General features: G+C 37.3%; 3 pseudogenes; 2 read left to right on the top strand and 1 right to left on the bottom strand.

Annotated features, from left to right (window-relative positions):
- Positions 1-3,781: 3,781 nt before the first annotated feature.
- On the top strand, positions 3,782-4,283 carry LOC112319278 (translationally-controlled tumor protein pseudogene; annotated as a pseudogene).
- A 32,837-nt stretch (positions 4,284-37,120) lies between these two features.
- On the top strand, positions 37,121-50,392 carry LOC112319277 (partitioning defective 3 homolog; annotated as a pseudogene).
- Positions 50,393-69,497: 19,105 nt separating this feature from the next.
- LOC112319225 (NADH dehydrogenase [ubiquinone] 1 alpha subcomplex subunit 3 pseudogene) lies at positions 69,498-69,757 on the bottom strand (annotated as a pseudogene).
- Positions 69,758-72,089: the final 2,332 nt, after the last annotated feature.

Raw genomic sequence — 72,089 nt, 5'->3', positions numbered from 1 at the left:
ACAACTAAGAGAGGGAGAGAGAAAGATTGAGAGAGAGAGAGAAAGAGAGGAGAGAGAGAAATAATCAACCAATGACTACATAAATTAGTGGAATAAAAAGTTGATATCATCCAATGATTGTATAAATTATTGGGATAAAAAGTTGATACTTCTCTCTCTCTCTCTCTCTCAATCTCCAAGTCAAAAAAGAAAAGTATAGTGTTATGAGAATATGGTGGCTGAGTAGGTGGAAGCTGAGCCCACTTGCTTGTACCCCCAGCACGGATTTTCCACTGATCTTCCGACAAGTGACCTGAACAATCAACAGAATCTCAGCTGATATGAATTTTTGAAGCCATGGAGTACAGAGGATGATTTGCACCCTCTAGTAAGAGATTTTATAAGATAAGGGGGAAGTACCCTCTGTGAGGTGCCTGCAAAAGAGGAGAGATCAGACAGAAGATTCAGCTTAGTGACTCTCTCCCCTCCCAGAGTAGGGGCCCTGGTCCTACACAGGGAAACCCCCAACCATAATCAGGAGAGACTTGGGGCAATATATAAAGTCTAGGAGACACACACACAATGAGCAACACGTCCGTAGCTGCAGCGCCAACTGGAAGAGTTCCAGAGAGAAATTCTATCTCCTAAAACTGTCGGAGGCACCAGCAGGCTGTGGACAGCCCTGAATGAGAGAAACTTTTTGCTTTGGGGGGAGGTCAAGTGTGCAGAGAGCCTGTCCATGGCTTGGTGTTGCAGTGTGGGTACCACATAGAGACTTTTTAAAAAGGGGGAGCTGAGGCATGGCTGGGCAGGGACCCTGTGCACATATGTGCAGTGGCTCTGCCAAAAAAGAAACCAGAGTGAAAGTGCAGTTCATTCCCACTGAGTCCAGCTGCACAGGAAGAACAGAAAGTGGCATGGCAAAGGGATTGAGGGACCTCACCCAGTACAGCTGGTGAGCAGGGGCCCTGCACGGAACAGAGTTCAGGTCTGAGTCTCCTGAAGGAGCAGCAGTCTGGGATGGGAGGCCAGGAGCTGAGTGCCAGAGATTCCTTGCAGCCAGGCAGGTCCCCTCACAGGCAGGTGTGCCCAACCGGCACCTGCAGCATTGCAGGCTCTGCAGAACAGTGAGGCCCTTGCTGGGTGCATATCCTCATGGGAAAGAAGGAGAAGCTCCAGAAGGGCCCTTTCTGAACTACTCTGGTTCCTCAGGGCCTGATCCACTAAAACCAGCAGAGCAGAGAGATGAGAGACAGGCACAGAAAGGGGTGTTCAGGGCACCACTCAGCCTCAGCTCTTATACAGAGCTGCTATCAATGCCCCATCAATGCCAAATAGGAAAGAGCTGCCCCTTTTATACAGATTGGCCCCTCACATGAAAAGGACAGCTAATTCATCAGAAACTATACATTACTGGGAATAATCTGGGACAGACCAAGATGTTTGGCGGGGGTGTGGGAAGGCATTCCACCATCTTCCCTGGAGACTGAACAGCACCTCCCAGGGGTTATCCAGGTATTCCACCCTCCTGATTGCACCAGAGGCTCCCTCTGGAGGCAGGAGAAGGTGGTGCTGGCAGTGCTCATGTCAGAGGGATTTTCAATATCTCACTCTTTCTCTTCTCCTTCTGGCTCTGGCACCCCTATAATGTGAATATTGGACCTCCTGAAGTCCCACAGGCTGCTTAGACTATCCTCATTTTTTTTTTGGATTCTTCTTTCTTCTTGGTCTGATTGGTTGTTTTTCGCTTCCTTATGTTCCAAATCATTAATTTATTCTTGTCTTCATTCACTCTACTGCTGTTTCTCTGTAAATTGTTATTTATTTCAATTGGTGAATCCTTCATTTCTGACTGGATCTTTTTTATGCTTTGAGGTCCTTACTATGGTCCTTGAGCATCCTAAGAACCAGCGTTTTGAACTCTGCTTCTGATAGATTGCTTATCTCCATTTTGTTTAGTTCTTTTTCTGGAGTTTTGATCTGTTCTTTCGTTTGGGTCACGTTTCTTTGTCTCCTCATTTTGGCAATCTCCCTGTGATTGATTCTATGTATTAAGTAAAGCTGCTATGACTCCCTGTTTCGGTAGCATGGCTTAACGTAGTAGGTGTCCTGTAGGATCCAATGGCACAGCTTCTCCTACCATCCAAGCTGGGTTCTCAAGGTGTGCCCTTCAAGTGTGCTGAGTATACCCTCTTCTTGTAGTTGAGGCTTGATTGCTGTTGGCAGGCAAATGGGAGGTATTTACCAGGCCATTCAGCTGCAAGGATTGGTGTGACCACTGATCACCAACCTCTGCCCTCTGTGGAGGATCTGCTGTGCAGGGGCAGGGTGGTGGTGCACTGAAGTGGTCTATAGCTGTCCACTGGGTGTGCAGGCTCTAGGATTTCCTGGGTGATGCAGGCCAAGGTATTCCCCAACTTGCGTTCTACCTATGGCCACCCTGCATGAGCTATAAAGCAATCTTAGATGGCTGCTGCTTGTACTGGGCTTGGAGATCCCCAGGAGAAGCCAAGCTGTGAATCTAGGCTGGCTGCTGCTAGTGCTAGGCCTGGGGCCACTTAGCAAGAGGTATTAGGGATGGGGCTCACTGAGACCAGCTTTTGATTGTTTGATAGGATTTAGGAAATTATAAAACATGAGCCAAGACCTGCCAGTCTATGGAAAAGTCTCAGTTAACAGTATGGGTAGGCCCGTAAGTTGGGTGGGAGGGACTTTCAGTGGATCTCTAGGGTAGGGTAAACAGCGTTAGCCAGGTTGATGGAGTCTCAAATATGGCACCTACCTGCCAGCTCTGTGTATCTTTGGCAGGAAGGTTCAGAAAAGGGACAATGGCCTCTGCCTGTCATTCTGTCTGAGAGAAAACTGTCCCCCAGCTCCTGCCTTGATGCCAGACACTTCAGTTCCTACCTGTCTTCCGCTGTTGCATTTCAAGCTACCCTGGTACTGGAGCTCAGAGGGAGTGAGTCTGAGTAAGTTCACATGTGGGTTCTTTAAGGGGAACCCCACACGGACTGCTTGGGATTCTAGAAGTTTCTTCTATTGACTCAATTCCTACTGCTTTGGCAACCAGAATATATGGGGATTTATCTTTCTGGCACTGGAAACCTGTGCTATGGAACCTGATATGAGGCTGTGACTCCTTGCTCCCAAGATATCCCACCCAAATTTTTAGCCACCACACATGGATATGGGACCAGCCTTTTCCACATCTCTGCCCCTCCTACCAGTCTGGATGGATGTGGTTTCTTTTATTCTGTAGTTGCCAGACTTCTATTCAACTTGATTTCTGATGGTTCTGAGTGATGGTTGTTCTATATTTTAGTTATAATTTTGATGTGGCTGTGCAAGGAAGCATGCTGTATTTACCTATGCTGGCTCTTGGCCAGAAGTCCCCTAATGATAAAGAAATCTTTCTATGGATAGTTTCCCTACTATTCTAAATCCCTTATAAATTAGAATCAATGCCATTCAAAGTTTATGTAATTGTTCAAAGAGTGTTTAGCACACTGAATTTCCTTTCTGCCACTTGTGAGAACTGTCTTCTTTGAAGATTTGGATCTGAGAATCTCCCTGAGATATTCTGTTTTACTATCCTGCTTTATTTTTATTTTTATTTTTGCCAATATTATCTATAAAACCTTTTCCACTTCACAATTTTTCTCTTCCATTGATTTAAAATGCGTATTTCTCTTTTCCACCTGCTCCCCCCTCCCCTGGAGTGCTGCTCAGTCTGCACTGAGCTCGCTAAAGCTCTGGGTTCCTGCTCAGCAAGCGCTGCTGTTGTCTTCTTCCAGCCTCCATCATGATCATCTACTGGGACCTCATCAGTCATGATGAGCTGTTCTCCGATATCTACGAGATCCACGAGGTCACAGACAGGCTGTGTTTGGAGGTAGAGGGGAAGATGGTCAGTAGGGCAGAGGGTAACACTGATGACTTGCTTATTGGTGGAAATGCCTCTGCTGAAGGCCCCGAGGGCGAAGGAACCCACTGGTGTTGATATAGTCATGAACCATCATTTGCAGGAAACCAGCTTCACAAAAGAGGCTTACAAGAAGAACATCAAAGATTACATGAAATCAATCAAAGGGAAACTTCAAGAACAGAGGCCAGAAAGAGTAAAGCCTTTTATGACAGGGGCTGCAGAACAAATCAAGCACATCCTTGCTAATTTCAAAAACTACCAGTCCCTTATTGGTGAAAACGTGAATCCAGATGGCATGGTTGCTCTGCTGGACTACTGCGAGGATGGTGTGAGCCCATACATGATTTTCTTTAAGGATGGTTTAGAAATGGAATGTTAAATTTGGCAATTTGGATCTATCACCTGTCATCATAACTGGCTGCTGCTTTTCATCCACACACCAGGACCTAGGACAAATGGGACTGATGTTACCTGGAGTTCTCCATTTATTTTGACCTCGATTTATATAGAGCAGAGGCATTGTTTTTAGGAAAAACATGTCATGTAGGTTATCTAAAAATAAAATGCATTTAAACTTACAAAAAATAAAAAAAAATAAAATGCACATTTCATAATATAGCCACATTATATAAGTCCCTGGGCTCCTTCCAACCTTAAAAGAATGTATTTAGTTTTATAACCAAGGTTTTTGTAAGTTGATTCCTATTATTAATCTAGTTGATATATAGGCATAATTTAATTATCTTTAGTTTTACAAAAGAAATGAGAATAAGCAAGAAGGTTACTTTTCAGTTTTCCTTATATTTGCTATAAGTATTTATAATTGTACTTCTTCTGTCTCCTGTAACAAAATACATTTTAAATGTTTTATATATTTAATTATGTTTGACTTTAAATATTATTACCTTTATTATTAAGGAAAAATAATAAAGTTTTAAAAAATTTAAAAGGAAAACCATTTATCCCAATTTCCTCCATTTACAACAGAAGTTTTCATTCACATATGTTGTTGACATGAATATTTCAGCAAAATTACACTTACAGCATACTGCCATTTTGTAATCTGTTTTACTTGCTAGTATATCATAGACATCATCTCATAATCATTATCTAATTTTTAATGGTTACACAATGTTTCACTGAGTTCGTGTGACATATTTCTCTTTTTGCATGTTTAGGTTTGTTACTATTCTTTAATTATTGATACTGCTATGATCATGCAAATAGTTCTTACTACTTTAACATTATATTCTTAAGAGTGGGATAGCTGAGTTAAAAGAAAGGAACGGTTCAGGGGTTTCTGATAAAAATTATCTTATGCCTTTCCAAAATGGTTGTATAAATTTATATCCTCACCCTCAGTATAAATGCACTAGTTAAACACTACTTTACCCTAAGCAGTTATTCATGTTTTAAAAGACTGTGGTCAAATAAATAACATGTATCCTTTTAATCATTTTAAGTGTACAATTCAATGGTATGGAACACATTCACAGTATTGTACAGTCATTACCATTATTCACTCTAAAACTTTTTCATCAGCTCCCACACAAACTCCATAACCACTAGATAATAATTTCTCATTCCTCCCTCTCCTCAGCCCCTGACCTTTGTTCTACTTTTTCTCTATCAAACCTGTTTTAGGTACCTCATACAAGTGGAACCCTACACAATATTTTTTTCATATTTGGCTTTCTTCACTAAGCCAAATGTTTTCAAATGTCATGCATGCTGTAGCATGTATCAGAATTTTATTCCTTTTCAAGCCTGAATAATATTCCATTGTATCTACACACCACATATTGTGTGGTATATAGATGTCAATGGACATTTGGGTTGTTTCCAACTTTTGCTATTGTGAATAATGGAGCTCTGAATGCTAGTGTCAGTATTTGAGTCTCTACTTTCACCTCCTTTGGCTATATACCAGTGTATGGTATTTTTTGCTTAATTTGAGGGGAACTCTTTTAATGGTTAAAAAAGTTCTTTGCTTTACTTGGTACACTTTTACTTTTTAAATAAGATATAAATATTTTCTTTACCTATATTGCTTTATATTGCACTTTCTATGAGTTATCAGTTTACATCCCCTGTCCATTTGAGTTTCTTCTTGATGTATTTCTAGAAATTTGAATGCACCCCATGGTGGACACCTATTCCTTTCACCTGCTGAGAGTCTTTTCCTTCAATACCTGGATTTTAAAAAGTTAAGTCAGTTAAATTTGGTTTGTGATCAGACTTGATGGAATATATTATATAATTCCTAATCATATTTTATGATGGAATATATTATATAATTCCTAATCATATTTTATGTAAAATATTTCCCAGTTTATTGACTCATTTTAAACTTTAGTTTTATTATTCTTAAATATTTAGAAAATTTCAATTTTAGAGAATTAAACATCTCAATATTTTAAATGACTTTTTAGTTCCTTCAACACTAATAAATTATCTTTTCTTCACCAGGTGATAATTACTCTTCACTATTTATTTTGACTATATCAAAATTGTTCCAATTCATGCCAAATTTTCCATTATTCCTAAATATGTTAATTTTTCATGTTTCCTAGTAGCAAACTATGTTAAGATGATATATATTTATATAACTCCAACTCTCTAGGTCTTGGCAAGTATTTGATTTTGGGTTATAATAGATACTTCCCATTTGTGTGCAATCCATTCCAAAGCTCCCAACAATAATGATGTTCTACAAATATTAAATTTTAGGAAGGAAGGAATTACTTGGAGTATGTGCACAGCTATTCTTTGTTTCTCTTTCTATCCTCATTTCTTCTTTTTTCTTTCTAGTACAGCAAGAATGAGAATCACATAGAAGGCAGGAGAGCAGCTCTATCACCGAGGAGGGAAGCAAAGTCCTGTGCTGGGAAGAGTGCCCAAGTCAGGAGCAAAGACTGACCTGGAGAATGTGAAATGTGAGAGCATTACTTGAGTAACTGACATCAAAGTATTGGAGGCTCACTCTTGGCTTTACACAAAGGGGTCTAACCTGAGAACTTAAAGAAGTGTTGTAAAAATAGTAATAATAATGTAAAACTTTCTTATCACATGCAATCGTACACAGAAGCTCAGTGTCTACAGCAGGTAACAGCAGAGTTGCTCTGTTGAAACCCAGAGCATCTGATCTCTTCTTACCCTGCAATGATCCCTCCCATAGCCTTGGGACTCCAGGATTCTGCAGGACACAATTTGAAGCTGACTACTTTACAGGAAACGAGGCATCATACATCATCACAGTTTGTGCCCAGGAGAAAATGGCTGACAGAAGCTTAAAAAACACTTCTCTCTGAAGGCATTTTCATTGGAATAGGGATCAAAGGGACTGAGACTTGATAGAACAATTTCATAAATCAGTCTGAGTGGAAGAACTAGCAGGGGGATGGAGGTGGTAGCAAGGCATAGAACCAATTCAGTTCCTCTAAAATCATGTTATGTGTCCTGTCACCTACTTCCTGGATGAAGTGCTGGCCACAGATAATTTATTGTGAGTCATCGTCATCACAAGATACCTGATACTCTTCTAGAAGCCTCTGTACACTGTTCACACAAATTAAACCTAATCCTACCAAATAGGTCACCTCATGTATAAACCTAAGAATAAATACGCACTTGAAATGATTCCTGAGAAAGACTGGGAGAGTAACATTTGAATACAATTATAGCAAATTAGAATGAAGTTAAGATTTTCTCCCAATCAAACCAGGTTAACATATGTAAATTGAAAATGGAAAGTGGTGATTATTTAGTGTCTGAGAGCCTGACAGAGGGTTTTGTTTGTAGTCTCAGCCAAAGAACTGAATGTTCCATAATGTCACTGAAGAACGAAATGTCATCTGGTGGAATTAATGGCTGATAAATTTAGAGCAAGGTGAAGAAACTATTACTTTGTACCACATTTAGCCAACCTGTGAAACCCACTGCCACAGGAGGTAATGAAGTTGAGCACTGCCATTGGATTTAAATCAGAATGAATAACTTTATGATTAATAAATGTCAGTGTAAGCTAGTCATGCTAAGACAAAAGGGGTAATCAAGTGTGTATTTCAGCGACCAGTTGCTGCAGGAATCAGAAGCAGGGACCTTTCCCCTGTAAACAGTACTATGAAATTAGCTATCGAGACAACAGGAAGCATGTTTATCCTTGTGCTAGAACTAGGTATTGCCCCCTATAGAAGCAGTGTTCTACATGCTGGCCCAGGAGAGAGGCTCCTGTGAAATTAAGCATGTAAGATGGGCAGAGAAGGGCCTGTACTTTGCTTGCCCATGAGCTACTCACAACCAACAACCAACCAAACATAGTCAAGATGTTTGTCTTACCATCTTAGGTAGCTACTCCACCAACCTCCTATTTTTCATGCTGGGGTTCTATCCTGCTGACTAAAATAAATGTTGGGTTTCCCCCTTCTTCACTAGTGGAGCACCTGCTTCCTGTAGTCCATCTGCACTCTTACCTTCAACAATAAAGATTTTCTGTTTCTGAGTATCTGTTGATAGTTCCTTAGCATTTTCTCATTCTGATGATCTGGGCTGCATTATGAAGAAATATGAAGTATCCCTCAACACATTTCACACAGGTGATAGAAGTCAAAAGTTAAAAAAAAAAACTAGGTAGGTAATGTAACACCAAGTTGGTAACATGTACAGCACCCCAAGTACAGGAACATTTAGCTTCCAGAAATAGAATCAACATTCTTTGTTTTTGCTAAAGTAGAAGAGCATTGCAGAATCTAAACAGATATTTTGGATTATAGATTAAAATAAAAAGATTAAAAATGTCTAATTCCAATTTATCTGATTTAGAATTGGAAAACTAACATCTTTGTTTTTACCCTGCACAAGATGTATTAGATCTTATATCTCTCTTTGAAATGGACAGCTAGAATTTGGCCTTAAATCCCTTGATTGGGAACAATACTTAGTTTTATTCCATTTCATAATGCAGAACAGATGTACCCTAATGTTGTTATTCCAAATATAGTTTGGATTTATATTTAGAGTAACTACTCTCAAGACATTTGAAGAAATCTAATTTTCTAACACTATCATATTTAGCTCTCAGTATCATATACGGCCATATGATTTGATTTGATAACCATTCATTCCAATATTCATTCTATTAATTGTGAGAGACAATGTGAACAAAGTTAGTTTACTCTAATAAATTTTAAATAGAGAACCATATTTGGAATTGGATGCTCAACTCTGCAATTGGGGAATTCCTATAATTTCCAATTCTGAAAACCAATGTTAAAGTGTGGTATATTATTTCTTGCCAAATAAATAATTTTTCTAAGAATGTAATGATCAAAACATATATTTTAAAATTATTTATAAGCTTGTATAAGCTTATATTAATAGGTAACTACTTTTCATGGCAGCATTATTCTATTTGACTTCAAAATAGAACTTCATCTGAATTTCGATGATTTTTCTCAGTTCATTAAAATTTCAATCATGCACTGTCTTTGTATGATTTTTCATAACAATGCCTTAAATTGGATTCTTTTGACAAAGAAATACTTTGTATATTAAACATGTAAGAGTAGTCTCTAATTCAACAAAGAACTCTACTCTCCTACTTTTCTTGAGTTACCTCTCAGTCTGTATCTCGTTTTTCCACTTTTGCAAGAGACATGGAGAAACAGAACAGTTCTTTCCTCCAGAAACTCTCTTTCTTTCTCCAGAAAGAAACTCCAGTTCTTTCCTACCATGAAAGAGGAGAACTTACCCTCAGTGTCAGGCTTATAAAATAAGGTGTGGCCCCAGTAAATTGGAGAGAGCATGCCAGACTCAAGAGAATGGCAACTCCACAGCCAACTGCCACATACAGTACTGGGACCCAGTGTTGCCAGAGCATCTGGGTATTTCTAGAAAGGCCAGATGCCTGGATTTTTGTCTCAAGTTGTAAATATAGTTGACTGATTACATTTTAAAAATATAATGTATACCACTACACACTCATTAGAAGGACTATAATTAAAAAGATAAATAACATGTATTGGTGAGGATGTGGAGAAATTGGAAACACTATACCTTTTTTGGCCAGAATAATTGTAAAGCTACTTTGGAAACCATATAGCAGTTTCTTAGAAAGTTAACTGCAAACTTAATATACACCTTAGTAATTATCCTAGGAATTTTTCCAAGAAAAATGGAAATGTTTTTCCACACAGAGACATTTTTGCAAAGTTTATATCAGCACTATTATAATAGCCTCAAACTAGAAACAACTCAAATGTCCATCCACTAGTGAATTAATAAACAAAATTTAGTATATCCATATATTGTACATTAGTCAAACATAAAAGGCATTCTCGTCCTATTGTATTATAAATTTATACCTTGAATGAAATGCAAATCCTTATAAGTTAAAGAAGCCAGCTGCAAAAGACTATATTTTATGTCTCCATTTATAGGAAAAGTCCAGAATAGGAAAATCGATACATACAGAAAATGGATCAATAATTACCTAGGGCTTCAGAAATTGGGCGAGCAGGAGGAACATGGAGAATGATGGGTAATGATAGGGGATTTCTTTTGGGAATGATAAAAACATTCTAAAGTTGATTGCGGTGATCAGTGAACAGCTTCATGAATATACTCAAAACCATTGAATCATACACTTTAAATGTGTGAATAGTATCATATGCAAGCCCTATCATGATAAAGCTTTTTTTTTTGTTAGAGAAAACCTGACAAAAATTTTCAGGACAGGAAACAAGAGGAGACAGAAGAGTGGTAAAGAAAGCAGGAAATGAGACAAGGAAGCTGGGGATTATCTGTTGTGGCCTGGCAGCAAAGGCCAAGTCCAGGATTGGTGGAGTGAACGGCTGAGGGGTTCACCCCAAAGTCTACCCAGAGCTGAATGCTTCACGATTAGAAGAAGATGATGCTTGATAGCATCATTAAGGAGAAGGAACAGCATTGATACTGGCAACTGCAATTACTAACCAGCACCTCCCTTGTTCGTGTTTGTTTTTTTTCTTAATGCATGATAACACAGAGAGAAAGGGAATCCCAAAGATAATGGAAGTTAAATGCCCCATCATTGATGTGAGTGGGATCTCAGTGCAGATTGAACTTGATTTACAGGAATACTGTAATAAAGCTGGCTAAAGAGGGCACTGTGATTGTCTCATTGATATTCATTGTCTTCCTCCTACTTTGTGTAGTGGCCATGAAGTTTGTGGAGACTCATCCCAAGGACAAGCCCTAATTAGTCTTAGTCAATCAGAGTAAGGCCTGTCTCCTTCATCAGTACAGACCTACCCCCCATAAAATGTTCTGCTTTTTACTATAATAGTTCTTGAAAAGTCATATCATTTTCAAACACCATTTTTCCCTACATGAGTCTTTTCCTTTTTACCCTAAAAATACTAAGCAAATAACAGAAGTAATAATAAAAGAAATAAAAATTATTTTAAGAATAAAAATAATAAAAGTAATAAATAAGTAATATTTTTATTATGGTTATAGGCAAAGACATGCTCATCAATTTACTCAACCCAATATTTTTGTAGTCAGACAATAGCATATGGATCTAATTTGAATTGTACGTAATGTTTAGACAAACCCCAAACAATTGACTGCTTATGTATGCCAAATGAGAGGAATAAAGGGTTTGCAGCTTCAACAACTCTTTTTTTGTGAACATATACTATTTCCATATGTTTTAGAGCATTCTTTTGCTCAGCTCTTATTTTATTCTAAAAGTGCTTCTTTAACGATGAAACTTACTTTTAAGTGCAGTTGAAGTGCAAGATCAAGAGTCCCAAAAGGTTGCACATTTCATTTAGTGCAAAAAATGGTACAGAAAGAAAAAGAATAAACAAATACTTATTATATTCTAACTTGTAAATAAACTTGCATTTTTACTTTTAAGTTATTGGATTTTTATAAGTTATGTAAACTTGCTTGCATTTTTAATTGCTGTATAATCAGGTATCTTGAGTTGAGCTGAAACACATCACAGTTCTTCTCTTAAAATTAATATAAATGTATTTTCCACTTAATGACTTTTCTCTTAGGATCAGGGGTTTCAGGAAGGAATTAGTCATTAAACAAGGAACAGGTGTGTTTCCTTGGTGCAGTGGTTGCCCCCTGGGAAAAGTTCAGGAAACTCACTTTAGCGTTAGGGAAGGGACTGGCTGTCTTCACCAGCGTGTGGATGATGAAGAATGTAGCTCTGCAAGTAGCTGGCAACCATTCTGTGACCGTGTCAGGGAGATAGAGGGATTTGGATTTAAGCTTACATTATGAAAAGCGGAGTGAAGAGACAGAACTAATTTATGGCTTTGATGATATAATTTATCTGCCGAACCAAACTAAACAGAAAACCACCATATTTCTGGAGTTTCTAGTTATAGCTCCTTAATGCAAATTGATCTGGCTTTTCTATAAGTTACAACAGGAAGTATCATAAATTGGATCTTCTGTTTTCAGGAGAATGATAGACTACATGTGTGCCGAGAAATCCCTTCAGGATTTACAAAGTTAAGTGTTTTTTAAAATCTTTCTCAGAGCACAGCTGAGCTGGAAGTTAAGAAATAGAAATAGAAAAGACAAACAATGAGAAAGCATGATTCCATGAGGACTAGGTGAACACTGGAGCCTGAGGGTATCACCAAATTTAATGGCCTCAGCTGGGTTTTAATGCCCATGTGTTTGGGAACGAGAAGCCAAAACCAGGGGCCAGGGCAGAGTGGAAGGTAGAGTCAGAGATACCTGTATGAAACCAGGATCACTTAAAGGGCAGTCTTCACAGTGTGTAAGTCAGAAAATAAGTGTGACCCACAGAAGTAAAGATACATGTCTCAACCTTCTCTCTAGATGGAGCAGGAAAAAAAATGCCTCCCTTCAGATTCCTTAACCTCAATCCATATTCACATGGGTTTGCCACCAAAATGTATATTACCTGAAAGAAAACAAACAAACAACTAAACATTGAGTTTAAAGGGATCTTAGGTTGATAATGCCTCAGGTACTACTGTTATGAAGATAATGCACTTTAAAGGCAGGCCTGCAAGAATTCCTGCAGATAGAAATCCAAGGATTACGAAATCACACAGAAATGATTAACACACCAGGAAACAAGCAACCATGAACAAAAGTCATCATAAATAACATCTGCAGAAGCAGCTGTACATTAATAAAAATACATTTCAAAACTTCTGGATTGTAGCCAAAAGTCCTGAAGGAAACTTAAAGCCAAACATACTTACATTAGGAAAAAAAAAGCAAAACTCAAAAGTCCATAAGCATTTATCTTAAGACATTATAAAAAAGAAGAGTAAAATGAACCAAGAAAATATTAATGAAATTGACAAACCTCAGGCAGGACTGGTTAAGGAAACAAAAGACACAGCAAAATATATTAGGAATGATAGAGCCTATCTAAAATAGCAACAGATCAAAATGATAATGAAATATAAATAACTTAGGTGAAATGAACAAAGTACTTTAAAAATTTACCAAACGACTCAAACTTGGTCAAAAAAATAAAAATCAGAACAGTTATTAGTAGTTCAAAATTTTCCCTTAAAGAAAATAGCAGGACCAGTTGATTTTACAGGAGAGTTAAACAAAATATTTAAAAAATAGGTAACTCTAAACCTAAATTTTTGATTAACAAAGTAAAAGGGAGGGATATCCAACTTGGTTTATCTCATTTCTTGTGTTACCAAAAGTAAAAAGAAAGTAAAATAAGGGGGAAAAAACAGGCCAATCTAAATGCAGGAGAAGAAACTTTCTTAAGAAGCGAAAATTGAATTCAGCAATGCATTAAAAGGGTACATATTTTAAGAATACAAATTGATTTAACATTAGAAAATATACTAAATAATGTATTACATTACCATATAAAAGTAGAAAATTATGATTTTAATAGATGCATAATAAGCATTTGATAACATTTACTTATTATTTTGAATGCAAATTTTCAGTGAACAAAGTATAAAAAGGAATTTCTTTAACCTGAACAAGAGTGTGTGTAGAAAACTTATAGCAAACATAATCAATGGTAAACCATTATAGCTGTTCCCTATATAACTATTTCTATTCAACATTGGACTAAATATCATACTTAGTGCAGTAAGATTTTTAAAATACAAAGAAAAGTCCTAAGAGTTGGAAAGTAAATTGTTATTCAGAAATAATATGATAGTGTACAGAATGGAAAACACAAAGGAATCTACCCAAATATTTATAATTAATCATAAATTTTAGCAAAGTTGCCAATCACAAGATCAATAACCAAACATCAGTGGCATTTTTGTATACCACCAACAAACAGCTAGAAAAAGAAAATTAAAGAATATTCTATTTATAAGAGAAAAATATAAAAGTAACCAGGAAAAGATACTAACAGAAAGTATGTTTAAAAACGTGTTTTTGTTTCTTTTATTTTCTTTTTGTTTTGGTCATTTGTGCTTTATTCCTTAAAACAAATCAAACAGAAATTTAAGGTGTAATTGAAGTGAGCTTCCAGAAGGGAGTGGAGGTAAATGGAAACTTCTTCAGTAGACTATCAGCCAATCCCTTTTTCTTAGTCCCAACTGTATCTCCCATTCAGAATTACCAGGATCATGAATTCCTTAATCTTTGCAGATTCTGAAATGCAAATTAGTGTTCTAGATTTTCTCAATGATGGTTTATTATTCAGCTTTCTTAGCTCTGCTAAATCAGTTGCCACATTCAGCTACCATCCAGATTCCACTATCTTCTTTCTTGCTCTTAGTCTTAGAGGGTTTTTACTCCCCCACTCCATACCCTGCCCCCAAATCTATAACATTTGAGAGAGGTTCCGGAAGGACACAGAGGTGACTGTATGTATTCACTCACCATTTTTAACCAGATGCCCATTTTAACATTCTATGAGCATATCTCTGTAGGAAATATTCACTTGGAATTTTTTTTTAAATGGGGTATTTACGTAGTAACTGAGGAAAAAACATGTTTTGTTTTATTTTGTTTGCAGCAGGGCAGATTGTTCCTAGAAACTCTAACCAGTGGACAGCAATCACATTAATTGACTTGGCCAATATATCAAATTTATTTAACGTAGGTCAAGGGTATTATTAGTGACTGAGTCAGAGTTAAGTCTAACAAATGGGTAACAGAGGGGAACCGAATGTTGCTCTTTGAGGCTTGTTGAAATGTGGCCTTCCTCCCACAGGGTGAAAAAATCCAAGGCACTCTACCAGCTTCCTCAAAAAGCAGAAATACATCAGGATGCTTTTTCAAGGCTTGTAAAAAGGCTTGTAAATAAAGCAGTGATTTGCCCTTCCCTTCTTCCTGAGACTGAAGAAAAGACGAGTATAATGCAATGACTTGCCTTTAGATTTTACCCTTTGCAACTGATATTTAATATATACTGTTTGCTACTGCTGTTATTTCTCAGGTTTTTCATCTTACATATGCACTTAAAGGTGATAGCCTGCAATTGACACAGTTTTAAAAATGCTTTTTAATGAAAATTTTAAAAGGTAAGAGTTATAGGAACTTAACTAATTTAGGCTGTGGATCCTTATCTATAGCTGAACAAAATTACACTCTAATTTCCTTAAAACTTGTAATTCAGCACAGAATCAAATCTGTCATCTTCAGATCCTCTGCCTAGGTTGCAAATCCCTTGAGATCAACTTAATCCCCTACGATTTTCTTCCCTTTAACTTCTTCCTTCTCAGGATCTCAAATCGTGAACCTTTTTCTCAGAACTTGTCAGTGCAAGTCCCACAACACATCTTGGGCAGCATTTTAAATGTTAAAATAATTGCTCTAATGACCACTGATGTAGGAGGTTAGGATTTTGTGTTTGCATGCATTAGAAGGTGCTCCTGTGCCCTTGGAAAATACCTTAACCCTGGTTTTTCTACTCTCGTGAATGAAAATAATAGCATTTATAATCTGTATCTTCACCTTTATAAATAAAGGTGTATAAGAACACAAAAGATAAAGATATCAGAATACATTATTATACTCAGGTATCTTGCTACCTGAGTACTGAAGTATTATGAAAAGGAGAACAAAATAAATGGTAAAGGAGAAAAAAAAGAACAATGAGAATTACATAAAAGAATATAATGTGACTCTTTTAGAGGAAAACATCTATGTTTTCCAGAAGCTTCTGTCCAAGTGAGTGATGTAGGAATATCATCATGAACTGCATGAAACAGGCTTAACAAAATGACTGACAAAAGAGTAAATGAAAATAAAAGCAAGATATTATTATCATAGTTGGCAAAATTAAAAGTGAAAAGTTTATTTCATAGAAATAATTATTTTAAACATGTTTAATAAAAGATACTTGTTAATGTTTAGAAAAGAAAAAATGACTTGCTGCTGTATTTATACTTCTAAAAATCATCCGCTTGTGCTGTAAATTGAACTTGTACTTGTCTCAAACATTATACCCTCTTTGAAGCCTTTTCCAGCTTCCCAAACAAAATTAATCACTCTCCGCTTAAGGTTTCAAAGGTCTTTGAACTTAAATTTCTTGTAGTATTTATGCTTAACATGTTTGGTGTTGATTCTCCATCTTCCAATCCAGGTCGTGAGCTCCTCTAGGAAAGATATTATGACTTACTCTTTGAGCCTTGGTGCTAAGGTACATAATATGAATAAAAGAACATTTTAGTTTTTAAATTTTTTTAATCAATTATTGGCTTTTTAACTTGTGTATTTTACTTACGTCTATCTATCCTCATATAAAAGTATATTTATCATTTCTTTCATTTAATTAAGTATAATCTTTTTCTAAAATTATAATATATTGCACCAAGAGCCATAAAATAAAATGGCAATGATATCTATTTTCATTTGGTGATCTTCCTCATAAACAGAGAATTCTTTATCAGTGTGTTAGTATTACAAAACTAAATGTCCCGGTATAATAATTTTAAAAAGTCACTTGTGCCTTACTACAAGTTGCTTTACATAGGATTAGCCAATGACAAAGGCCTGTTTCCTGACCACCTTCTTAAATTTGAGGGGTATCTGGTTGGAAAGCATTAGAGAAAAATCTATCTATACCAAATTTTGAAGACACAGTTACTCTTTACACTCCCAAAATGTGTCTAAAATTGTCTAAATGGGGGGAGTAAAACAGAGTTGTTTATTTAATTCCATTTCATTCAAAGAGTGAAGAAAGTAACTAACATAGAACTCCATTAGCAAAGTGTTAGGCTGTGGATCCTAAGGTTTCCTGTCTGGTTCTGGTTTTGACACTTCTGTCATTAAGCATATGCTTTTGATTATGACATTTTAATCTCTCTCAGACAAAAAAGTAAAGATGTAGGGCTAGATGATACCAGCGTTCTTCCCAATACTTTTGCAGGTTTACCATCTTCTAACAAAGCCTTTTTCTATTTTCGTAACCAAATCACTCAGGATAGAGTTCAATCCTTCCCTCACCACATATAAAAATCTAGTCTAAACCAAGTAGTATTTACAGGGAAGCTCTAGGGTGTGTGCAAATACATAATCACACTCCATGCCTGCAGGGTTGGAAACATAGCTATAGCTGATGATATAAAGCAGGCTTGAGCTGGTGATAGGTTATCATTAAAAGGATTGAGGCTTGCTTTGACATGGGCTGACATCCAAAAATTAGATTTAACGTTAACAGTTGGAAAGCTGCAGAAAACAAACAGTAAGTAAGTGAGAGACAAATGGAGTTAAATTACAGTAAGTGGGTGTTAAAGGTATGTTGGAATTATTTTCAACTCAGTTTAGAAATATTTCATGCAATGCCTAAAAAAGTAGAGTTGGCATAAATTCTCATCTATGATTACAACACACAGAAAAAATGCCTTAGGTGGAAAATGTCATCTTTCAAGGTAAGAACTGTGCCCCTGGAAACTTTTTTTTAAGAGAAATGACTAATCCTGGAGCTTTTTTTAGTGCTTTTCAGCTTCATAGCACTTGAAAAATATGCTGCTACTTAAGAATTGAGAAGATCTGTTAAGTCCCAGAAGGCAGATTTATTTTCCTTTCAGCATATTTGCTGAAAATTAACTTACAGGTGTGAGTAGCACAGGTTACAGTTGATTAAAAAGTTTTTTGACAGCTGACAGGGGTGTACCTCAAGGTATATTCAGTGACCTGCAGGTAGTTGATAAGAACCAGGATGTAAGTGCCCACAAATTCTTTTCCACCTACATCTTTGTGTTCTGTGGACCACCTACATTTGAGTCACAATGGGGGTGGGAATTAAGGGATATGGAAAATGCCAGTGTCTGGCCCCCAATTGAGACCTACTGAAGTGGAAACTCGGAAGGTCATACTTAGGAATAAGCACCCCAAGTGATTCTGATGCCTACAACAGTTTGAGAAGCACTAACATACTTCTTGACCATTTTCAATATCCTCTAGACTAGATCACTTATATTTGCTGAAGGAAAAAAAAAAACTTGATAAACACTGCCTTATGCTCAGTTGGGTGGTGGGTATTACAAAAATTTGAGATCTTCACTCTAGAAGGTCTAGTAGGTCACACAAACATGAAAACAAATATGTGCCCAAGTTCACTTTGTTTGAAATGCCTCCATTACCCCTTCATTGATAAATTCCTTGCTTTTTATTCTCAAGACCCAGTAGCCATATCTCCTCCTCTTAACCCCCTACAGTAGAGTTGATTATATTATTACCAGACAGGGTCTGGGCCTGGAATAGGTTTGCTTCCATCTGCAGGTAGTGTGTGGGTTCTCGACTTCATGTAAGAAAGATTTCAGGTTTCCGGTCAAGATGGAGGTGTAGGTAGAAATACTGCGCCTCCTCGCATAACCAAAAGAAGGACAACAACAAATTAAAAATGAAAAACAACCAGAACCGACAAAATCGAAATGCATGGAAGTCCAAAAACCAAGGACATAAAGAAGAAACATTCATCCAGACCGGTAGGAGAGGCGGAGATGGGCAGCCGGGGGGCAGGAGGACTCTAAGTAAGGCAGCGGCTGGTGGACCCAGCAAGGTGGCAGATTATGGAGTGGGGCAGGCAGTGCAACAGCTGGCAGACCCCACAACCCCACATTAGTGCATAGATAGACTGGGAGGAATGGAGACAGACTGAGCAACCCAGGGCTCAAGCACAGGGAAATAAAGCCTCTGATTGAAAACACCCATGGGGGTTGAGGCAGCAGTGGGAGAAACTCCCAGCCTCACAGGAGAGTTTGTTGGAGAGACCCACAGGGGCCTAGAGCATGCACAAGCCCACCTACTCGGGAATCAGCACCAGAGGGGCCCAATTTGATTGTGAGCAGCAGAGGGAGTGACTGAAAACTGGCAAAGAGTGAAGCAAGTGCCATTGCTCCCTCTCAGACTCCTCCCCCACATACAGTGTCACAAGGAAGCCACGTGGGTTTTCCTGCCCTGGGGAATACCTAAGGCTCCACCTCTTTATGTAACAGGCACACCAAGAAAAAAAAAATGGCCCACATGAAAGAACAGATCAAAGCTCCAGAAAAAATACAACTAAACAATGAAGAGATAGTCAACCTATCAGATGCACAGTTCAAAACACTGGTAATCAGGAAGCTCACAGAATTGGTTGAATTTGGTCGCAAATTAGATGAAAAAATGAAGGCTATGCTAAAAGAAACAAAGGAAAACATACAGGGAACCAATAGTGATGGGAAGGAAACTGGGACTCAAATCAATGGTGTGGACCAGAAGGAAGAAAGAAACATCCAACCAGAAAAGAATGAAGAAACAAGAATTTGGAAAAATGAGGAGAGGCTTAGGAACCTCCAGGACATCTTGAAATGTTCCAACATCCAAATTATAGGGATGCCAGAAGGAGAAGAGGAAGAGCAAAAAATTGAAAACTTATTTGAACAAATAATGAAGGAGAACTTCCCTAATCTGGCAAAGGAAATAGACTTCCAGGAAGTCCAGGCAGCTCAGAGAGTCCCAAAGAAGCTGGACCCAAGGAGGAACACACCAAGGCACATCATCATTACATTACCCAAGATTAAGCAGAAGGAGAGAATCTTACAAGCAGCAAGAGAAAAGGACACAGTTACCTACAAAGGACTTCCCATAAGACTATCAGCTGATTTCTCCAAAGAGACCTTGCAGGCAAGAAGGGGCTGGCAAGAAGTATTCCAAGTCATGAAAGGCAAGGACCTACATCCAAGATTGCTCTGTCCAGCAAATCTTTCATTTAGAATGGAAGGGCAGATAAAGTGCTTCTCAGATAAGGTCAAGTTCAAGGAGTTCATCATCACCAAGCCCTTATTATAGGAAATGTTCAAGGGATGTATCTAAGAAAAAGGAGATAAAAAATATGATCAGTAAAAGTGACAGCAAACTCACAGTTATTAACAACCACACCTAAAACGAAAACAAAAGCAAACTAAGCCAACAACTAGAACAGGAACAGAACCACAGAAATGGAGATCACATGGAGGGTTATCAACAGGGGAGTGGGAAGGGGAGAGAGGGGGGAAAGGTACAGAGAATAAGTAGCATAAATGGTAGGTAGAAAATAGACAGGGGGAGGGTAAGAATAGTATAGGAAATGTAGAAGCCAAAGAACTTATAAGTATGACCCATGGACATGAACTATAGGGGGGGAATGTGGGAGGGAGGGTGTGGGCAGGATGGAGTGGAGTGAAGTGGGGGAAATGGGACAACTGTAATAGCATAATCAATGAATATATTTTTAAAAATACAATAGATTTTTGTATACTTAACTTGTATCCAGCCTAATTAAAAAAAAAGAAACAAAGATTTCATAACATGAGTCCAGCTGATTTTGAGATTATGTTTATTCAAGCTAGGCATAGTGAAACAAAGGGAGGGCTTAAGGTAGAAGCAACAGGAGAGAGAAAGTCAGAGCAAAAGGGAGTGGTGGAGACAGGTGCAGTGGGCAAGCCTGGGATGAGCTGCAGCTGCAGCTGCCCACACTGCTCCCCTGCTAGCAAGTCTCATGGAGACCCATGGAATTTAGAAGGAAGACAGGAGAGATACAAAGTGTAGGTGTGCTCTACCAAGAGTGATCCCTAGATCTTTGTCTTAAGGCTTTTTACCTATCTTTGGTCCTGGGAATCCTAGGGGAAATCTCAGCTGAGGGTCCTAATAGAATATTCATTAGATTTTCAGGTTTGCCCTTCAATATGTTGATTCATCAAAATGTGTGTATAGAGGTATCAGTGTTATTTTTCTGGGTAATTTTAGAGAAACTTATTGAAGAAGAACCAGAACAGAGGCTGGTCTGCCCCAGGACAGCCTGGAGTGTGTAAACAATTTACTCCTAAGTGTTCTTGGTTAGGGAAGATAAAACCTTGTGATTGATTAGCTGGCTATAATCGCTCAAATTGTTCAGCCTTGTTTAATCATTTTGTCTCAGTTTCCCTTACTTGTCAAGGAATTTCCCTAGCCTCTTACTATCCTGCCACAATACTCTCCGTTGGGCAATTATTTAGGCTCACTGTGAAATATACAAGCTGTAGAAGTACTATGATAGCATGATTGAAACTGTCTCCCTTCTAAGACTGCTTGCTTGATGGCAAAAAGAATTTATCATTCTACCCCCACTTCTAGCACAGTGCCTGGCACAGAGTAAGAACTCAATACCTCGTGTGTTCATAGAATTCAGAGGACATTGGGAGGTGACTGAATTTTGAAAACAACATGAATTGTGGAGAAATAATTAAATTAATACACAATATAATAGCCTTTGAGAGCCACAGAGACCTATATTGCCTCTAACAGGCACTCTGAGGGATGCATTGGTAAATTCATCCCTTCTATGATAAATTAAAGGCTGAACCTGGGAAGTTCAAGAACTGTAACAGAAGTTTCAATTTCTCCTCTTCAGTTTCTGAGGGCTTGGTAAAGGCAGTTAACCATTTGCTAGTTAACGCAATGCCTTTAAGAATATTGATTTTCACTTTCAGTCATTACCTTCTTAAAGTCTCTCATACGTACAAATACAAAGATTGTAAATTTCCTTAACAATCCTTTGATGTACATGAGCTATGTGCAAATATACATATTTCATGTTTTCTAGAATTGAAAGACTCTAATATATTTAATTCCAGACTCTAAGCCCCTAGTTTTATATATTCCTCTACCTATAGGCTTTACAATCTATAGTCTATATTTTTATACAAGTAATTGTCATTTAAAATCCTACTAAATTATCATATTTCAGTGATTCTAAGATGAACATTTTCCCCCATATTTTCACATGAAAGAAATCAGGATTGTCTTAAAATTGATGTTTTATTTTTAATGCTCTATAGTAGCTTTATTTTTATCTGTAGTAAATCTATGCAACTCAAAAGATCTCAAACACTGTATCTAAAGCTTGCCCAATGTATAGCAAAATATGTATTTAGCACATAAAGCATTTACTTATAAGAGAAATTTTAAAAATTAATAAACTTCTGTATTTATGTCTTCCAGGGATAATATAGGAAACACTATTTCACAAGCAACTCTATAAAATAGACCACAAAGATTAATGTATATCTTTATCTTTTCCCTTCATGCCTGAATCTATGTCTCTGTGAATGGCATAGCTTCAGAAATTAAAGAATTACTAAAAGTTTTTTTTCTCAAATTACATACACAGGTAACTCCTCTTTCAGTTAAGGAATGTAGCCCACCTTAGACGTACTTGAAGAGGATAGGTGTCCCCAGAACTAGGAAGTGAGAGGAGCCTTGGTGGTTAAATTAGTTTAAATCAACACATAATAGATACAAGTAGTCATCTGTAGAAGTCATCCATCCAAAGAAATGATTTAACTCATCCTGGCTGGAAAACTTTGGCAATAAACAATTCAATTACAGTGATTAGAGAGTAATCACAAAGAAGCAGGTCCACAGCAGAGATTGCCAAATTCAAAGCTGTCCGTAACTGGATGCCTTCTCTGGAGGCGTGATAAGAGGATTCTAGAAAAACAGAGCCCCAAAGGCAAAAATTTGGAGAGTTTCTCTCTCATGGAATAGATACTCAGAGTCTGGCAGACACAAATATTTTAATCTTGAAAAGGTTATATTTCCTTTTGTGAGGGACAGGGTAATTCATAAGCCTTGAACATATCCTAAAAAACTTATTGTGCTCTAATTTTATTCTCACCCAGAAAGCTGATATGTTACTATTTTTTTTAAATCAGTAATACATTCTATTGACTTAAAAATGAGTTTTCAGGAAAAAGTACATATCAATGTTAGTACAATATACCTGACTTCAGAAACGTTGTAAATGTGAGAACTTAAGGTGAGCAGAGATTGTTACTTACTTGCTCAAACATCTATTTTCCCCATTCTGCTCAACAGCAAAATAACTGATTTAATTCAGGACAGTGACACGTGTTGCATTTATAGATTAAAATTTTAAGACTCCTTTGCACCAGTTATGATCATAAATTCTAGCAAATGTGATAGAAGTAAAATCCAGTGAAGATTTGTTTCCCTTCCTTCCATTCTTCCTCTTTTGTGCTCCCTGAAATATGGAATTCATGGCTGAAGTTTCAGCACCTGGGGCTTTCAAACAATTTCGAAGATGGGAACTACATACTGAAAATAGTGGAACAGAATTGAGCACAATTATTCAGTCCACCACAGTTCTCTATAAAAATCTGCTACATGAATGAATGAATAGAATAGCAATTATAGTTGACATGTGTGGTAACAGTCCAATTGAATTAGACACTGCAAATGCCAGAGAAATACCAAGAGATAGTGTAAAAATTCTGAGAATTTTAAATGTGGAGGTAATTAGGGGCAGAGTGATGTTTAGGTATTTATGGTGTATTAACCAGGACCCAGCAGGAATGATGAGGGGGTAAGTGGAGACAAAGGCAACATGCTAGAGTCAACAGGAACTACAAACAAAAAGTGTACCACCAGCTCAAGACAGTAACTAAAAAATGACGTGTTGGTTCCAAATGAACCTGGACTACCTATCATCTTAATCCCCTTCCTTGCAAAACTTTATCATTACTTCTTTTTTTCCTTTAATGGCCATTTATTACTCATATTTTTTACCTTCTTCTTCTTTCTCCTTCTTTCTCCCTCCTTCTCCCTCTTTCTCCCTCCATCTCCTTTCTTCTCCTTCTCCTCTTTCTCCTTAAAGGGTCAAGAAGACCCTTTAACATTTCTTGTATCATGACTTCTTGGGAAATATTTTTTCTCTAAGAAATACACTTCCGATTGGGGGAAGATGGCGGCAAGATAGGTGGGAGCGGAGTCCACTTCCCCTCAACACCAGTGAAACACCTAGCTGATCTGAGGAGCAGAGCGAACAGCCAACGGTATTCCAGCATATATGAAGATCGGAGACCAAAGATAGAGGACATTGAAAGATCTGACGGTAAGAAGAGTGCTTAAGGACAGTAAGGTCCCTGGGACCTGCTCGGGAACCAGGGCAGCTGAAGCCCTGGCCTGGGCGCAGGGTCTGCTGCAGGATTCTTGGGAGAGAGCCAGGCTGAGCTGTGTGAGCAGCCAGGTGCTTGTTTGGACCAGGGGGGCTTGAATAGGAAGAATTTTTCAAAAAGAAAAAGAAAATAGAGGCACTCAGCCGCTAGTTAGAGAACTCTCCACAGCAGCTGTGGCCTCTGGCACCCCTCCCCCCTCAGCCCCTGGACTGTGATCGGGGGATAAGCAGCCCCAGCACTCACCCAGATTAGCAGACTGGGGGCCCAGCAGAACTAACGTGACCAATTTAAAGCCAGCAGAGGACTTTTTTTTTTCTTTCTTTCCTCCTTTCCCCCTGAATTCCTTCTTCCTTTCTGTCCTTCTGTCTTTTTTTTTTTTTAAGATTTTATTTATTTATTTTCAGAGAGAGGGGAAGGGAAAGAGAGGGAGAGAAATATCAAGGTGTGGTTGCCTTGCATTCACCCTCTACTGGGGACCTGGCCTGCAACCCAGGCATGTGCCCTGACTGGGAATCGAACTGGTGGCCCTTTGGTTTGCAGGCCTGCAGTCAATCAAGTGAGCTACACCAGCCAGGGCCTTCTGTCTTTTTTTATTCCTTCTTCCTTCCATCCTTTACCTTTTTTATTCCTTCTTCCTGCCTTCTGTTATTTATTCTTTTGTTTTAATTTTTGTTAAAATTCCTTCTTATCTTGCCTCCAATCTTTCTTTATTCCTTCTTCCTTCCTTTCCTTTTCTATTCCCTTTTTCCCTCCTTCCCCCCTTTCTCTTTTTCCCACAGGTGAGACAATAAAACCTGGAGTGCTGAAAAGACCAGAGTTAGACCGTGTTAGACCCATAAACGTCAGCTCAAGACCATTGAGCACAGGAGATTAAGGAGACAGCACCACTGAATCCCATTGGCATTCTACCATAGAAGTTCATACCATAAACCCAGGGAGTCAGAATAGATCAATTTAAGAAGCAGAGGCTAACAAGAACAGTCTCACAAACAATGGGAAGACAAAGAAACAATCCCCAAATGAAAGGAAAGGAAGAAGCCTCAGAAAGAATGCTAACTGAAAAAGAGGCAAGTCAACTATCAGATACTGAGTTCAAAGCAATGGTTATCAGGAAGCTCACTGAGCTCTCTGAGCTCAAAGAGAACTACCAGAAACTACAGGGAAACTACAATGAACTCACTGCAAACTATATCAACATGAAAAAGGAAATAGAAACTATCAACAAGGGCCAAGAGGAAATGAAGAATACAATTTCTGAATTGAAGAACACAGTAGAAGGAATGAAAAGCAGACTTGAAGAAGCAGAGGATCGGATCAGCGAGCTGGAGGACAAAGTAGAAAAAAACACCCAGAAAGAGCAAGAAAAGGAAAAGAGGCTCAGAAAGAATGAAGAGGGATTAAGGGAAATGCAGGACAACATGAAACGTAACAATATCTGTATAATAGGAATACCAGAAGGAGAAGAAGAGGAGCAAGGGATAGAAAACCTGTTTGAAAAAGTAATGATGGAAAATTTCCCTAATCTGATGAGAGAAAAAGTCACCCAAATCCAGGAAACACAGAGAATCCCAAGCAAGAGGAACCCAAAGAGGCCCACTGCAAGACACATCATAATTAAAATGGCAAAATTCCAAGACAAAGAGAGGATCTTAAAGGCATCAAGGGAAAAACAGGAAGTAACACACAAGAGAGCCCCAATAAGGCTAGCAGCTGACTTCTCAAGGCAAACAGTCCAAGCCAGAAGGGAATGGCAAGAAATATTCCAAGTAATGAAAACCAGAAGCCTTCAACCAAGACTACTTTGTCTGGCAAGGCTCTCAATTAAAATGGAAGGCCAAATAAGGAGCTTCCCAGACAAAAGAAGCCTCAAGAATATACCTCCTCCAAACCACCTCTGCAGGAGATGCTAAAGGGTTTGCTTTGAGAACAGGAAGAAAAATAGTGAAAGAGAGAGGAACACAGGTACAAAAAAATGGCAATGAATAAGTACATATCAATAATAACCTTAAATGTAGTAGTATTAAATGCTCCAGTCAAAAGACACAGAATAGTGGAATGGATAAGAAAACATGACCCACGCATATACTTCCTACAGGAGACCCACCACAGTATAAAAGACCCACACAGACTGAAAGTGAAGGGCTAGAAACAAATATTCCAAGTAAATAGACAGGGAAAAAAACCCAGGATAGCAATATTCATATCAGACAAAATAGACTTTAAAAAAAAGAGCCATAAAAAGAGACCAGAAGGTCACTTCATAATTCTAAACGGAAGAATCCATCAAGATGACATAAACATAGTAAATATATATGCACCCAACATATGAGCACCAAAATACATAAAGAAAATCTTGGAGGACTTCAAGAAAGATATTGACAGCAACACATTTATAGTAGGAGATTTTAACACCCCACTGCCAAAAATGGATAGATCTTCCAAACAAAATATCAACAAAGATACTGTGGCATTGAACAATGCCCTCGATGAAATGGACTTAACTGATATATATAGAGCCTTTCATCCCAAGGAAGCAAAATACACACTCTTTTCAAATACACATGGAACATTTTCAAAGATAGACCACATGATAGGACACAAAACAAGCCTCAACAACTTCAAGAAAATTGAAATCATATCAAGCATTCTCTCCAACCATAAGGGACTGAAACTAGAAACAAATCTCAAGGAAAAAAACCCCAAACACTCAAAAACATGGAGATTGAATAGCATGCTATTAAATAATGAATGGGTAAAGAATGAGATTAGGGAAGAAATCAAAAAGTTTCTGGAAAGAAATGAAAATGAACTCACAACAACCCAAAACCTATGGGACACAGCAAAGGCAGTCCTGAGAGGGAAGTTCATAGTGATACAGGCCTACCTAAAAAGAATAAAAACACTTCAAATAAACAACCTAATACTACAACTACAAGAACTCAAAGAACAACAGCAAAGACATCTCAGAGCAAGTAAAAGGAAGGAAATAAACAAGACCAGAGACAATTAAATGACATAGAGACTAAAAGCCCAATTCTAAGGATCAATGAATCCAGGAGCTGGTTCTTTGAAAAGATAAACAAAATCGACAAGCCCTTAAGCAAGCTCATCAAGAAAAAAAGAGAGAGGACCCAAATAAACACAATCAGAAATGAAAGAGGAGAGACTACAACTGATAGCACAGAAATACAAAGGACTGTAAGTAGTTACTACGAAGATGTATATGCCAAGAAGTGTGAAAACCTAGATGAAATGGACAAATTTCTAGAAAAACATAACCTTCCAAAACTCAATGAAGAAGCAGCAGAAAGCCTGAACAGACCAGTAACACCTGATGAAATTGAAACAGTAATCTAAAGGCTTCCGACAAACAAAAGCCCTGGACCACATGGTTTCACAAGAGAATTCTATAGAGCATTTAAGGGAGAGCTAACCCCCATCCTCCAGAGATTATTTCAAAAAATTCAAGAAGATGGAAGACTCCCAAACTCATTTTATGAAGCCAACATCATCTTAATCCAAAAACCATATAAAGACATATAAAGAAAGAAAACTTCAAGCCAATATTGCTAATGAACATAGATGCTAAAATCCTCAACAAAATATTGGCAAACCACATCCAGAAATACTTTAAAAAGATCATACACCATGATCAAGTGGGATTCATCCCTGGGATATGAGGATGGTACAATATTCACAAAGCAATAAACATAATAGACCACAGACATGATCATATCAATAGATGCAGAAAAAGCATCTAATAAGGTACAACACCCATTTATGATAAAATCTCAGCAAAGTGGGAATAGAGGGAGCACTCCTGAACATAATAAAGGCCATATATGAGAGACCTACAGCCAACATCATACTCAAGGGACAAAAACTTAGAGCTTTCCCACTAAGATCAGGAACAAGACAAGGATGCCCTCTCTCACCACTCCTATTCAACATAGTATTGAAAGTCCTAGCCACAGCAATCAGACAAGAAAAAGGCATCCAAATTGGAAAGGAGGAAACGAAACTGGCACTGTTTGCAGATGACATAATAGTGTACATGGAAAATCCTATAGACTCCACCCAAAAACTACTCAACCTAATAAATGAATTTGGCAAAACAGCTGGATACAAAGTCAATACTCAGAAATCAAAGGCATTCCTGTACACCAACAATGAAACAGCAGAAACAGAAATCAGGAAAAAAAATCCCATTTGATAGAGCAACAAGAAAAATAAAGTACCTAGGAATAAGCCTAATCAAGGAGGTAAAAGACCTGTACTCAGAAAACTACACAACACTGAAGAAAGAAATTAAGGGAGACACAAACAAATGGAAGCATGTACATGCTCATGGATTGGACGAATTAACATCATCAAAATGACCATACTACCCAAAGTGATTCATAGATTCAATGCAACCCTTATTAAAATACCAGTGATATATTTCACAGATATAGAACAGTTCAGAAATGTATATGGAACCATAAATGACCCCAAATATCTGCAGCAATTTTGAGAAAGAAGAACAAAGCAGGAGGGATCACAATACCTGATATCAAACTGTATTATGAGGCCACTGTAATCAAAACAGCCTGGTACTGGCATAAAAACAGGCACATAGACCAATGGAACAGAACAGAGAGCCCAGAAATAAACACAAGTCTCTATGGTCAATTAATATTTGACAAAGGAGGCAGGAGCATAAAATGGAGCAAAAATAGACTCTTCAACAAATGGTGTTGGGAGATCTGGACAGCTACATGCAAAAAAATGAAACTCGATCACCAACTTACACCATACACAAAAATAAATTCAAGGTGGATAAAAGACTTAAGTATAAGTTGTAACACCATAAAAGTCCTAGAGGAAAACATTGGCAGGAAAATCTCAGACATTCCACGTGGCAACATCCTCAGAGACATGTCCCCTAAGGCAAGGGACATAAAGGAAAGAATAAACAAATGGGACCTCATCAAAATAAAAAGCTTCTGCATGGCTAAAGAAAACAGCATTAAAATGAAAAGAGAACCAACAGCATGGGAAAACATATTTGCCAGTGATACCTCAGACAAGGGTTTGATCTCCAAAAAATATAAAGAACTCGCACAACTCTACTCCAGGAAGACAAACAACCCAGTTAAAAAATGGCCAAAGGACTTGAACAGACGCTTCTCCAAGGAAGACATACAGAGGGCCCAGAGACATATGGAAAGATGCTCAGCATCACTAGCCATCAGAGAGATGCAAATTAAAACCACAATGTGTTACCATCTCACACCTGTCAGAGTGACGAAATCAACAAACAAATGTTGGAGAGGATGTGGAGAAAAGGGAACCCTGGTACACTGTTGATGGGAATGCACACTGGTGTGGCCACTGTGGAAGACAGTATGGAATTTCCTCAGAAAACTAAAAATGGAACTGCCCTTTGACCCAGCAATTCTGCTGCTGGGATTATACCCTAAGAGCCCTGAAACACCAATCCAAAAGAACCTATGCACCCCAATGTTCACAGCAGCACAATTTACAATAGCCAAGTAGTGGAAGCAACCTAAGTGCCCATCAGCAAATGAGTGGATCAAAAAATTATGGTACATTTACAGAATGGAATTCTACCCAGCAGAGAGAAAGAAGGAGCTCATACCCTTTGTAACAGCATGGATGAAAGTGGAGAGCATTATGCTAAGTGAAATAATCCAGACGGTGAGGGACAAGTACCATATGATCTCACCTTTAACTGGAACATAATCAACAGAAGAAAAAAAGCAAACAAAATATAACCAGAGCCATTGAAGTTAAGAACAATCTAAGAATGGCCAGAGGGGAGAGGGGAGGGGACAGTGGGGAGAAGGGTTTTCAGGAACTACTATAAAGGATACTTGGACAAAACCAAGGGGGAGGGTGGAAGCAAGGGTGGGAGGTGGGCTTGGCCGGGGTGGGGTGGAGGGGTGGGGAGAAAATGCAGACAACTGTAACTGAACAACAATAAAATAATTTAAAGAATAAACAAATAAAATAAAATAAAAATTGAAAAGAAATCTATATTTCCTATTAGACTATGAGTTCTGGTACATATGATGGTTGTTTAATAATAATGGTAATAATTACTATGAGTGATATTTAAAAATTCTTATATAGTTTACAAACAGCCCCTACATACATTTTTCTCATTTTCCTTTTTTAACTTAAAAGCCTTGTAATAGCTTTCCATTCTTTTCAGCACCACACATAATACATTGCATTTAATAGGCTTTTAAAAGTATTTTAGGGTCTAATTAAAATTAAAACTGGGTTGCATGAGTTAAATTAAAATGTTCCCAATTCCCTGAATTTTTATTATTTCTAAAGCAATTAAGAGAAAGATTTTGAATGCTTTCACTTTGTTATTGTATACCACCAATATATTCCTAAGACAAAAAAATTAAGAAACTATTCATTTGACCATTAAAATTGCATGTAATGCTATCTAAACCAAACAGGTTCTTAAATATTTACTTATTTATGTATTAGGTCAGAACACTTTGCTTCCCCTGTTTCTCTTTGATTGCTGACTCGCGTGCTGTGGGAGCTCCACATTCAATGGTCACATTATGAAGGAGTAAGGAATTAAACCAGCCTTCAGCCATATGACCCTATGAACCATGTCACCCAATACATTTAATTTTTAAAAAGACAAGAAAGGGATTCCATTGGTAAACCAAGGCTAAGTGAGAAATCTCCATTCAATAGTTTTTCCTTTAGAAGGCAGAGCTTTCTATTGCCTTTTGGTTCCTGTTTAAATTCTGATGTTTTTCTATTGGAAATGAACTGAAGCTATCAACCCACATTTCATTACACAGATATCCTTCAGTCACTAATAACTATAGCTGAATTATTATCTCATATGATAGCTACTCCACATGACAAAACCTTCCTCACTCATTGTCCCCTCAAAGTCACCCAGTTCCATGGCCAAGACTGTTCTATTTTCATTAGCAAATTAAAAAATCACAAATCAGAAAATAGCTCACCTCCTATTTAGTTCTTTAAGTCACCTGTAAGCAGATTCTATGCTATGTAAAAAATAATTTCTTAGTTTCACTGGATTCAAATTGCCAGTGCTTCTGTGGAATATAAAGTCCATTCAAACTGAAATAGAGTGAAAGTGAGACTAATATCCAAAGCTAGATTTTTTTCTTATTAAACCAAAATTTGAGAAGAGCCCTAGAAGCTAAATATTATTAGCATGAGAGGTTAAGACCTCTAGAGAAAGACTAAAAACAGAATAGAGTTGAGTAGTGGACAGGGAAGCAATGCATTAAGACATGATTAATGGTATGTACATGTAGAATATATGCAAGAAAAGGAAAAAAAGAAAGAAAAGAAGTGGTCTTGGAATTCCATTTGTAACTCAGACTTTTTTCCTATGGGCTTTGAGGACATACTAAATAAAAGAAAAACTCTGCCAATGGTAGTGGCTGTGTTCCCATAGGCCTCTGATAGGCCAGATTCTCTGTTAGGGAATGAGGATAATAATGAGTAAGACAGCACTGCTCACAGCCTAATGGTGGAGACACATATGTATACAACACAAAATTCCAGAAATTAGAAGGACAGAAATGCTTAAATTGAGGAAATAGAAGTACTTTTAAAACAGCTATGGGGTCACAAAAGTGATAATTCATATTAGGGGGGTTAGAAAAACCATCATGTAAGAGTCAACATTTAATTTGGAACCCGAGAAGAATAGGAATTCATTTGGTAGAAAAAGTAGGGAAAGTGCAACCTCTGATGAAACAGTAAGAAGGCATGCAAATGAATGCCACACTCAGGAAGCAGATGGGGGTCCCCCACAGCTGGAGAGTGGGGACTGAAGAGGTGGGAGGTGATACCAAAAAGTAGGTTGGAACTCTACAAAACCAGAAAAGGTTTTATGCTAACTGTGACATGATCCCATTTGTGCTCTAGAAAGGCCTCTCTGGCAGCATTATAAATAAATTATCAGAAAAACATAATTGAAGAGCTTGAAGCCATTTCAATATTCTAGAATCTAACACTGAGACACAAGGAGTCAGCAAATAGAAGAGGCCTTAGGAGATCAATTCTTTTGGCCTTAATACCTCCAGGGCTATGGAAGATAAAAAGGAAGCAGAAAATGAAGCTAGGATAAAACATAATTTTATAATTTTAGCCGTTTGATATATTAATTAGAAAATGGGAAAATAAGAAGAGAATGCCTCATAAGGAGGGGCATTGTAGATGGGGCTGACTTGCACTCAGTTGAAAATGCTGCATCATCAACATGAAGGCAACAGATGGATCATAGGGGGGGCCCTAACATGTTACAAAGAGTAGTATTTTTATAACTTTGTGAGAACACATTTTTTACTAATTGACAGCATGCTCAAGAGTTTAACTGATTTCTGTTCTTTATTAAGTACATTATTAACTTTAGAAGCACCGAGATGTGCGATACAATGAATAAGGGAGTCCTGTTTTGCCAGCTTAGAGCACAGGAAACTTCTGTTATTCAAACTAATAGGACTGACTCCATCCCCAGCTTCATGATGTTATGAATGTCTATTTTTCTTCCTCATTACTGAGTTCTAGGGATCTGTCCTTCTTACTAGACTTCACTGAGGGAAAAATAAAACATCTCATTGATCTACCAGAAGCCCCCTTCTCTGCTGCACTGAGCCACTCTAGAAGGTTGAAGTTGCCACACACAGCGGCCTCCAGCACAGGGAGGGAACTCCTCCTGAGGCCCACCTAACCTGAACCTAACCAAGTTGAAGCATCAGAACCCCTACTCACAGGAGCCATTTCCATGGATATGGGAAAGGGCTCTAGCAATTCTGTATTCAGAATTTTGTATTATTTTAGTATTTATGAAGGAACCCAACATTTTATAAATTCAGATCCAACAACACCTAGACTGGCCCTCACCCATACCCCCTCTGCTGTTCTGAGAGTGGCTTCTCCAGCTTGGTGGAGGAAAAGGCAACCCCTTGCCTCTCGCCTCTCTTCTGGTTTGTGGTTGTGCCACACCATTCAGACTTGGGCTTCTCGGACACAACCCTTTAGTGACAGCAGTAGAGTTTGATTGTGGACAAATGGAGGGAGCATACACTGGCCTTGTCTAAGATGCTTCGGCCACTATGAGGTGTGATGTGACACAAAGGTTCCCATGGCAGCCCGGGGTCTGGTATGGAGTGTCTGTCTCCAGTCCCAGCCTTTTCTCCGCCAGAAGATTTCCTCTGAGTCCTCTGCAGTCTTACTGCCATCTGACCTTAGACTATAACGCCTCAGTAATCAGTGTCTCTCCTTCCTACTTTTCCCCAAAAGATCCTTGACCTCTCTGCAAATCTGAGCAACTTCTTTTTCCCCAGGAACCTTCAAGAGTAGTAGTTTTGAAGGTCATTCAGCCAGATGCTTTCTTCCTTCAGAGCTGAAGTTCCATGCCTTACAAGCCTAAGGGGGAAAATTTACACCTCTTTATACCTTCCCTTCACAAAAATCAATGCCTGTTTATCATATGTCAGTATAAAGAAATGGGCCATTAAAATGTCTTTTTCTCCCTGAACAAAGAAAGGCAGCTTCAATAATATATCTTCCCTGATGTAAGTGCACATGTGTTACAACCTTTAAATAGCTTGATTCCATGCTCTCTCTCTCAGCCTCACACCTTGCACTACTAAAATTCTGCTTCACTGAATTTTTTTTCCAAAAGGATTACATAGATGTCAGTAAATTTAATTTAAAAATTCATCTAATACAAACTAGGGTTACCCACACCAAAGGCAAGCCTATACAGTTCTGGTACTTGTAAGATTCCTTTGAACTCCCAAAATACCACCTTGACTTTACCACAGAGTGGAAATCCCTGACTCTGATTACTCTGCACAGTCCAGTCAAACCTTAACTGGAATCTAAACTGAAAGTGACTGTTTTAACTTAAACCTCAGGAGGGATGTGAGTCATTAAGGCATGTTCAGCATTTATCTTTATTTCAGAAGAATAAGAGTCTCATGTATTTACTTGTCTTCTAATTCAATTAACTTAAATGATGTAAGAGGTCATGTTTCAGCTAAATATGATTCTTCACTATTGGTATTTCTTGAAAAAAAAATCTTACCATACTTGATTTAAAAAATGTTTCCAGAGGCACCTTTCTTATCTTCTCTTTCTCAATCTTTAAAAAGCCAAGTTAGAACGGACTTTGTGTGTTATATTTAAAATTTGCGAGTAAGTAAACTCTTAAATAAGCTATTAAAATGAAAAACAGCAAAAATCTCTAAGAAAGTTCTAAAAATGAGTAGGTAGGAGGAAGTTAATTCCACAAACTATTAAACATGTCAAGTGAAACAAATCAGTGTAGTACTGACAAAAATGATCATTAATTGTAAATTAGCTATTATTTCCAATGATAGTGTTATGATAGAAACTCTCCATACTGTTGCCCCACCCCCAATAGTTGTGGTAACAAGGTTTCTGAGTCTCCTGAGTCAGAATTTCCAGTTTACAGGATTGTACCTGTGACTTTATCCAAGTATAAATGTTGAATGGCCCTGACCCAGGTCTTCAGCCAAGTGTCCATAGGCTGCTCATGCTTCTAGTCCTTATAGCCTCTCATGTAAGATTATTCTTCCTGGGGAATTCACTTTTTTGGAGGACTCTTTTTGCCTCTATGCCAGTCCTTCAGCTCTGTTGTCTCATGGAGAATCTGTTTGTCTCAGCTTTATGAGTTCTAGAAACTTCTTGCTATCCAGTCCTGATGGTGGGGTCCTTCTGGATTTCTAGAGTTGGTATATATCTTATTTTAATTTTATTTTTATTGTACTTTTTCCCATTACCATTTATTTCTCTTATACCCCCAACCCACCACACCCAGCCTGCAGACACCATACTGTTGTCCATGTCCATGAGTCCTTTCTCCTTTTTGCTGAATCCCTCTACCCCCTAACCCCTCACCCAGAGTGGTCAGCCTGCTCTCTATGAGTCTGCCTCAAATTTGCTTGTTAGTTCAGTTTGTTCATTAAATGCCATATATTAGTGAAATTGTATGGCATTTGTCTTTCTCTGACTGGCTTATTTCACTTAGCATACTGTTCTCCAGGTCCATCCATGCTGTTGCAAAAGGGTAAAGTTTTCTTCCTTTTTTATAGCTGAATAGTTCTCCATTGTGTAAATGTCCCACAGTGTTTTACCCACTCATCTACTGATGGACACTTAGGCTGCTTCCATATTTTGGCAATTGTAAATAACACTGCACATAGGGGTGCTTATGTTCTTTCAAATTAATGTTTTGGATTTCTTTGGATATATTCCCAGAAGTGGGATCACTGAGTAAAAAGGCAGATTCATTTGTAATTTTTTTGAGATAAATGTATACTGTCATTTCAATGGGATCTAGGATGAAGGAGAAGCTTTAAAATGTGGACTCAGTCTATTTTCTTGAAGAACTCTCTAATGTTGTCAAATTAATCCTCCCTCCCCCCTATAATGAGTTATTTCTTTGTTATTTACTTCTATTTTTCTCCAGATAACTTTTGACATTTTATATTTAATTTTTTAATTAGCTTTATTTTGTCCCAAATACCTAAAATATTGTCCCAGTATCATTTATAAAATTATTTGCATCTTTTTTTCTTAAGGGAAACGCATATACATTGATATAAAAGTATGTCTAAAATACAGTAATTGAAAAAGGGAAGTTGGTAATGTATTTGAAAAACGGGAAAAAACTATGTATAAGTCACTATATGTTATACAGTATATATACTTATACATGGATAGAAACTTTATAGAAGGTTATAAATTAGAGAAGAAATCAGAGGCAAAGGAAGAATTCCCTCTGAGAATAATTTCACAATCAGAGGCAGTGTGATCTAAGAGAAGCAGCAGCCTATAGGTGGTTGGAAGAAGAAAGGGCTTGGATCAGCTGACTCCAGCATTTTCTCAAAAATATAATCACAAGTGCACATATTCACAAGCTGAGTACTAGTAGAAAACAACAGCTAACATGAACTGAATTTTTACTATACGCCAGAAACTATTTTAAGAACTGACATTTAATCCTCATAACAACTCTGTGAGGGAGGTACTACTTTTTACAATATTAGAGACAGAGAAAATGAGGCACAGGGCAGTTAGGTAAACTTCCCAATGTTGCATAGCTACACATGGCAGAGCCTGGATTCACCTACTTGACCTGGTATTACAGCCCACCCTTCAGCTCTGTGCTCTGCTGCACAGTCTAAAAGACCCTCTACGCAGCCTGCAGTCTCTTTCCCACCCTTCTTACAATCACCAGAACTGAAAGCAAAACCTGTATTCCAACGTGCAATGAAAAGCCTCACTTGGATAAAGGCAAAAACAAACAAACAAACAAACAAAAAACCCACCCTAAACATAAATACTATGTAATCTAAACATTCATCTAAAAGTATACTCTGGAAATGGAAAGTCACCAAATATGAGAAAAACCTATGGCAGATAAAGTATAAATCCCAACAAAGGGAAGAATTAACTCTCAAGGAAAGAGTTAAGAAAATAGAACAAAATATTTTAAAAGTATAATTAGTATTTTTAGAGAGATACAACAGGTCATGTTCATAAAATTACACACAAATCAGAGTTCTTTGAAGTTAAAAACATGATTACTGAGATTATACACTAATTAACTATGTAGCAGAATGAACATAAGTGATTAAATTAGTGAACTGAAAGACAGGAATTCTTTTGAGATGTTATATAAATGCAAGGACATAAAAATATTAGGAAATATGTTGAGACAGAGTCAGGAGTTCTGTGATAGAATAATGGCTCCACGAAGATGTCCACACCCCCAGAACCTGTCAGTATGTTACCTTATATGGTGAAATTGACTTTGCAGATGTGGTTAAATTAAAGGACTTTGACATGAGGAAATTATCCCGGATTACCCATGTGGGTCAGGTGTGTAATCACAAGGATCCTGCTAAGCAAAAGAGCAAGAAAGAAGAGTCAGAGTCTTAAAACAACGTGAATTTATTATCTTACAGTTCTATAGTTCAGAAGTCTGAAATGTGTCTCATTGGGCTAAAAATCAAGGAGTCAGGGCCACACTTCTTTCTGGAGGATTCTTTAGGGGGAAAACCCATTCCTTTACTTTTTCCAGCATCTAGAAACCACCCACATTTCTTGGCTCTTTACCGCTTTCCATCTTCAAATCCAGAAACGGTTGGTGAGGTTCTTATACCTTCTCACTCTTAGTTCCTCTTCTGACTTCTTCTTCCACATTTAAGGACCTTCAGATCCCCCTAGATTATCCACAATAATCTTCCTATCTTAAAGTCAGCAGATCAGCAAGTTTAATTCTGCTATCTTAATTCTCTTTTGCTGGGTAAGTAACATAATCACAGGTTCTCCAAATTCAAATGCCTCTTGGCTTTACAATAGATCGTTTCAGTCACCAAACTTCTGCCTTCAAACTTTCACGTTCTAGTACACCCTCGGAAAGCATGGGGGTGGGGGGATGTTGATTAGTGTAGGGAGACATAAACTTACTAGATGTTCCCATCTAGTGCCCTCCTCCGGGTTATTTCAGCTTTTCATGGTCTTTGAGCTACTTTACAATTCTGTAAGTTTTAGAAAACTAGACAACTGATAGTAATACAAATAAGTCTTGTTGATAGAAATGCAAATAGTGTCCAGAGGAATGCAGTTAGTTCTTGTCCTACAGATATTGACCAGTTTTGCCAGTTTGCACCCATTTGTCAATTTTAAGAAGACTACATATTTCTTTTCTTATTGGATTATCCTTTAAACCAGTTGTAATATTTTACTGTCTCTCTCATTAATTTATTTGCTAAATAAAATCTTTGACACTTTTAATTGACTCCAGAGTTCCAAAACAGTTACATCAGACAAAGTCTACTTAGAGCAATTATTGTCTAGGTGGAAGAAAGATTCCTGGTGCTTCCCACACCACCATTTTCCCAGAACACTCTGCACTGTTTTTAGAGATCACATTTTGCCACCACATTTTTGTTCATTTCACCATTTTCCATGTTTCTATGACACAGTTCCAAGTGAGCTTCTTATAAACTGTCATAGGGTACTTTTTCCCAATCTAAGCACACAGGAATTTAACGTAGATTTAATCTATACATACTTATTAAATGTTTGGGCTTATTCCTACAATCTTATATTTTCTTTATAATATTTTTTATTTTGTTATTGTTCTGGGGTTCTTTTTTTCTGTCTTTTGTTAAGCAGATGGAGTTTTTTCATTTTATTTATGTTTCTGTAGTGCAGGAGTACACTTCTATAAAGGGTCAGTTAATACATACTTCTGTGGACTGCACAGTCTCTGTCGTAAGTTCTTTTTTTAATTTAAATTTAATTTTATTTTTTATATATTTATTGATTATGCTATTACAGTTGTCCCATTTCCCCCTTCACTCCATCCTGCCCAGACCCTCCCTCCCACATTCCCCCCCTATAGTTCATGTCCATGGGTCATACTTATAAGTTCTTTGGCTTCTACATTTCCTATACTATTCTTACCCTCCCCCTGTCCATTTTCCACCTATCATCTATGCTACTTATTCTCTGTACCTTCCCCCCTCTCTCCCCAGCCCACTCCCCTATTGACAACCCTCCATGTGATCTCCATTTCTGTGGTTCTGTTCCTGTTCTAGTTGTTGGCTTAGTTTGCTTTTGTTTTGGTTTTAGGTGTGGTTGTTAATAACTGTGAGTTTGCTGTCATTTTTACTGATCATATTTTTTATCTTCTTTTTCTTAGATACATCCCTTTAACATTTCCTATAATAAGAGCTTGGTGATGATGAACTCCTTGAACTTGAGCTTATCTGAGAAGCACTTTATCTGCCCTTCCATTCTAAATGAAAGATTTGCTGGACAGAGCAATCTTGGATGTAGGTCCTTGCCTTTCATGACTTGGAATACTTCTTGCCAGCCCCTTCTTGCCTGTAAGGTCTCTTTGGAGAAATCAGCTGACAGTCTTATGGAAACTCCTTTGTAGGTAACTGTGTCCTTTTCTCTTGCTGCTTGTAAGATTCTCTCCTTCTGCTTAATCTTGGGTAATGTAATGATGATGTGCCTTGGTGTGTTCCTCCTTGGGTCCAGCTTCTTTGGGACTCTCTGAGCTGCCTGGACTTCCTGGAAGTCTATTTCCTTTGCCAGATTAGGGAAGTTCTCCTTCATTATTTGTTCAAATAAGTTTTCAATTTCTTGTTCTTCCTCTTCTCCTTCTATAATTATAGGTACCCCTATCTATAATTTGGATGTTAGAATGTTTCAAGATGTCCTGGAGGTTCCTAAGCCTCTCCTCCTTTTTCTGAATTCTTCTCTCTTTGGTCTTTTCTGGTTGGATGTTTCTTTCTTCCTTCTGGTCCACACCATTGATTTGAGTCCCAGTTTCCTTCCCATCACTACTGGTTCCCTGTACATTTTCCCTTGTTTCTCTTAGCATAGCCTTCATTTTTTCATCTAATTTATAACCAAGTTCAACCAATTCTGTGAGCTTCCTGATTACCAGTGTTTTGAACTATGCATCTGATAGGTTGGCTATCTCTTGGTTGCTTAGTTGTATTTTTTCTGGAGCTTTGACCTGTTCTTTCATTCAGGCCATTTTTTTTCTTGATGTGCCTGTTATGTAAAGGCGTGGAGCCTTAGGTGTTCACTGGGGCGAGGTAACGCTGGTTGCTGCACTGTGATGCTGTATGTGGGGAAGAGGTCTGAGAGGTAGCAATGGCACTTGTTCCACTCTCTGCTGGATTTCAGTCACTCCCTCCGCTACCCAAAATCAAATTGGGCCCCTCTGGTGCTGATTCCCGAGTGGGTGGGCTTGTGCACGCTCTAGGTCCCTGTGGGTCTCTCCAACAAACTCTCCTGTGAGGCTGGGAGTTTCTCCCACTGCTGCCTCAACCCCCACGGGTGTTTTCAATCAGAGGTTTGAGGCTTTATTTCCCCATGCTGGAGCCCTGGATTGCTTGGTTTGTCTCGCTCCCCTACCCCCTGTTCCTCCCAGTTTATCTATGTGTGAATGTGGGGCTGCAGGGGCTGCCAGCCACCACCTTGTGGGGTCTGCTAGCTGCAGCCTGGCCTGCCTCATTCCACAATCCGCCACCTCGCTGGGTCCACCAGCCACTACCTTGCCGGGAGTCTTCTCCACCCCCCGGCTGCCTGTCTGCACCCCTCCTACCAGTCTGGATGAATGTTTCTTCTTTATCTCCTTGGTCGTCAGACTTCCATACAATTTGATTTTCTGTCAGTTCTGGTTGTTTTTTGTTTTTAAATTGTTGTCCTTCTTTTGGTAGCACTAGGAGGCACAGTGTGTCTACCTACGCCTCCATCTTGGCTGGAAGCTCCTGTCATAAGTTCTTGATTCTGTTCTTGCATAAAGACAGCCATAGACAGTACCTAAATGAATGAACATAACTGTGTAACATTAAAACTTTATTTTTAAAAAAATCAGGAAGTGGGCCAGATTTGGCCTATGGAGTTTGGTTTCCAACCACTGCTCTAAGGTCTTGTAGGTTATATAAAAACTATTGTGAAGCCATCTAGTGAGTAGCCTTCCTTTAGTGACCTTCAAATCAAGGACAAATGGAATCCTTTCCTCATATTCATTGTTTAAAATTGGACAATTTTTTCTTTTTAATATTAAGATCATGGTCATTTTATTCATTGTTCTTCTCCCTTTTCCATTATATCTCATTATTATGTCATGTTTTCATACTTTTCATCATGCCATCTATTCGCTTCAGTCCTTTGTCATTTTCTTGAAGACATTTCTCCCGTGGATCTATCTATCTTCTAACCATTTATCCTCCTGCCCTGCTCCATACTCACACTCTCTTGGCAAGTTGCATAGCTGTTTTTCCAGGATCTCAATTCACTGCTCTCCTGGACTGAGGCTGCTGCTTTCTCAATCCCATATTGTCTTCCTCTTGCTCAGTTGGCCACCTAGATATTAGGGTACATCCTCAACGGCAATTATACTTTTAACTTCTAAAATTCTTTCGTGCTCTCTGATTGTTCTTTTTCCTAACAAACTTTTATTGATTTTTCTTTGCACTCTCCTTGATGAAAATATCATGTAGAATTACTATTTTTTAAGTTCTGTATCCTTTAATTTTCTCCACTTCTTCTTGAGTCAGTTTATATATTCACTTGTTTCTATTGGTCCTCCTTTTCATTTAGTTCCTTTTCCTCAATTATCTGATGATATTTTGTTGTCGATTTATGTCTTTGAATGAGAAACTCAGTTGATTATCTAGTAGCTGCTGTGGGTTTTCTCTCCTTGAGCAGCAGAGTTAATTGCAGGACTCATAACTGGGAGCACCCTGTCCACTGGGAAGCTTCCCTTTATGGTGCCTGGACATGGAGCAGGCAGGCAAGCTGGAGCTCCCAGTTGCTAAAATAAGAATGGTCTTTCTCTGGCAGTGGCATTCTTTAGAGTTTTCTCCCTCCTGACAGGGCCACCTCATTCCTTTAGTTTGGCCACCTTTCTGTCTCAGACCTCTGTACTCTCTCCCATCTGATGTATCACTTTCTTTGAGGATATTTGCCCCAGGTTAACTCTGCTTTTCTAATTCATTTGTTGGGGCTGCTGTTCTAACTTTATTGATTGTATCCCCTTTATAAGCTTAGTGCTCTGTCCAGTTGTCAGTATTTGTTCACTCTTATTTTCACAGTTTCAGTGGATCCTGTCTTATCAGTATTTTTCTCACATACATATTCGGGTTTCCTTACCTCTTGTCCATCCAAACCCATTGATTTCTTTCTTCTGGGTGTGTCTCACAATTTCTGGTCTGTGGATGGTGACTTTTCTTACTTGCCAGTGTTGATATGACTATACCTACACACATTCTGTAAAATTAAGGGTTTTGGGTTCGGTATTTAGATTGACGATGAGTTCAGTTCCCTAGTTCATTTATTCTCTTTGAGGCCATTTAAGCTAACCATTTGCTGGGATAGTTTTAATCTTATTTCAAGTCACAGTGTTATTATCCGTCTCTGAAAATGTTACATTGACATTTTTTTATGTACATTTTATATATACTTTAAATTCTATTTAAATTTTTAATTAATCAATTACCATATACATTTCTTGTAAAAATCCAACTAATACCAGTAATACCAAGTCCTCCCTGTCCTCCCACTCTTACTCTAAAGACAATCACAGTTCTTGGCTTTCAATGTTTGCTTGCAAAACTTTTTCTGTACATATATAAAGCTACAGAAAATTACATAGAAATATAGTTTAATCTAAATTTGTTTTGCTGTTGCATTTTTATTGAATAATGTCTTATAGCTTTACCTATAATCAGTAAATATAGATCTAGTTCATTCCTTTTAATTGCTGTGCAGTGTGGACTATGGTTTATTTAACCTTAAGTATTAGTTTTGTTATCACAACAGTGCTGCAACAAATATCCTATATGTTTCCTGTTGTACATGTATGTGTGAGGATTAACTGGTCAAGAACTCATATCGCTGCTTATGGGGTATCTGCCTTGAAAATCCCCACCAAGGATTTTTAATCTACAGGAAAAGATTCTCTTTACTTTTGAGGAAGAAATCATTATATTTAATGATGTAAAGATATAAAAGCTTTTTTAGGAAGATACACGAATATTATGTCTTTATATAGTGTATAATACATAAAATACTATATGTTTAGGGGGACAATATATAACACTGTATTTAAAAACTAGAACAGCCCTGGCTGGTGTGATTCAGTGGGTTGAGTGTCCACCAGCGGTCACCAGTTCAATTCCCAGTCAGGGCACATGCCTAGGTTGCAGGCCAGGTCCCTGGTTGGGGGTGTACAAGAGGCAACTGATTGATGTTTCTCTTGCACATCAATGTTTCTCTCCCTTTCTTTCTCCCCCTCTTCCCCTCTCTCTAAAAAATAAATAAAATCTTAAAATAAAAAAAACTAGAGCAATGGTTGCCTCTGGGGAAGAAAAGAACAAAATAAGGGAGGGATATATAGGACTACAATCTATAATGTTGAGTTTCACACAGTGGTTAGTAGGTTCATGGGTTTTATTTATACATTTTATGGTCAAAATAAAACTAAAAACAAGTAGGTCAAGGATTAAATCTTTTCTACTTAATTCTAGTGTGGGAAGATTGGAAATCCCTGTTTGTAGAAAAAAGGAACATGCTTACCAAAAACAGAAATCTATAACTCTGGTACTAAGAAACTGTATCAACCCAGAAAATACTCAATGAGAGTAGAGCACTTAGGCAGAGAAAAAAAGCTTGACAAGAAACTGGAAACCTGTTATAGGTACCTTTATGAATCTCATGAGAAGTCAGTAAATGATCCCTTATTCTAGGTCTGTGACACTTCCCAGAAACTTTAAATGTCTGAACCTCTATATTTACACATGGCTATTGCTCTATGTGGAGTTGTATTTTATGTGTGTAATTAATAATCCACCAATGTCAGAGCTCATGATGCCCAACTTGCTATACTTGGAGAGCAAAGATATCTTTAAAATGAGGCACTATTTCTGCTTTTCTTTATAGCACTATAGGTCCTCATAGACTCTTGAGTCAACTATTGCTACTTCTTTAACATAACAGTCTTCAAACTTCTAAACACCTCACACCTTCTGACCACATTTTATTTTAATTTTGGAAAGACCCATCCTAGTAGAAGAGGATTTTTTTGTAACAGGAGAAAACTCCACTTCCTGCCCATTGGAGCTTAATCCACTAGTCAGTTCTTAAAAGAGGAACTGACAAGAATAGTAGCAAAATAAATTCCCAAACTCAAAGGCCTCACCAGCAGAGAAAAGGCTGACCTCATTTCTGGACTGCTTTCTGACATAAGTTTCTCAGCCATGGGGTGTTTTAGAGAATTTTACATGACACACAATAGAACCACATTCCCCCAACATGTGACTCAGAGAATCATGCTGTGACATATTACATATACTTCTATTGTGTGTGCTAGAAATGAAAAATCTCTAACTGAATATTTGGAAAGTTGCTGGTTGTACAAAACCAAACAAACAAAAAACTAAAACAAAAAAAAACAATGGTGGCAGGGTTCTGGTAGAATTGAGTGATAAAGAAATTGCCTCTTACAAGTTTCAGAGGAGAGATGGCATTTTTATGTTAAGAACTAGCAAATCACTAACTTAGTAGGCTGGAAGCTCAAATTCTCAGTCTTAAGAATATATTAGGAGTGTAATTTTAAGATTAAGATGTAAATCCACAAATATGCAGTGAAGGACACAGATAAGCCATGAAAAAAAATTACTGATGTTTGACTCAGTTAACTATTCTTTCTGACAGGATATTAAAGCTGCCTATGAGATTTCTTTGACTCTGACTCATTTGATTCATTTAGACATTGCCAGCAGAACAAGCTACAACAAAGCAGATCCATCTTAAAAAGCTCGCTCCTGGACATTCTAATAAAAATAAATAAATAATTGAATTGCTGATTTTGATTTTTTTAAAAAATTCACTCAGCATTTGAGTCTTCACACAATATAAACAGAAATATATATCATCTTCTTCTTCAGAATGCATGGGGAAGAAAGACCCACTGAACTAGCTCCAGGTACCTTGTAAAATTGTGTAATACTGAAGCATCTTCCTTGTGTTTGGTTTATTATAACCACACTAAGTTAAAATCTCAGTGTCTGATTTGAGCAGGCACAGGTTCTGAGCACAGAGATCTACATGAATAGGTGAATACGTGGATCTTAAGCACATCTATAGTCAATGGGTTTCTCAAGAGGCATCTGCTGCTGCAAAGAGAGAATCTCCAACGGAGTGAGTGGTATAAAGAGTTGAAGCTGCAAGCTGGCGGCACAGACATGTCTTATTCAACTTGAACAGTTTTTTTTTTTTTTTAATGAACCAACATTTAAAAAACAGGAGATTCCACATAAAAATTTAGACTTGTAATTTTCTTGAACATTTATAAGAGCTTCATCTCAAATCTACAGGAGCTAAGTGGCAGCAGCTTCCTCCGTTGCTCATAGTCTATGCATTTAGACTTCTCCAAGCCCTCCTCATGTACATCCCCTGCCCAACCTGGAAACACTTGGATTTGGGACCACTAAGGCAGAGAGTAAAGCAGAAAACTTAGAATTAAAAAGACTTATATACTCATTCCGTAGTTGGCACCAAGACAATATTCATTTGGATAAATATATTACCTGGATTTCACCCAAATCTATTGATATGGCAAACTGTGCATCATCCATTAAATGTTAGCTCTGCAGAGAAAACTTGTTCAAGTAATAAATTATAGTACTTTACTACAGAGTGAATGGTCCTGTGTCCTGACTAGGATGGGAGGGAAGGAGGTTATTATTAAAGTTGTACCTATGACTTATAACTCTAGATATTATCTAATTAGAACCTCACAATAAGGTCAAAGGGTAGGTATTTTACAGGTTAGAAAATCAAAGTTAATGGAACTAAAGCAACTCACTTGATATTAAATAATTACTAAGTGGTAGGGCCATATTCAAAGGCAGATCTTTGTGATTTAAAAAATAATTTTATATTTTATCAATTTTACCAAGTTTTCTTAGAGACATATCCACCTCTCTACCAGATGAGACAAATATTATTAATCATTTGACTCTCAGTTATGCACTAAAGTATATTTTGTAATGTTTGTTATTAGCTCATAACAAATATTTCAAGCTTTAAATTGCAAAATTTTAGAGAGAGCCTTTTTTACCAACCTCCAGGTAAGAAGATCCCCTTCCTTGTATTAGCTTAACAGCAGCTGTAGCAGAGACCCAAATTAACAGTGGCTCAAACACACTAGAAATGTATTTCCCTTCACACAATAGTATAGGAATAAGTCTACAGCTATTATTGTAGTTCCAAGTGGTCAGGTCCCAGGTTCTTCTTATCTTGTTCCACTGCCCTAAATTGATGCTGTCATCCTCATGGTATAAGATGGTTTGTCACCCTCTATGCAATCCATGCACAGGATGGAGAGGAAGGGAGGAAAACTTGCTTTTCCCTTGAAGGATATGATCCTGAATTTGCCCAGGTTATTTTCACTTATATCTCATTAACAAGAACTTAACCAAATAGCCACACTCAGGCATAAGGGAGTCTAGGGAAGATAGTCATTAGTTAGGGGGCCATGTGCCCAGCTAAAATTTTATTATGTAAGCAGTAGGGAACCAATACTATTAAACAACTATCCATCTTGGGCATGGTATGCATTTATTATTTATTTTTTTGTCTGTTTAATTTTAATCCTCACTGAAGGGTATGTTTATTGATTTGAGAGAAAGAGAGGGGGAAAGAAACCATCAATAAGTTGCTTCTCATAGGCACCCCTACTGGAGATCAGACCTGCAACCCAGGTATGTTCCCTAACTGGGAATCAAACCCACAACCTTTTGGTGCATGGGACAATGCTCCAACCAGCTGAGCCACCCGGCCAGGACTAGGGCACAGCCTTTAAAACTTACATGTAAGGTACCACTGAATTGCACTCTCCCTTCTGAGGTGAACACATCTTTGTTTCTTACAACATGACTTTGCCTGTCTTTCTGTTTTTGTTTCACTGTCAAAATCCTGATCCTTTGAAAAATCCTTTCTACATTAGATCTTATGTCCACTTACCCACATCAAAGTTCTTGACATTCTGCTTTTCACTGTTTCCCTATCCCAATTCTGTATGTTTTTTATATTGTACTCACTTGGAAATTACTATCCCCCTATGTTTCAACAAGTGTTAATCTACCTCTAGATTAATTCAAGACATATGTTTCTAATATATCCATGTGGAGATAGAATGATAATCTTAGGCTGGTTTTTGTTTGTATTCAGTGGTGTACTACTGTGAATAAAATAAGGCAAGACATTATGTTTATATCTCTTTGTTAGCATCAGGTACGTGGATGCATTGAATGAGTAGCAATCAATAATAGCGGTGATCCTCACATTTAATTAGAATCATTGGGCATCCAGTAGGCAGGCACAATTGCAACAGTCATCACCAACAATTAATACCCTTTCGCAAATTGATTTGTAGAGTCAATGCTGTCCTAATCAAAATCTCAGCAGGCTTTTTGTAGCTATTGACAACCTGATTCTGAAATCCGTATAGAAATGCAAAGTACTCTAATAGCCAAGACAAACTAAAAAAGAAGAGCAAACTTTGGAGGACAACCACTACCTAATTTCAGATCTCATTATCAAGCTATAGTATCAAGACAGTGTGGTATCAAAATAGATAAATAGGTCACTCAAAATGAATAAAGAATCCAGAAATAGACCCGCACATATATGGGTGACTGATTTTCCACAAAAGTGTACAAGCAATTGAATGGAGAAAGGATAGTGTTTTCAGGAAATGGTGCCAAGACAACTGAATGTATTATGCAGGAAAATGAACTTTGATTGGTACCTCACATCATATACAAAATTAACTCAAGATATATCATGGGCCTAAATGATCAAAAGCATGATTCATGAAAGAACAAACTGATAAATTGAAATTCATCAAAATTTAAAACTTTTGCTTTTCCAAAAATACTGTTAAGAGAATAAAGAGATAAGCCATACTGAGAAAATATTTTCAAATTCTATATCTGGTAAAGTAGGGGTCCCCAACCTCTGGCTGCAGACCAGTGGTGGTTGGGGCCTGTTAGGACCCAGGCCGCACAGCAGGAGGTGAGCTTGAATGTAATGCTCTTGAATCATCCCCAAACCATCCCCCCACCCCATCCATGCAAAAATGGTCTTCCATGAAACTGGTGCCTGGTGCCAAAAAGTTTGGGGACTGCTGTGGTAAAGCACTTGTTTCCAGAATGTATAAAGAATCCTTAAAACTCAATAATAAGAAAACAAACAACCCACTTTAAAAGGTGATGGATGGATACAGCCCTCCAGAAAACCACCATCAGCTCTGGCCCCAGAACCACAAAGTGTATTTAGTACAAATGTAAGCAGTGGTTATAATACAAAAAATAAGAAAGAGACTTAATAAATACCCAACTAAATAAAAGTACAGAAGGTTTGGGATTCAGCATCACTTCCCCAGATGTAACAATAGGTGATTCAGCTCCAATTTATATGAAAAACATCCTCCCCAGAGGGGCTGTCATTCAAGATGGCCAACTTAAGTCAGAAGATCAACTTAGAGGTAAATGGAATAGATTTAGCAGGTAAATCCCTAGAGGAAGTTGTTTCCCAGTTGAGAAGCACCAAGATGGAAGGGACTGTGAGCCTTCTGGTCTTTCACAAAAAAAGATGCTTTCCACCCAAGGGAACAGAATGCAGAGCCAAGCTAAATTCAGATTCCAAAAGAAACAAAGCAGAAGATGAGGGTGTTCCTTTCACACCTGATCGCACCAGGGAATTTCTGATGTTCGAAGTTCCACTTAATGATTCAGGATCAGCAGTCTTGGTGTCAGCGTCAAAAGTAACCAGTCAAAATAGCTCATCGTGTGGATTTGGAATCTTTGTCAAGTCCACTATTAATGGAGTAGCAGCAGTATCTAAAGATGGAAGGCTCTGGGTGAATCAATGATCAGCTGATAGCAGTGAATGGAGAATCACTGTTAGGCAAGACAAACCAAGATGTCATGGAAATCTTCAAAGAGTCCATGTTCACTTCAGGGAACAAGCAAGGAATGATTTAACTCATTGTGAAGCTAATAACCAAGTGCAATGAGCTGTTGTCACCTGGGAGGCCTTCTGGGCCTGAGCTACCCACTGAAGCAATGTTGGATGACAGAGAAAAATGAATTTCCCATTCCACCCTGGCTGGTATGGTTTAGTGGACTGAGTGCTGGCCTGTGAACCAAAGGGTCACCAGTTCGATTCCCAGTCAGGGCACATGCCTGGGTTTTGGGCCAGGTCCCCAGTCGGGGGCACATGAGAGGCAACCATACATTGATGTTTTTCTCCCTCTCTTTCTCCCTCCCTTCCCCTCTGTCTAAAAAGAAATAAAATCTTTAAAAAACAAACAAACAAAAAAAGAATTTCCCATTCCTTCTAAGTGGGATTGAGAGGCTCTTTGAATCACCCACAAGAAGTGTCACACTCAGTGGGATAATAGGTAAATGCCAGCTGTCTCCCACAGTGAATATGCCCAAAGATGACACTGTTATTATAGAAGATGACAGGTTACCAGTGCTTCCTCCATATCTCTCCAACCAGTCATCTTCCAGCTCTTCCAGCTCACATGATGAGGTGGGACTCATGAGGACAGATGCTGGCCTCTGGACTAAGGCTGAAGTCAGTAATTTAGCAGACTGCTCTTTGACTCCCAATGTGGATCCAGTTCTTACTTTTCAGTGAGAAGTATTTGGGCCCCACATTAGGTCAGAAAAACACACAAAGCAATTTTCAGATGCCAATCAATTGGATTTCATTAAAACACAAAAATCAAAAAGAATGGATTTAGGGTTCTGGTCAGGTGACTCAATTGGAGTGTTGTCCCAATATGCCAACGTTGCAGGTTTGATCCCCAGTCAGGGCACATACAAGAATAAACCAATGAACAACAGGCCAATGTTTCTCTCTCTCTCTTTCTCAAATTATTTTTTTTAAAGAATGGATTAGTACCTGATAAGACTAAAACTCAATACAGTGAATGCCCAGAAAGCAGGTTCTGCCCCCAGAGATGTGGAAGCTTCCCTGGGTCTGAAGAGGGCCAGCTCATTAGAGAGTTTGCAGACAGCATTAACTGAGTGACTTTGGGGATATTCATTTCCATTGCCTACAACCACAGGTAAGCAGAGGAAAGGGATGTAATAAGAGCTTCAGCAATGCCATGGACAATTCTTATGATAAACCCACAGTAGATGGCAATGATGAAGGCATGGACATATTGGAAGAAGACACAGAAGAAAGTTCAAGATCAGAGAAAGAGCCTGTCTGCACAACCAGTGACAAGCCTTCACATTCTTTAAAGAGACAAATGAATGGAAACTAAGAGAAAGGCAGTAAGACTGATAGGAGAAAGGATAAAACTGGAAAAGAGAAAAAGAAAGAGATAAGGAAAATAAAAGCCAAGAAGGAAATGCTGAAAGGCCTGGGAGACATGTTCAGCCTTACCAAACTGAAGCCTGAGAAGAGATGAACAACAAACCAGATCTGAAAATGACTTGAGAAACACATATTGCACAGTTGTTTTTCTTAAAAACAATAAATTTACTTTTAATGGAAATAAATAGTAGCAGGTGGGGATTATATAAAAAATTTGAACAGACATGTTACCAAAGAGGACGGTAGTAAATAAGCTTGTGGAAAAAAGGCTCAACACCATTAGTCATTAGAAAAATGCAAGTCAAGCCACAATGTGAAATCATTACGAAACTATCAGAACAGTTGAACTTTAGAAGACTGACCATACCAAGGGTTAGCAAGGATGTGGAACAACTGCTGGTAGGAATTTAAAATGGTCCAACAACTTTGGAAAGGGTTGGACAATTTCTTAAAAAGGTAAGCATATACCTACCACATGATCTAGTCATTTCCTGCTTGGATATTTTTTTTCAAAAGAAATGAAAACATATGTCTCACAAAGACTTATACACAAATGTTCATAGCAACTTAATTTGTAATAACCCCAAACTGCAAACAACTCAGAGGTCCATCAACAGATGAATAGCTAAACAAATTGCACTATATCCACACAATGGAAAACTACTCAGCAATAAAAATGAATGAGCTACTGATCCATGATAACACCTTTGATAAATTTCAAAAAATTATGCTGAGTGAAAGCAGACCCTTCCCCCACAAAAAGGAGTACAGATCATGAGTCCATTTATGTAAAACTCTAGAAAGAGCAAACTTTCACAGTGATAGCAATCAGGTCAGTGATGCCTGGTGTGGATTTGTGGGAGAGGCTGACCTCAAAGGGGCAACAGAAGGAAACCTTCTGGAGCAGTGGCACTGCTCTATATCTTCATTGTTGCGGAAAGGTCACTCACTCCATTTGTCAAAATTCAAAGAAATGGATAACCTCTATGACAATACAGCTTAAAATAAATTTTTAATAAGTGACTTAGTAGGCCATTTTACTATGGCAGAAGTAACACAAAATCCATTTTTAATAAATAAGAACCTAAGATATTTGTTAATTTTACTCAGTTTTTTCTTGATGCTGGCCTATGACATAATATCAAAGTATAATTCATGAAAGGCAAAGTTTAAGAGTTTAGAAAAATGAGGTTCAAGGATAATGATAAATTTATTTTTTTCAAAGATAGAATTTCCAATACCTAGAAAAATGAGTAGACCGCTTATCTGTATGTAATTCCTCAACAAAAATCATTTCTTACAACAATATTTGTGATAAGCATTAAACAGCTGAGTGTTAAATGCAAGAACACAGAATGCAGACAGGATATATTACCTTACGCAGGATAAGGAGTCTAAGCAGGACACATCCAATCTCCGAGTTCCCTCAGAAAATAACAGTCTCCACCAAAAAACAAATAGATGTGCAAGTTCTGTCTTATAGACTTGTATTTTGGAACTCTTCACAAATTCTCTTTATGATAAAATATCAATAAACATATCAGATAAATATGTGCTCAGTTAAGTTTAAATCTCCACATTTTAGTAGAAAATATTATTGCTTACATTTGAGTTACCATCTGGGCTCTAGTATTCTGAAAGAACTGGTTCACCCCATTATTTAGAAAATTATTCACTAATAAGTTTGTCTCAAGCACTATGACAAATAATAGAGATGTATCAGTGAACAAGAGAGATTCACACCTTCATGCAGTTTCTCTGCAATGGTTCAGAATCTCTACCATAAAGCATGGTCACAGTAATTGAAGCCTTAAAAATTTTCAAAACAAATAACTAATTACCATCTTTATCCCTCTCTCCCTTACACACACGCATGCACACACACACACACACATATTTTAGGGCTGCCGAATACAGGAGTTCTACTATAATTTGAATTTGAGATAAACAATCAATAAAATTTTAGTATAAGTATGGCCCAAATACTTTATGAGACATACTTATAATGGAACAATTTATTCACTGTTTATCTGAAATTAAAATTTAGTTGAATGTCCTGGTTGTTGGTTTTTGCTACAGCTAACTATATAACTATATATAAACATATAGTTCTGTGTATGTATATATGTTATATGTATGTATATTGGGGTTTCCAGGTATACACACATGCATGTACCTAACTATATGGTATATGTCATGTGTTATTTTTAAGCAATTTAACTTCTTGGAGAAAACTTCAAGATGAACTGTGTATAAATTATTATCCTAGATAATGAAACATAATACATAATCTGGGATTTAAAGTTCTCTCATATAAATCAATTAAGTGCTTTATGCCAACTACCAAAAATGATTTTCATTTAAAGTAGTTAAATTAAACTATTACAATTAGAAATAACAGGCTATCAGACCAGTTTCCTGAGACGACTGATAGTTCAAGAAAATAAAAAACCCATTAGCACTTATCACAGAGGGGTTCATACAAAAGTGGAATAAAATCACTAAGTCATTGCATAAAAAAAGAAAAGCATTCCCTGTTTTACATATCAAAAATTAATGTCTTTTATGGTAAGAGAGGATCCTAGGGAATGATTGCTGCTACCTACGTCTCTACTCCCAACTCCAGGCTACTCGCCTACTTTGACCAGCCACTTACACCAATGCAGAGGTGGGTATTAGCATACCTCCTGGGTTCTGAGAGCAGAAGAGATAGGAGGCTTTCCCCTGGGGCTGGGCAAGGGCCTGAGACCTGTAACAGTCTTCCCAGGCCAAGAATCAGAGAGCAGAAGTTTTGGGAAAAGCTTGTCTGTCCCCCAGGGGTCTGCTTACCATAGAGAAAGGTCTTTATGCACCACATATTAAGTGTGTCTGATTCCTTCCTCTAGATAAGCCAAGCAAGTGCCGAATGGATATACTATGTCCTCCCTTCCTGAAACTAGACATAAGGAAAGATCGGGAGCCTGCTGGCCACTGAATTGCCAGCCCACGCGGGATTGCCAACACCCATCACTCACCATACTGCTACAAATTGGGGGGTTGCGTCAACCATCCCAGACCACACCAGTCATGTAAAAACCCAGCTAAGGAAGGGCCCAGCAGCCAAAGAGATGTCAGGACAATTACAGTTTCCCAGGTGAATCAAAGAAAAGCTGTTCAAGAAAATTCAAATGAAGCACTTACACACGTGTACAAACAAACATTTTCTGGACCTAAAGCAAGCCATAATTTCCCAATGAAACAATTGGGCACATGAATTGAAGAAGAGGATGATCAATATAATAGCCAAAAAGAGTGGCCTAGAAGACCATACAATAAATAATTCAAGCACAGGCATGTGTAATCATGAAAGGGCAGATATAGCAATCTGAGGATAGGTTTAGTAGACATACTACCTAATAAAAACTCCTGAAAGAGAAATACACTATTAAACTGACCACAAAAAAAAATACTTTCTGTGAGCTGAAGGCAGACCTGAGTCTGCAAACTGAAAGGAATTACTGAGTATTAGGTATGATCCAGGAGAATAAGAACACCCACCCTGGGTATATCCAGGTAACGTCCTGAACTCTTAAAATGAGACTACACATTTTCAAGCAGAAAAATCAAGTTGTCTACATTTAAAAATGATAGCACAGGAAAAAAATGGAATATAATTAATTAGCATAATGGAAAAGTAGAAGAGAACATTCATATTATCAAGGGTAAATGTCATGAATTGTTAAGATGATGAAACCAACAAAAATTGGAAAATAAAAGGCATTATAAAGAAATAAACATAAAGTTAGAGCAAAATGAGTATATCAATCATTACATTAAATATAAATGAGTTGACTTCTTCCACTTAAAGTCAGCAATTATCAGGTTGGTTCAACTGCAAAACTCAAATGCAAACAACTTAAAACAAAGCTGCAAATAAAGGTTAAAGGTACAGGGATAGACAAAAATGTGAAGCAAGTACAAACAGAAAGCAATAACTGATGATATTAATATCAGACATGGTTGATTTGCCCTGTGGTAAGATTTGCATTTGGAAACTAATTCTAACAACAAATTGGAGAGTGGATTGTGGACAAAGCAAGACTAGACAGAAGAAGAAATAATACTAAACAACCATGACTTTAGTAGGTTAATTTGGTTCATATCAAATTAAAATTGAGAACATTTATTCCAAAACTTTGGTACTTTCTAGGAAATGAGCAAAATCAAATAGTATCTAATTTAGTGTGGTTCTCAGCAGCCTTAGTATCAACTCAGAACATGTTAGAAACACAAATTTTAGGGTTACACCTACATTTACAAAAACTGTCTATAGGACCTAGAAGTTTTCAGCGAAATGAGGCCTCCAGGTGATTCTGATGAACATTAAACACTCATTAAGATAATTAGGCTGCTTTCTCTGAAAATTAACTTTCCTCCAGATATACTGATTTATTTCTAATTTATTATTTTCTATGTCCTGGCCTGCTAATGGAAGGTAAGAAGGTTGCATTTAAAAATGGATACCAATTATTTTCTACAAAAGCAATTCCATAGATTACAAAATATTTTCTTTTCAAAAACAATCCTTGCAAAGTTTAACATGTTTGAGAATCCCTGTGTTGTAAACATTCCCAGTAAAAGTTGTCTAAGGCTGAAAATATTTGTTAAAAAATTTAAAAGTCTCTTAAAATAAAAATAAGTCAAAAAGTTAAAAGCACTTAAGAATACCTATAGCTTCATGAAACATTTATACAATTAATTATGTATTTGGCTAAAAATAAAAGGTTGCCCTGACTGGTGTGACTCAGTTGGCTGGGCATCGTCCCACAAAGTGGAAGTTTGCCAGTTCAATTCCCGGTCAGGGCACGTACCTGGGTTTTGGGTTTGGTCCCCATCGGGGTGCATACAAGAAGCAACCAATCAATGTTTCTCTCTCACACTGATGTTATTCTCCATCTCTCTCTCTCCCTCCCTTCCCCTCTCTCTAAAAATAAATAAATAAAATTTATTAAAAAATTAAAGCTTAACAAATTGAAGTTTCAAAAAAGAAAAATAAAGAATAAACTATTTTTTCAAGTTACCTTCCTTGATTATACATCAATAAACTTAAACATAAATTATTAAAGTTTTAATTTTTGGAGGGTTAATCCACATAAAGAAATAAAACAGTGATATTATACACTATATAGAAAGCAGTGATATGGAACAGCAAAAGCTATACTTAGGGTGAACTTGTCATAACAGTCTTCACTATTGAAGAAAAAAAGAGGAAACAAGGAGTCAGTACTCATTACTGGAAAGTAGGAAATGAATGACAGAAGCAACTAAGAAAGATTATTTAAACTACTAGCTGAATTAATAAACTAGAAAATGAAACAAGCCAAAAAAAGCAGAAGTGACAAATAAATTCAAAAGTTAAAAATATTCTACTAGCATTAAATCAGATAAACTCTGTGAACTTGATTAAAGGGAAAGACACGCGACAAACATGCACATGAGAGGGCACTCGGAAAAATATGCAGGATTAAAAATGAAAAAGAAACAAACCACAGATACAGCTGTAATTAAAAGAATTATAAAAGATTATTGCTTGGAATTCTATGGCTACAAATTTGAAAACACAGAAATGAATGATTTTCTAACAAAATATAAATTACATAAATTGCCAATCACTGTAGAAGATGTCTGACTGGTGATTAAGAATCTATTGTGAAAAAAGACACAAAGACCACATGGGTTTAATGTTTAAGTAACAAATGATTCCAATGTTGTTTAAACATTGCCAGGCCATGAGGAGAAAAAAAAAAAAAAAGAAAAAAACCCTCTTAAGTAATTCTATTAAGCCAGATTCATTTTAATCCCAAAGCCTGATAAGAAAAAAAAAAAAAAAAGCCAGACCCATTTCACATAAAAACGCAGATACAAGTATTTTAACTAAAATATTAGCAAATAAAAGGCAGCTTGCTTCTGTCTTACTTAGGTCAGGTCCCCGAGGTAGACTCTGAGATAGAAATCTGCACCTCAAAGATTTTGAGGGGAATGGCTCTGAGGAACAACACCTTTAAGGAAATGAGAGGTGGGGATTGGAGTAGAGAAAGAGGTTGAACTGCAATAGAGTTACAACAGTGGGTTCAGCCTACAACACAGAGAGCCCTGAACCTGTCATGGGAGGCAGACTGTGCATTGAGAGAGCACAACTTTGAGCCATGGGCTTTCCCAACACTCCAGACAGCTGGGAAATAAGTGGCTCCTGACAATGGTGGTGGCATCCGAACAGCACACCACAGAATCCATGAGACTCAAGTGACAAGAGTTTCAAAGAATACAATACAAATAAGTAGAATATATTCTTGATTACAAATGTGGTTTGATATCAAGACATCTATCATTATAATCCCTTGCATCAACAAACTTAAAAAATGTATTAAGATCACATAATTATTAGATAGTGAAAGGTATATGATAAATATGTGAATTCATCAGTCATTTCTGACACACCAACATTGCAGATATGTGAATACATCATACTCTGATTTATGTGTGCATGTTGCCTTTTTTTCTTTCTTAGCTTCCTCTCTTCCTCTTCACCCACGTCAACCCTAGTACAGTAAGAAGACAAAAAATAACTATAATATACTGGCTCTGAATACCCCGTATATTTGTCCCAGATTTGTTTCAGAAAGCAGCATCCTCTACTACCAGGTTCTGTTTCACGCAGACTGGTGCTGGAGAATTTTTTACTTTCATTAAACAAATCTATCTCCCAAGCCATTCTTTTGCTCTCCATTGAACACACAAATATTCTCTGAATATAGTTAATTCCACAAGTATATAAATAAAAATAAGTAAAAGCTAGGAAAATTGGAAAATCATCCAACTGTGGCCATATGTCCAAACAGAAAGCATGCATTTCAGTTGAACTATAGGTTTCCATTTAGAAATTCCCAACCAATTCACCTTTATCAATGGCAAAGTTCCCTGGGCAAACACTTCCTCCCCTGCCCATCAGAGATTTTTTAAAATTATAAAATTGTAAATATGAAAAACAATGTACAGAGTCTAATTCTCTTGAAGATATACAGCACATATTGGAAATTAATCTGTACACTTACCTTTGCAGATTCTATCTGGCGGCTTTATAGATGGAGAATCTCAGTCACTGGGAAAATTCAGCACTTCTAGAGCTAAAAAGCACACCTGGCTTCAGAGACTGCTGGACCGGGTATGGCTCATCTATAGGATTCTCCAAAAATTCTGGAAGCCTACCTATTCTAGGGGCATTTACAACCACACTCACTGAAAGAGCCTGAATGTCGGGGGTGCAGTTTAGTATTTGGCTGCCTGAAATGTTTTCACACGCCCCAGCCCAGGTGTGGATCCTTCGGACCACCAGTTGCAGTTAGGCAGCAGAATTGGTTTCACCAGTTTCCCATATGCAAGCCATGGCAACCTCAAACCAAAAGAATCTTTAGAGGCTGCTCTCTCCCAGAATGTTTCTAGAAATGACTCTGACAAAGTACTTTATGGTCTGTCAGAGTAGTTTATTTTCCCTTTGTGGGCAGAGCTTTGATAATAGAAGTTTTCTTGATACTCATTGAATAGGAGTCAACTGAATTTCAAGTTTAACATCTGCAACCTAACTCAGCCTCAAACACTGACATCTGAGTACTGGCGACTTATTACCCTTTTTCCTCTGGACAGCAGCTGAATGAGCACCACTAAGATTTTTCTCCTATAACTTCCTTTTTTCAATGCTTTTAATTCTAACTATTCTCTCTTCAAATTTGTCCATTTTTCATATATGTAAAGCTAAGTTAATATTTGATGGGAAAATTTTAGTAGATTGTTGATAGCCAGATCCTTGACTTAGTTTGATATTACATGAAATAAAACAAAACAGCCCTAAAACTGTGCCTCAACTATGTAATATTTGGGGTAATTTTTAGAAATTTTAAGAATCAAGAAGAAAACCAAGTTTTGTTTTTTGTTTAGTGTTTGCTTGTTTTTACATAGAAGAAAGAGCTAGCAAAAGTAGACAGCACTCACTGGTAACAAGCAGCTGGGGCAGTCATGCCATTGGGCACAGAAGATTGACTGGATGAGCTTTTTCGACCCTCTTTCAGCTCTGTATTATCAACACATGGCTCATGTGACAAAAGATACTTCTTCATATGTTATCTTCTACTGGCACTAAGAACATTTCCAAAGAAATGTAAATGATTTTGAAGGTCCACTGATCTTCAATTCTTTATAAGAAACAGATTATTTTTTAACATTGAGATAATTGATTTCATATTTTCCATCCATTTGGTGCTACTTTCCCAAGACTTTATTTTTTTATTTTAATTCTCCACAAATTCTTTGCTGAAAACTATAATTACACTTAACTACAGAGAAGTAGTTAGATGGTGCATGCATAACTTTTATGTTTTAATTCATTCCTTTGTTAAATCAGAGTAATATGTCTCTACTCAACTGGTCTAAGGACCAAGGTCAATTTGGTTAAGCTGCAATGTTAAAACAACCCAAGCACATTATATTGAATAATTCTTGCTGACATTACTGTAATTGACAATGTGAGGGTTTTTTTTAAGAAATAAAATAAAGACCAAAGGCAATCATGTTAAGTGACATTGAATTACGGACAAAGAATCTAGATAGAAGTTTAACAATAGTGATGTGCAAGCTTCTAAAATGCAATATGGCACTGCAATTATTCTCTTTTTGGCATAAAGAGAATAATTATGATGTATTCTGGCTTACCTGCAGTCCTACTCTTGGAGTATTCTGTGGCTATTTCTGCACAGGAAGTAAAATCATTTTATCAGTCCTGATCACTCAAAACTCACTAATAAGTGAGTTTTATTTATTGATCAAATTGACCACTGTTCTTTCTACTTACGAAATGTTTTGCCTATGTTCTTTTCATTCAACACTCACTCATTCCTTTCACTTACTCTACAAATATGGAAGATTTCTTCTCAGCAGCACTGGAATTTGTATGTAAGAGAAACTGGTGGACAACTGTCTGCTGGGAACTGGGAATGGGGAGAAGCAAACACTGTTTCACTTAGTTGTATGTTAATTGAAAGGAGGTTTGTGAGAGTGATTGAATTTATGGTGGAGGGTTCTGAAATTAGAGAGGGTTTAGCAGGACTAATAGATGAGCCAGAAATCAAGATTCCTGGAGAGGAATCATGTCACACTCTGAATTGGGACTACCTACCAGGGTAGAATATAACTTAACTCAGGATTCACAGACAGATAAAGGAAAGAGGAGGACATGGAATATATGATTGATGAGAACCACGGGGTTCTACTAGATACATCTGAGTAAGGTGCATCCTTTTGGCATGCATTGATTGCCCCATTAATGCTGCAGTTGAGTACCACACAGGGAGCCCTAAGCCTCAGTAGTAAGAAATACAGCCACTTGAGTCCCTGTATAACATTATGCTGAAGATTGTCCATGAAACTTATGTGTTACAGGGCCCTTTCACCACTCTAATTGCGATATGCACACAAACCTTTGTAGAGTTTCCAATTCATGTTGCTTAGTTGGCAATACAATAAAAAGCTTCTAATGGAAGAGAGGATGGAAGAGAAAATATGTCCTCTCTGTGTCCTTTTTATAGACAGGGTGAAAACTCCACTATTAAGATGCTGAGATTTTGCTGTTTTCCTTTCACTTTGCTAGAAGATTTCTCTTGCTATGTGTTCACAACTGTGGTTTAGAAAGTATGTCCTGTGCTCATATTTGCCTTTCCTTGTCTCTTAAGAGGCAACATGTAGGGGACCATGTTATTGGACTGAAGATCACAATTACCAGTGCTAGAACTATTAGTTTTTTTAAAAGAATATTTTATTGATTATGTTATTACAGTTGTCCCAATTTTTCTACCTTTGTCCCCCTCTGCCCTTTTTCATCTTCCCTCCAAGTTCATGTCCAGGGGGGTGTGCATATAAGTTCTTTGGTTTCTTCATTTCTTATACTATTCTTCACATCTCCCTGTCTATTTTGTACCTACAAATTATGCTTTTTTATCTCTGCACCTTTTTTCCCTTCTCCCCTTCCCCTTCCTAGCTGATAACCCTCGAAATGATCTCCATATCTATGATTCTGTTCCTGTTCTGTTTGTTTACTTAGTTCGTTTGTTTTAGATTTAGTTGATAGGTATGAATCTGTTGCCATTTTAATGTTCATAGTTTTGATCTTTTTCTTTTTCTTAAATAAGTCCCTTTAACATTTCATGTAATAATTGTTTGGTGATGATGAACTCCTTTAGTTTTACCTTTTCTGGGAAGCTCTTGATCTGCCCTTCCATTCTAAATGACAGCCTTGCTTGGATAAAGTAACTTAGGTTGTAATAGGTCCTTGCTTTTCATCACTTTGAATACTTCTTGCCTGTCCCTTCTTGCCTACAAAGTTTCTTTTGAGAAACCAGCTGACAGTCTTATGCATACTCCTTCATAGGTAACTCTCTGCTTTTCTCTTGCTGCTTTTAAATTTCTTCATCTTTAACCTTTGTCATTTTAATTATGATGTGTCTTGGTGTGGTCCTATTGGGGTCCAACTTGTTTGGGACTCTCTGTGCTTCCTGGACTTGTGTGTCTATTTCCATCACTAAATGAAGGAAGTTTTCTTGTATTATTTTTTCAAGTAAGTTTTCAACCTCTTGCTCTTCCTCTTCTTCTGGCATCCCTATCATTCGGATGTTGGCACATTTGGAGATATCCCAGAGTCTTCTTATACTGTCCTCATTTTTTTGAATTCTTGTTTCTTCTTTCAGTTCTGGTTGAATGCTTATTTCTTCCTTATGTTCCAACTCATTGATTTGAATCCTGGCTTCATCCCCTCCACTGCTGGTTCTTTGTAGATTTTTCTTTATTTCACTTACTGTATTCTTCATTTATTCCCGGGTCTTTTTTATGTTGTTCCTGTACTCCATGAGTTCTTTGAGCATCCTGATCACCAGTGTTTTGAACTCTGCATTTGATAGGTTGGCTATCTCCATTTTGCTTAGTTCATTTTTCAGAGTTTTGTTCTGTTCTTTCATTTGGGCTATATTTCTTTGTCTCCTCAATTTGTCAGCCTCCCTGTGTTTGTTTCTGTGTTTTAGGAAGAGCTGCTTTGACTCCCTGTAAAAGGCACCTGTCTGGGTGGTTGTGGCTTCTTTAAATACTTGGTTGTCAAACTTCCACACAGTTCTATTTTCTGACAGTTTTGGGTGTTATTTGTTTTGAGATTTAGTTGTAATTTTTTTTTTTTGTGGTTGCACGAGGAGTTGAAGACTGTCTACCTGCACCTCTATCTTGACCAGAAGTCTAGTTTTATTAGTTTTTAAATGCATAACTTCAAACAGGTCATTTTACCACTCTAAGCTCCATTTATAAAATGAAAGAATTACTAATTCTTTAGTTTCCCCCCTATTTTTAGTACTTATTTGAAGTGGAATTTTATTTTTTTTTTTAAAACCCAACATATAAAACAGGTTAAACTGGACTCCCTTAATCTGAAGTGGGGAAACAACAGGTTGTATGTGGAGCCCTATCCATTTGATCCCATGCTCTCCCACTGCACTTCTGCTGTGTTAACCTCCAAGTCACTTCACTGGGACACTGTGAACTCATTTTAAGAAGCACCACCAATCTTGGTGAACCTTTCCAGATCTAAATTCTGCAATTCAATTATGTTACTTCATTCTTCTCCACTTGGATGCACAGCATCTGGCTCAATTTCAATTAGTGTGTGAAATGTCAGAGAAATAGAAAGGCAGAAAGTAAAAAATGTTGCATAATGTAAAAAAGAAAAACACGTTTTTCCTAACTACCAGCAGGAAGTAGATTGCAAATCTCTGTAGGAATGTTTGTTAAACTGGTTTGAATCCCACTGTTAGATCTGCAGGCATCACCTTCTGGGTTTGGATCTCTGAGCCTCTCCTTCAATGCTAATGTGAAGATGACCTCTCCCTACAGACTTAGGCTTGCCCAGTTCCCAAGCCATCCTCAAAGGAGGAGGGATCTAGACCAATGAACCTAGCCACACCTCTACCTATCATTCCATCTTGCAGCATCATGAACTGTCATCCAGAATTGAGCAGCATAACCAATTCTGTAGTGCCCCTATGTATCCATAAGGCCTGTCCATAGCCAGCTGAATAAAGGGCCAGGAGCAGTATAAGAAAGCTCCAGTGCAAAGAAAACAATTTAAAAAGTAATATTCTCATTTCTTGACCATTAACTATATGCCAGAGCCTTGTGCTAAGAGCTTTAATTACTATGCGTATAGTAGCAACAATCCTGCAAGGCAGGTTTTATTATCCCCTACCTCTCCTCACAGGTGAAAAAAACTGAGGTTCAGAGTTTTTTTAGACACAAAGACAATATCTAGCACACCAAAAATGAGCCCCCAGGTAACTACAGTATCTCCTCTCTCCACTCCCATTGGAATTATGCTTGGAATGCCAACCGGCTTGGCTAAGACCCAGAGATTTTGACAGATCCTTGCAACAATGGGTGACTGGTCTCCTGGTCTCTTCCTTGGTGCAGCTGACAAATTGGCCACAGAGAGTCCATCAACCAAATATAGGCAATTTACTCATAAAATCATCTACTGTTTAAAATACCACTAGATGTTTAGAAAATATTTTAGATCACTGACTATAGTGGAAAGTAATTTACATTATGGAAGCAATCATTTAATCACTGCAATTAGCCAAATTATTACCTATTCAGCTAATTGTCTTTTGATGATGTAATTTAAAAAATTAAACATTATATTATTCTAGCCAATGACAAATTCTTATTTCATAATTTCCCAATGAAAAGTGTAATTTACTATACCGTACAGTATAATTTTCTACAGAAATTAAGTTTCATTTTATTCTTAATTACAGGCTAAATCTTCCCTCAACTATCATGACCTGTACATCCAATGAGAGAACTTAGCCTTTCAGGAAAAATGTAGTTGTGGAGGCTAAAACAAAGGCGGTCAAGTTTTTTTCAGATGTTAAGAAAGTGCTGACTTTCTGTACAAAAAAATGCTACCATCAACCTAGCAGTACTTCTCAACTAAAAGCACATTAGAATCCTCTGTGGATCTTAAAACAAACAAACAACAACAAAAAAACCTTCTTGCCCAGGGTTCATCCTTAGAGATTCTGATTTAATTGGCCTCAGGTGTGCCCATCATGCTTTAAAAATCTTCCCAGGACATCCTAGTGTGCAGCCAGAGTTGAGCACCTCAGAAAAGGTAATTTAAGCCTGTGTTGTCTTCAGTTGCAGTTTTGTTTTGTTTTCAGGGTAGTTGCTGGTAGGTAGAGTCAAGAAGCATTATGGTGGGCATCTGGAAGCAAAAACCAGTGTTACAAGAATGAACACAGGAGACCCAGATAGCCAACATCACTGTAGGTTTGTAACTTAGAGAATGAGGAGTTTGCAGTGATAGAAAGTTGAGACTTAAGCTAGCAGGCCAAGATTCTAGATAGCCACACTCATTTGGCAGGTGTACTGGTATCATTTGTCAGGGGCTTGCAAAACAGTCAAGAATTTGAGTAGCTTATTTATCTGCCTTGGGACTGCATCTTGGGTCTTAAAGCTAAAGGTAAATAGTTAGGGGCTCAGCATAAAATGCTAAGCCAAAGTAAATCTTTGAGTAGAAGCTATAGCCATAGCTAAGACACTGTGATTCCACTGTATTCATTAAAGTGTGCAAATACGCACGTGACACTTACCAGGCCCTAAGTAATGTGCTTCCGTTATCAAAAAGTTGAATGACAAGTGGTTTCAGCCCCAGGGGCTCACAGTCCAGTGATATTCTCTACTCTCTGACATTACCTACAGGAAGAATGGAGGAGCCTTGGCTACATAGGCTCAGTCCTCAGTGAGAAAGCAAGCATGGCTGGGAGGCTGTCTGCAGCCACTGACAATGTTTCTATGAAGGAAGTTCAAGGACCTTGATATTTTATATATGATAAACAGTTAACATAACAAACCCAGGCAGTCCAAAAAGAGTGTGAAAACTGAGCACAGAGCTCAAGGGGAGGCACACATGAGTTGTTCTTTTTAAAACAACTTTATTGAGGCATAATTGACACACAGTCAACTGGAGATTTTTGAAGTATTCAGTTCGATGTTTGATATTTCTGTGAGATCAGCAACACACATATGTTCAGGATAAAGAACATATCCATCACCTTCAAAAGTTTCCTCCATGAAAAATACACAAAGACATAGAGGCTAAATAACATGGTACTAAAGCATGAATGGGTTAACAATGAGATCAAGGAAGAAATCAAAAGACCCCTTGAACAAATATTGGACACTGCAAAAAATTCATAGCATTACAGGCCTGCCTTAAGAAAAAAACCCCTCAAATAATCTAACTTTACAATTAAAGGAACTAGAAAAAGAACAAAAATGAAGCCAAAAGTGAGTAGAAGAAAGGGAATGATCTTTTGATGAAGATCAGAGCAGAAATTAGCAAAATGGAGCCTTAAAAAAAAAATACAAAAGATCAAATGAACCAAGAGCTGGTTCTTTGAAAAGATGAAAAGATTGACAAACGTTTAACCAGACTCATCCATAAAAAAATAGAGAGGTCCTAAATAAATGAAATCAGACATGAAAGAGAAGTAACAACTGATACCAAAGAAATACAAAGCATTATAAGAAAATATTATGAAAACTATATGCCAACAAGTTGCACTATCTGGATAAAATGGATAAATTTTGAGAAACATACATACTTCCGAAGTTGAATCAGGAAGAATCAGAATATCTGAATAGACAGATTACAATGAATAACATTGAAGCAGAAATGTTAAAAAATAAACAAACAAACAAAAACTCTCCCAACAAACAGAAGTCTTGGACAGAATGGCTTAGCAGAAAAGACTCCCAGGCTCATTTTATGAGGCCCGCAGTAACCTAATTCCAAAACCAGATAAAGAATCTACAAAGAAAGAAAATTGCATGCCAATTTCCTTGATGAACGTAGATGCTAAAATTCTCAACAAAATACTAGAAACCAAATTCAATAATACATTAAAAAGATCATATACCATGATCAAATGGGATTTATTTTGGGAATGCAAGGTTGGTACAATATCTGCAAACCAATAAACATGATACACCACATTAATAAGATGAAGAATAAAAACCACATGATCATATCAGTAGAAGCAGAAAAAGTATTTGATAAAATCCACTACTGATTTATGATAAAAACTCTCAGCAAAAATGGGAATAGAGGGAATACACCTCGATGTAATAAAGGCCATATATGACAAATCCACAGCCAACATTATACTTAATGGATAAAAATTAAAAGCATTTCCCTTATGATCAAAACAAAATGGTGATGTCCACATTCACCACTCTTATTCAACATAGTACTGGGAGTCCTAGCCACAGCAATCAGACAAGAAGAAATAAAAGGCATCTAAATTGGAAAGGAAGAAGTAAAACTGTCATTATTTGCAAATGACATGATATTGTATATAGAGAACTGATGAATGAATTCAATAAAGTAGCAAGATACAAAATAAATATACAGCAATCAGTTGCATTTCTAAATACCAATAATGAACTATCAGAAAGGGAAACTAAAAAAACAATCCCGGGTGGAAGCAAGGGAGGGAAGTGGGTTTGGCTGCGGTGGGGGGGAGTAATAGGGGGGAAATGCAGACAACTGTAGTTAAACAACAATAAAATAATTTTAAAAATAAAAAATAAAACAATCCCATTTACAGTTTCATAAATTAAATAAAATACCTAGGAATAAATTTAACCAAGGATGTAAAAGATCTGTACTGAGAAAATTATAAAACACTGAAGAAAAAGATGATACCAATAAGTGGAAGCATACACTGTGTTCATGAACTGGAAGAATTAACATCATTAAAATACCCATAACACCCAAAGCAATTTATAGGCTCAATACAATTCCTATCAATACACCAATGGCATATTTCACACAACTAGAACAAAAATTCTGAAAATCTATATGGAACCACAAAAGACACTGGGTAGGCACAGCAATACTGAGAAAGAAGAACAAAGTTGGAGGAATAATGTTACCTGATATCTAACTATACTACAAGACCATAGTTATCATCAAAACAGCATGGTACTGGCATGAAAACAGACATATAGATCAATGGAAAAGAATACAGAGCCCAGAAATAAACCCATACCTTTATGGTCAATCAATATATGACAAAGGAGGCATGAACATACAATGGGGTAAAGACAGTTTCCTCCATAAAGTGTGTTGGGAAAATTGGACAGATACATGCAAAAACAAAAATGAAACTAGACCACCTTCTTACACCAAACACAAGAGTAAACTTAAAATGGATTAAAGACTAAATGTTACACTTCAAACCATAAAAATCCTAGAAGAAAAATAGACAGTAAAATATGGGACATTTCTCACAGCACTATTTTTTCTGATATATCTCCATGGGAAAGGGAAACAAAAGAAAAAAAATAAAAATGGGACTACATTCAACTAAAAAGGTTTTGCACAGCCAAGGGAACAATCAACAAAAGGAAAAGACAGCATGCTGAATGGGAGAACATATTTGCTAAAGATTTTTATGATAAGAGGTTAATACCCAAAATTTATTAAAAAATCTTATAAAACTCAATACCAATAAATAAACAAACAAACAAACAATCCAATTAAAAATGGGCAAAGGACCTGAACAGACTTCTCCAAAGAGGACATACAGATGGCCATTAGACATATAAAAGATGCTCAATGTCACCAATCATCAGAGAAATTCAAATTAAAACCACAATGAGATATCACCTCAAACCTGTCAGAATGGCTATCATCAATACATCAACAAACAACAAATGCTGGCAAGGATGTAGAGAAAGGGGAACACTTTTGCACTGTTGGTGGGAATACAGATTGGTGCAGCCACTGTGGAAAGCAGTGTGGAGAAACCTCGAAAAATTAAAAATGGATCTGCCTTTTGACCTAGCGATCCCACTTCTGGGACTATATCCAAAGAAATCCAAAACACCAATTTGAAAGAATATATGTATCCTTACATTCATTGCAGCGTTATTTACAACAGCCAAGATTTGTAAGCAGCCCAAGTGTCCATCAGTAGATGAGTAGACAAAAAAGCTGTGGCACATTTACACAATGGAATACTACTCAGCTATAAAAAAAGAAAATCTTACCTTCTGGTACAATATGGATGAATCTGGAGTGTATTTTGCTAAGTGAAATAAGTCAGACAGAGAAAGACAAATACCATATGATTTTACTTATATGTGAAATCTAATGAATAAAATAAACTAACAAACAAAATAGAAACAAACTTATAGATACAGAGAATAGACTGACAGCTGTCAGAGAACAGGAGTGTTGGGGGGATGGATGGAAAGGGCAAAGGGATTAACCAAAAAAAAAAAAGAAAAACTCATGGACACAGGACACAGACAATAGTACGGTAATTACCAGGGGGAAGGAGGGTGAGGGGACATAGAAGAGGGTAAAGAGGGGATAAAAAGAAGTTTCCTCTTGCACCTTTGTAATGTTAATTCTTCCCTCTATACCTCCCTCCATTCTAAAGCAACCACTTATCAGTTTCCTATCACTAGATTAGTTTGCATTTTTTAGAATTTCATGTAAATGGAATCATACAGTATGTACTCTTTTTTGTCTGAGTTTTCAATCAGCATAATTACTTGGGGGGACCCTCAAAAAAGAATTTATTTTTAAAAAATTGTGTATTTATTCTTACATGTTTAAACTTCAGTCACCTTCAAAGTACTCTACATTTGATGCAATACACCTATCGTTTTTTCCACTGCTCAAAACAGTTTTTGAACTTATCAATTTTGATGCCTTTTATTGATTCTGCCTTTTTTTTGTTTCACCTCTTCCACATTGGCAAAATGTTTCCCTTTGAGGACTTTTTCATCTGGGAAACAAAAAGGTCATTGAGGGCAAAATCAGATGAATAGGGAGAGTGGGGTACAGGGGTCGTGATGTTTTTCAGTCAAAAACTGCTGAACACTCTGCCTGATGCGGGCAGGTGTGCTCATAAGTCAACTATCACAATATGGCCAAATGCATTAAAAGTGTCTTCAAAAAAAAAAAAATTCACTGAAGCCAAATGCAGCCTCTCACAACAATGCCAGCTGGCACACTGATACAGATGGATTCCTAGAACATTCACCTAGCAGGGGAAGCCTGTACTACAAGGGGCCCACCCTCCAGAATATAATTCCGAGGGGGTTTTTTTTGGGGGGGGCTTGTATTTGAAGATTCAACAATGTTAATGGGTGGATCAAAAATTCACTCTTTTTTATTGCTGAATAGTAGTTCGTTGTATGTGCAGACCATGATTTGTTTATCCAATCACTTGTTGGTAGATATTTTGGACATTACAAATGAAGCTGCTATGAATATTCATGTACATGGCTGTCTTTTATCTTGGATATATAGGCAGAAAATATCTATCTGTGGTAGGTGTAAGTTTATTTCATGTGCTTATTAACCATCACCTAGCTTCTTTGGTGAAATGCCTGTTCAAATCTTTCATCTATCTCTTTTAATTAGGTTGTTGTTTTCTTGACTATTGAGTTTTAATAGTTCCACATAATATTCTAGTCACAAGTCCTTTGTCAGGAATATGATTTACAAATATTTTCTCCCAGCTGCTGAATTATCATTTTATTTTCTTAATGGTGTCTTTTGAAGAGCAGAAGTTTCTAATTTTGAAGAAGTCTAATTTATGAATTTCTTATTTTATGGATCAAATTTTGATGTCATACCCCATTTCTGATTACTATAACTTTAGAGTATAATCAGGTATTATTAAGCTCCTACCATGGTTCTATTTAAAAATTGTTTTGGAAATTCCAGATCCTTTGCATTTATTTGAAATCTTTATTTCCTTAACATAATGTTTAGTTGTATAAATTTTCCCCTTAAATATTACTTTAAATCTCACAAATTTTGATGTGTTGCTGTTTTCAATCAGTTCCAAAAACTTTCTCATGCTCGTTTTAATTTCTTCAATCTATAGATTTTTGACGCCAGGCAATATCTGTAGATTTTACACACATCTATTTCTGATTTCAAACTTAATTCCATTGTGGTCAGAGAACATACTTTGACCTGAATACTTCTAAATTTATTGAAACTTTTTTTTTTTGGTTTTCACATTTTTATTGGGGACTATAGGGAGGGGATGTCCTTCTGGTCGGTGGAGGTGTTCACAGTTTCTTCAGCCACTCCAGGCTTAGGCCCTGGGGGTCCTGGGGGCGGCTGGCCACGTCGGGCATGTTCCCATCATCTCGGACGGGCACTGGGTAGTTGTAGGGTGTGACCTTGTTGATCATGGCAGCATACCTGGTGTAGGGGCGAGGCCCCCGATGGTGAAGGACGCAAGCAGCACCGGCTCCTTGGCCCAGGCATTCTCCAGGAAAAGGCGGCGAGTCTCCTGGCCATCTTGGTCTCAGTGGCGGCGGCAGCAGAGGCTATTGAAACATTTTTATTGTCCAGAATATGACCTACCTTGATAAATGTTCTGTGTGCAACTTGAAAAGAATATATATTCTCCCTTTGTTGGATGTACTAGTCAATAAATTTCTCTACATAATCATCCATTTATTATTAGGTTTTATAACTGAGACCAGTTATAGAAACTTCCAAAGGTTTTTGTGTCATCTTTTAGAAAAATAATTTTTTTCTTATAGTTTTCTTTGAATAAATTGCTTGTTTTGCAATTTCTTATGCTGGCCAAGCATTATCCTTAGTTTCTAAATGACGTGCTAAACAATGGATTGGCATCAGAGAGTTAGATACTAGCCCATACAGAATTTGGAATTACTGGGCTCTCTAATCTGGAAGAATATTACTAATTCTTAGTTCTATGTACTTATAAACATAGACTCAGTAATTATTTATTGGTATGACTTTGAGGCAATTTTTGTCAGTATGTTAAAAATCAAGATTGCAATAACAGCCAGAATTGGAAGCAATATAAATGATGTAGGATGAATAAAATTGCTTTAATATATTATAATGTATTTACAAAAATGTATATTATGCAGTCATTAAAATTGTTCCAAGTACTCTTTTAAGAGCTTTACATGATTATGTCACTCAATCCTAACAATTTTACCTTATGACATAAGCCTATTATTTTCTCCATTTTACAGATGAAAAAACTGAAACAGAAAGGCCATATAGTGGACTCAAGATTCAAGCAGTCCAACTCCAGAACAATACATATCCTTATCCACCATTCTATGCCCCAATAATTTCATTATGTAGAAAAAATTAGAGATATTTTAAGCAGAAATATTATGAAACAATTCATTTATTATTTTCCTATGCTTATTAAAACAAAGAAAGGGTAGAGAGTACATTCAATTTATGTAGCATGCTATGTGTAGGTGACACAATTGTAGGTGGTTTTAATTTTCTTCTTTGTGATTTTCTTTTGTATTTTGTCTTTTTTAAAACAAAGAACATGTATTTTACAGAGGACATTTTTAAAGTGTTTTAAAGAAAAAACCCTATGTCACATGAGTTCATTAACTTTGAAGTGAGTTATTAGCAGATGCCAAATTCACTCCTAAACTTATTCTTCATACGACTCAAAAAGATTACAAATGTCTGAAGATAATCAGATTCTCTAACTTCCTCACAAAACTGAAATTCATAATCAGGAGAGGCAGGTTTTATGCAAATTACTTCTGGCTGTCAGGCATGATTTTCAAAGCTGCAATCAGAATTTACGAACGTTAAAAGACACATCCCATGTAATGCTAGGCTAACCCCACATTCTACCTCAGGGCTGACTGTCCCTTTAGCTATCCAGGCCTAATTGTGATGAGGATGGAAAGACCAGAGTTCATCTTACGAATACCACCTCCCCTTTCTCTTTTTTTCCTCATACTGAAGGCAAGGGATGGGGCAATGATGCAGACCCTGATGAGTTTTGGGACTGTCCCTTCTCTGTAGTCAGGGAGGACCAGGCTAGGAGCTCCTTCAAACATGGAATCTCTCCTGTTTCACCCTGTTGTGTTTCCTCCATGCCATGCTGCTACTAATAGTGCCCATCACCAAGGCTTCATCCTCCCCCCAGTATTGGTAATTTACTAAGGATTCTAAATTTTGGTACAAAACTCCATCTCTGAATCATTAGAAAGATCGCATTCTCTGATAGCTTAGAAACTTTCAGTCCTCACTTAGCCCAGTTACTTTCTAGATTGAGACTGGATGCAAACACTTTCATAGTCTTGTCCTTGAAATACTTGTGAATTTCCCTAAAAAAATTATTGGCCCAAATGAAAACATTCCTTCTTCTGACAAAGAAGGTTGTCTTATTTTTAACAAATGACCACTTTCACAGCCAATTATATAGTCCTCTTTCCAACTCAATTTATTTTTTCTTTGAATTTTTTAACAAGAAAAAATTTCTTGAATACTTCATTTTGAAATTTGAGGCTGCTATTTCTGTCCTTTCGTTTCTTTCCTTCTAAATTCAACATTATTTTTCCAAAATAAAGATATTAGTGATTATAAGAATCAATTATTATGCAAATTATTTTCTATATTATTGTTTGGTGATAGCTATACATCTATTTTCAAACATCACAAAACAAACTTGGGACTTTTTTTTGCACACAAATATCATTATCACATAGCATGAAACTGGAAACATGAGACTGGAAGGATATGGTTTGTTTCCAAAAAATAACACCACAGATCAAAATCATACAAAAAGCTGAATACAGAAAGAATATCATAGTACTCTTTAAAAAAATCAGAA

This window comes from Desmodus rotundus, chromosome 11 (genome assembly GCF_022682495.2).
Source record: "Desmodus rotundus isolate HL8 chromosome 11, HLdesRot8A.1, whole genome shotgun sequence".
NCBI classification, from domain to species: Eukaryota; Metazoa; Chordata; class Mammalia; order Chiroptera; family Phyllostomidae; genus Desmodus; species Desmodus rotundus.
This window is presented reverse-complemented; position numbering and strand designations above follow the sequence as displayed.